Consider the following 72,089-nt stretch of genomic DNA (forward strand, 5'->3'; position numbering starts at 1 on the left):
ATACACATTTTTGTGGACACACACACACATATATACATATACATACGCAAGAAGTGTCTCTTTCAAGAAATGCTTCAGTCTCAGATAAATCAATTTTAAAGACACAACAAAGTGAAGACATGGAATTGAAGCAGAGAATTTGAGATTTCTGCATCTAAATGTTGACAAATGCACATGACGAATAAATGAATTTTATATTATTCCTAATATCTGAAAATTAATGCATCAACAAATGAAACTGCACCACAGAGATATAATTTGCTGTCTCAGTTCCCAGTTAGATTAATGAAAGAATTTTGTAAAGAATGATAGGACTAAACTGTTTCAAATTACTTTGTTTACGTTAGTGGCAAACAAAATTATGCATCTAGCAGTTTTAATAGCTGCAGTTAGGGGTTAGGATTATGGAAATAAAAAAGGTTTTCACCAAAATATAGATACATACTTATGATGACAAAGCATCTAAAGGATTTGTTACTTGAAACTTGAAAGGGATTTGAAACTGCCATTAAGGGGGTTGATTTTGTGGTTTGTTTTTTTAAATTTTATTTTTAGGGAAAAGAGAAAGGACTAGAGTCTCATTTTTCATTTCATAACCTTTCTCTCCAGCCTCAAAAATTGTCATCTTGCTTTTAAAGTCTTCAAAACTCTCTTGAAGTCAGCATCTTCCCAACTCTGTAACTGGTCTGCCCTTCTCCTTATATAATTTTCTGTAACATCAAACATAGTCATAGCCTTGAAAGCTTAACCAGGAAACTCTTAGCAGCTATGAGAGAAGTGGATACACTCCTTTCTCAAACAGTTTGGCCTTTTATTATTTCTAAATCTATAGGGCCTCCATTGCTTTGGGGAAAATGCAGACATGGAAAAAAGTTCTTGACTAAATTTTACAAATCCCCCTACACAGCTCATAAGTTTTCAGGTGTCATGAAATTAGGAGCCGAGTACTGCTCTATTACTGCCTGAAAAATACTGAAAAGCTGTGATTCTTCATCTCTATGCATGCACCTTTTCAGCCTCCCAAGTTTAAAATTATGCTGTATTATATTACTGAAGACCCCAGGAAACACATGGAGAACAAGAAGCTGCACATGTGGCTGAAGAGATAAATCATACCATGAAACATATTTGGCTTTCATAACATATGCTTACATTCATGCCTGGGGGAAGAGGAGAGGGAGGGGGGGAAGGCTGAGGTCCCCTTCCTAACAATAGCAATACCGAACAAAACCACTTGTCATGTCTGTGTGTATATTCACCTTACACCAATTCCTTTTTCATAGCCCACGGGCTCTGTTTCCAGGCAACTCACACATGCTTACCTCTTTCAAATTATTCCTACTCTGCAAACTTTCCACCGTATTAACCCTCAATCTTCCATCTTTCTGTAAAACCTGCCTCACTTACAGTCCCTGCATGCTTGCAACAATCTTGTGCTCTTTTTATGGCATACATGTGTTAAAAAATAATCCTTTTAGGACTTTAGCTGGGTTGTCTAGCTCATACTTCTTTTAATTAGTATTTCACTTCCCATATCCAAGAACACTTTCCTGCCATAGAGCTACTAGTCACAAGGTTATCTTAATTATGTTAATCACTCTCTCCCAGCTAATACAATTAACTATAATTAGCTGATCCCTTTCCTTCTATACTTTGTTACCCCAGGGGGATTAGGAGTTATTAACCAGATGAATACCCAATCCCTCTTGCATGACTGTCTCCCGGAAGATCTCCAGGGCAGAAAGGCAGGAGGTGCATTGCCCATGCTCTTGCCTGACCCAGCATGAACAAGCACTAAAAGTCCCTTGAAGAGGCATTGACTGAAAGTGTCCCTTCCATTATAATCACCTTACATGGAGGATGGAATTCACGGCAAGGCAGTCTGCTTAATCATTAAAAGATATTTTTAATCTGCTGTGGATTTTCCTGGAGAACTAGAGTGGTGATTATCATTAGCTCTCCTGCAGAGGTGCACACTGCATTACCGCTGCACAGTTTTTTCTCTTATTCATAGCAGAGATGAAACTCCCCTTACAGGTATGTAGCTGACTGTCTACTGCCTGACCTGCAGTGTAGTTCCTTACAGTCAGATGAGTCACAAAACTGCAGTCATTTATAGTAAACAAGTTGCAAAGGAATCATGTCCATCTGGTATTATCATTCTTTCGCCATTTTGCATTGTAGCCTCCAGTGACCATATTACTAAAGCAGTCTTCAGAGATCTCATAAGATATTTCTCTGTAAGTACCATCACCACCTGTTGGACAGGCACATTTCTCACCAGGTAGAGGTTTCAAATGTTTTGCACAGACCTTATGATGCAGGAGGCATATGTAAGATCTACAAAGGATGCAAATGTATTTTAAAAAAATAGATTGAAAAGGTGATTTAACTACTCTGGATAATCAGAAAAGACACGATACAATAGCACAATAATTCTTTTGGAAAGCCTGCTGTAATGAAATAAAGAAAACAGGTGAACATTTCTCAAAAGCATGTGCTTATCTCTACCAAACAGAGATATCTGCTTCTTACTGACAAATAGAAGAAAATCAGTGGAAGTCCTATTAAAAAAGGGAAATGTAAAAGACTAAATGTAAAAAAAATACATATGTCAGGCACAGTCCTCAGTTAGCAGGGATAATGGTAGATGACAGAGTAGCCTATTCCAGCTTAAGCTCCTCAGGCTGTTACTGATACTGTTCCTCATTTCCTGCCATTTTTAGACTCAGTGTAGGTGCTTTTAGACTCAGTGCCTGTACAAATAATCAGAGTAGGTACAGTGATACAGTGCCAGACTTGAAAGTGTACATCTGCTTACCTCATCCTGAGTCATATTCTTTGCATACTTTACTATTCCAACAATTTTTACCATTGTGACTGTAAGTTCAGGCTGCTGACAGTGAAAATTGTAAATGACCATGCTGCAGGGACAGAGAACTCATACATCTCAACCACAAGGAGGAATTTCAAATCACAAGCAGATTTGAACACCTACTGCCATTTGTTCATTTGTCTATTTAATCATCATTCATTTCTGTATTTAATAAGGCAGACACCTGTGACCTCTGTGAATGTGACTGCAGGGAGACATGACAGTTTCAGGTTCATAGTCTACATGTTCCAAGCATGTGTGTTGCAAATTTAAAGGTTTCTTTTCATGGAGAGCTTTACAGTATTGCAGAGAAGGGCGGAGGGAAAGTGTGTAGAATGAGAATGCAGCAAGGGACAGAGAAGATCAGCAGATCGTGCAGTGGAAGGAGTAAGTTAAGCACAGTTATACCTTTGAGATTGCCTACAGATTAATTAAGAGCTCAGAACATTTACTGAATATATGTCTGTCTGTGTATATTTCTGTGTTATGCTCGAGACTGGTTTTTGGAAAAGAGGAAAAATGCTTTATATGTAGAGACAATAATTTATTGTTTTATACAGAGATATAATATATATAATATATAATTGATTAGATATAATTGATACCTTTACAGTCTAGTTCTCTAGTTCTAGATCAGTTATCTTTTATCCTTTTCCTGGTGTAATGCTTGTCCTTACACTGCTCCTCTGGACCCTAATGGTGGTGGTTTTACTCTGGTCGTGGTATCAGGGTATTATGTGGAGTTACTGGCAGCTGGAGTCCTTTAATAGTAGAAATTTCATTTTTGTCTTGATGGTTTCTTCATCCTCACATTAGAGATCCATGTGTGGTCATATTTATGTGTTTGCTAAAGTATTTTTACATCTTCCTCTTTCTTCATTTCCCTATGTCTCCTGATTACAATCACTTTCATGATATTTTACATTTTACATATGTTGGATATTTAATTTTTACTCTCTTATTATCCTGAAAATTGTTTTTGTCCTTCTTCAGGTCTTCTTTTCACTAACTCACTATTGATGAGTTTGCAGCTGTGGGGCTACCAGTGCCAAAACTGTGGACCTTCTCCTACATCCCATGCCTTCACTTGTCGTGCCTCTGAAATTGTACTTGGCCTTTATTTCTTTGAATTACTGCTTTATACTATCCATATAACACCATGGTATCATAAGTAGATGTACAACAAATTAGCCATAACCACTTAGGAGACAAAGTTGCAAGCAGCTCAACAGAGGTTTGCATATTACAGGGCTAAAGGTTACAGTGTGTGATATAAAAGTGTTCATTGTTGCTTTTATACTATTTATATAGATATATGTAAGCCTTTATGTATATACATATATCTATCTGTTTATCTATCTCTGCACATATATATGTAAATTAACACTGTTTTCAACATTGCATTTTTGCAGACTTGCGAGTGAATGCCTTTGGAAGACTGAGACAAAAGTTTAACATTCACATTCACATTCACATTTACACGGCTTCGGTGTGGAAACCATATTCCAGAAAACAGTTTCTTCCACTTTTCTCTGGGAAATTACCCCTTGCTCCAAATTCTTCACATGCAAGTTATAATTTCTGGGGGTTTATTGCATATTGACTGAATTGTCACAAGCAGATACAATAGAATCCACATTAGCATTAATGGATTATAGATCATTGCGTGTGATAGACCACTTCTGAATTTGGCCAAAAGTGTTTTTATCTAATCTGTAAACTTAATTTATCCTGAAAAGCAAATTACGTTAATTTTAAGTTACTTGGAAAACATACATACACAGATGAAGTTTACAAATAAATCTTTAATTCACATCTTACCTTTTTAATATCTATGTGAGAAATTTTTGCACTTCTAAGAGACAGTGTAGTTTCAGTATAGTTTACTGTTTCCATTCATAACAAAAAACACTGGGACACAATGAAAACAGAATTTGGCATTAAAGCACAGCCTTGTTACAGGGCAGGATATGCTGGAAGTGTCAGAACCTTTGAGTGTCACCATGATTAGTGATACAGAAGAGAACAGTAGCAAGATGTGTCAGAAATGGGACACCTGTGAGACGGTGGAAGTAGCTTAAAGATTAGCAGCACAGCAGACATACCAGAAAAAAAGAAATACTACCATGGAAGAAAAGTGGAAAGAGTCTAATTTAAAGAAGTAAATCTGGAAGCAGGGAGAGTCAGTATTTAACAGAACTCTGAAAGGGAGTCTGGGAGAAATTACAATAGATGTGTCAGAACAGAGGGAGCATGTGGAGGAGGCACCTCTCCTCTAATACAAGGTTACAGACATATATCTTTTACCTTTCCATTTGTCCCTTCTAAAGAAGTAACTTTGCTTTCAGGTTTGTCTGCAGGGATATGAGCACTCCTAAATGTTATTTCAGATGAAAGGAGCCAGTTTAGCAAAAAGTACTCATTAAAATGTCTGAAGCTAATCTGGCTTCTTTAGACTGAAATGTATTCATAAAACATTTATAGATGTAGTGGAGGCAGCTGATTGAAGGAGGCAATAGCAACCAGCATGCAACAGGCTGAGGAGCTGCCAGAAGCCTCATAGCCAGCATCAGAAAAGAATGCATTTGTCACTTACTGCCTTGCAGAAAGTTGTCCTGGTACCAAGGTAGAACAGACTTCTACTGTGCAGTATGTCCTTTTGGTAGCTAACTACATACACATCTCTGGAGAACAAAATCTATATGAAAATCAATGTTGAATAAAAGTAAGTGGTAGAAGGGACAAAGAGATAACAAAAAAAATCCCAACCAATAAAAGCCCAAACTGAAACAAACAAAACCAAACCAGCAGAAAGAGACAAAGTATATCAATAGTTTGACTTTGTACAGAAATCATAGCACTACTAGGAAGTTTGGAAAATCCTACTCTGTATATAGGCATGTACATACCTTTACAGGGGAAATGAATTGTTCTATTAACAATGAAAATAGAGATGGCTACAATGGACTGTAATGTGGATCTCCTGTTGAATAGAAAATTTTAAGCATAGGCTGCAACTTTTCCATCCATACAGCTGTTTGCAGGACTCCACCTCTTTTGGCAATTTTATTTGAAATTGGAGAGTGAAGGGGAAAAATTCACTAAAGAACACATCATTATAATTCTATGCAAAGGCTTGTATCTGGAAATATTAAATTGTGAGAGTATATGAATGATTCTAGGTGTTGAGAATGAGTATGGCAAATATATATTTTTGTTATAGATATAGAAATATGTATATGTGTATATATGAATGTCCAAAATACCCATACATAAATACATTTGTATTAATCATCATTCTTACTCTTTCTCACTTCAGTGGGATTTTTGTGACATATCTTTCTGCTTAGCTCCCTTTATGCTATATTATACATGTATTTTGTATTATATTATATATATATTTTTTAAGGCAGATGATGAAATGAGTGAGTATTATTTGTATCTAATACTATAGTATTAGATACAACTAACCTGTATTAGTTTTAGTCTCCTGTAATTTACTTCTTAATGACACAGTATTATAATTTTATTTCAATATATTATACTAGTTTTGTATTTCTCTTCAGACAAAAGACATATCAGTGTGGTGATCTCAACTTCTATAAGCAGACTTTTTTTATCTTCTGGTCATCTAAGAAATTCTCTTCTCCTACTCATCAGGACAGCAGGCAAGAGCTACATATAGTGTGTTTTGAAATAACTTCCTGGTGGAAGCTTTTGTAACTGGAGATAGGAAAGGGACTGTTTACCCCTTAAAATTACCTTTCCACTTGTCATGACATAGTTGAAGTTTATCGAGTTGTATGTCCAGTTTTGCTTTGAGCAGGGAATGATTTTGAAACTTTCAACTGGTCTATTTTTTCTTTGCTTTACCAAGCTACATTCTGCTTCATCCTAACCATTAATAACACTATCCTTCTTTCTATTTTATTGTGGCAGCTGACTACAAGCAAACAAATTAATTTCAAATGCAGCATGAATATATTAAATACAGTCATTACTTTAATACATACTCCCATAATTAATAATACTTACAAACAGTAATTTAAAATCCTAAATAATGTATGACAATTTCCTTACAGCTTGAACTCATAATACAACATTTCTTCAGCATTTCTGTTTTTAAATTCATCATCAGGCTGAAAGTTTACCATGTAATTTGATGAATAATGGCTTTTGAACATTCTCAGCTCTCTCTTTTCATTTTCTTCTTTCTCATCTGCACACATGGAGTAAGATCTCATCAAAGAAATAAACATAAGACCAGTCCTTTTGTATATGAAAGAAAACCTGCACATAGCTAAACTTACTAGAAAGAACAAAGTTTTTTCATGGTGAAGTGTAAGCCACACTATGATATGACATAGAAGTGCCTTGTTGATGCTAGATGGTAATTCACTGTTTTATCTGATTTGTGAATTTTTGTTTTAAATATCCAAAATTTGATAATATTACTAAAAGTCATGAAAAATACGAGAAGATGGTAATGGTCTTGCAGAAAAGACAGATAGGATATTCTGTATTACTTAACAGTGGTCTGGAATACTGCTGCAACATATGTGTTCTGGAAATTAGATATGGGACTTTATTTAAGGATAATTGAAGAATCTTCTACTGTTAATCCTTTACCTATTTTCTTGATGAAAAAAACATAGCAATGCAGGTTAATCTGAAGAAGCAAGGTTATTTGCTGATTAGAAGCTGACTCTGGCCAAGAGGTGATCATCAATATATTTAATTAAATTCCACATATTGGTGAACTGCTTTACTTACATCTTTGTATATTTGGTTTATTGATTCAGTAAAATGTTGCCTAAAAAGGAAAGGTGATCTGGGTCTGGCTACCTGAATTCTTATCATATACATTTAATTGAACAGAATCAAACCAGGTCTCAGAATCTGCACAGAACAACTGTGCAAATGATCTGAATCAGACTCTTTAATTGTGTTAGAGGGTGGAGGAAGAACTTAAGGCAATAAAACAACACAAGTAGCTTTGCCCAAAGCACTGGTTTTGGTAATCACAAAAGACATTATTCTTGTTACACTATTGAAGTTTCAGGTGAGTCAGCAGTCACTTAGTGCACTAATTAGAACTCACCATAAGGGAATGCAAAGGTCATGACTGGAGCACCCTCAGTCCCTAGGCTGTCTCAATTATTGGCTTTTCCTGTACAGATAAGTGTGTCCTCTGCATCTTTGCTTAAAAAAAATAAATCTGGTTAGATACTGCAGAAACCAGAAAAGGCTCTAGTGAGCTATGCTGGGTGAACAGCTGAAGCAGTGGCTTCTCAGAATGTCTGAAATTCACACCTTTAAAAGAAATATTTGAAAATACTTCACATATTAAAGTAGCAACACTTATTTTGAAAACTTAGATTAAATAGTATATCCTGTTTTCAGGTAACTTTACTGATCAACATCAAAATATGTATATCCTTGACCTCAGGTATTTAAAAAGAAAAACCCTGCGAAATAATTAATATCTGACTTGTCTGTGTTATTCTGTTTGACTTGCTAATGTTAAAACATACTGCAGTTTCATTTTTTCTCATGTTTACAGTCTCTTCAGTTACAGAAGAGACACTGTATAAATTAATTCCATAGAATTTCCTAGAAATTTGACATTTGAAATCTGTTGGAGACACAAGTGATCTTCATTGAAGATTACCAGTATCAAAATCCCTCTACCTTGAAACTGTTCATTGACTTGCTTCTACTATGCTTTTACAAAAGAACAGAAAAGAGCTCTCAAATTTACTTTAACATTTTCACTGGAAGTTGCTGCCTTTCAACTCAGTGTCCACAAATCAACTTGGTGAGCTTTCAGTTATGAAAGTAGAGAGAATCTACTCATTAAAGTAGTGTTTTAAACTGATAAATTATTTTCCTAGTTTTTATTATATTGGGGTTTGGAAAAGCAAATTATGTGCTATTATGATGAGGTTTAGATCTATAATTCTACAGCAAGTGTCTAAGCTTAAATAACTTAGGTCAAAAAGGGAGCAATAATCTTAATGACCTTCATTCTGAAAAGCCTTCCTGAAAGGACTGGATGTTGAATATGTTATTAGATTGCTGAAATTATTGATAATTTTTAAATATTGTCAAGACAGAAAGCTAAAAGAATGAGTTGCGAGGCATTTCTTAAATACTATTTATCAGTTATAAAGAATTGCTCTCAGGATCTATAAACAGATATATCTATTGACTCACTTATCTGAGAAACTTTAATCTTAGGAGGGTGATTGGTAAAGGTTAGGAAAGAGGAACCTTAAAGAACTGCTGCAATAAAATGGTAAATGAACTTGTAGATAGATGAAAGAGAAAGAGTATAGAATACCTGTGGAAATATTGCAGTTGCCAGCAACAATCCAGTTTCACTCAGTGATTTCTAGAATTAGGAAATCAGTGCTCCAACTCCCAGATTTTGGAGATTTTTCTAAGAGAATATTCAAAAAAGGGACTTGACAACTAACATTACTTAGAACTAAGATGGCTGTATAAGCACAAATATCCAGTTAAAATTACAGTGAGGGTCCAGAACATAGGTGTTTTTTTTCAACTTAAGCTTCTGAGGATTTAGCATTGATATGACAACACCTAACGTTCTTCCAACACTGACAGGGTTGGCCACCTCACAGGACTGAGTTGTTACTTTCTGCTGGTGGCAGTGGTGACAGCACTCATCTAGGAGTGTGCATGCTGAGCTCCTTTCAGGCATGCCTTGGCCCTCATCCATAACTGTTGGGTGGGGCTGGGTTTCACATCTCTTGCTGAAGCCATGTCACTATGATTAATTTGTCCACTGAGAGAAAGCCTGCAGATGGAGTATGAGTGTGTGCCCTGGCAATGACAGGAAGTCAAGTTCTGGAACAAGGAGTCTGTGTGCCTGCAGCAATTTAAAAATGCTTTACAATATTCAATTTAGGCATTTCAGAACCTAAATCCTGTGGCTGGAACCAGTTACAAAACCTCTTTTACAAGACTTGCTACAGCCAAAGGGATGTTTTTTAAGTTTGCCATTGTAACTGGCTGTAAGAAATTAAAAGATTAGATGATGTCCCATCTCCACCATTTTGTGGATCTCCCTATGCAGTGAAAAGCTCATGCACACCCATCTTATGAGTCCCAAGCAGGTAAAAGTTAATCTTGAAAAATGTCCATATGAGGTCTTCACCTTCTATGCCCATCAAACCTCTCTGTGTGCTTTACACACAAGTGTGATCCTGGATGCAGCTGGACAGTCACAAGGTCTGTTAAAAGCCTTACTGCCCTAGCTCTGCATGGACAGGGGACCCAGGAGCTGAGGGTGACAGTATGGCAGGCCCACCAACAAGGACTGCCATCCTTCAGGACCTGAGCAAGATAAAGTCCGGGAATGACAACCAGTGCCAGCCAGGAGTTTGGTGATTGACAAGCAAGTCCACACTGAGGACAAATCAGGAAGTCACATCAGCAGATTAAGATTCAGATCACCAAGAACAAGCAAAGTTGCAAAATGACTCAGGTAAGGAGCAAGGAGAACTGAACTGTTAAATCATACAGATACTTATGACTCACTTTTCCTGCAATCATTTAATTCTGGAGAGTGATGAAGCAGAAAATAATAGCACCAATAATAAAAAATAAAATAAAACTTTTAACTTATAGTTGTTTTTATAAATTAATAATTAATAACAATATTAATAGGGCAATAATAGAAATAAAACAATGGAGAAATAATAAGATTATACAAACTGGGAATTCCACAAGGTTTTCAAAGTAATTGTTGCTATAATCAACTTCATTGTCATTTAGGAAAGCTGATCTCAAGTTTTGGTTCCAGTCTTTATATTACTCACAAGTAGATTTTTGTAGCGATTTTAATTATTCATAATCATGAGTCATCAGTTATGTCAACAAGTTTTTAAATCTGTTGTTCCTTTGGGCACTTCTTGTAGTTTTCTTTGGGAATTCATAATTTACTATCAAAGCCCTATGACTGGCATATTTTTAATTTTGTGGCCACACTGTAGTCTGATGACCTAATTAGATAACTGAGAAGCAGAATAAAGCTTTAGTAAAGGAAAATTGATGTGCAAACATTCATACAAAGCATGAAATTTTTGTGTGTTAATGATGATATTTCCTTTCCAAGTTTGTGTAAAAACAATTGGTTTAGAGATAACCACAGGATTATTATTATGTCGAGGATTTTTGAAGAAAGGAAATGAGATATAAGTCATTGTTTTTAGTCTTTCAGCTTGGCCTGGCCTTCCCTTTCTCCTCCATGTGAAGACAAAGTGATTTAATGGTGTTATTCATACCATCACATACTGGTGTAATTTTAACTTTCATTATACTTTGCTGTGCACCTGATTTCTACGACCCAGGGTCTTTAGCTAGCATACTTTTGTTGCCTTAAGTGTTGATGTTTCTGCTACTAATTGGTTTTCATGTTTACTTCTCCTGAAGTACTTAAGAAAGGATCTGTATCATCCATCTCTAGAGTAGTGAGGAAATATTCCAGCATTAAGCTTTATTATATTTCTTGCTCCTTCTTCAGTATTTCCTCTTTACCACCTGCTTGGCTTCATATTGTTTGTTCTCTTTGCCTCTTAATTTAAGCTTTTTAATCATCTGTTAATGCAGTTTCAATGAAACATCTCTTGCATGAAACCTCATCAGCTACCTCATTACCAAATCTTATTGAAGTCACTCCACCTATTATCACCTGGCCAAATTTCCATTATGTTTTTTCATTGAGAATGTAGGCAAGGAGAGATTATGTTACATGAACACTAATAGGAAGTAAAAAAAAAATAATAAACTTAACCTTGGTACAGTGAATAAATGTTTTACCACTTTGAAAAATAGACTGCAGCATAAATTACACTTAAATGCTTCCTGTTTACTTGCCAGTGTAGCTGGATATGACATTCAGCTACTATTAATGCACGCAGCGGTCCAATCAAGTACATGTAATGAAGTATTCAGAAGGACTAACCATTCAAACAATTTCTGGCATTGGAGGATATAAGGCAAATATGCAATTTAATAATAATAGATCTTGGGTTAATGGTTATTTGATCTTCTCATCTTAAACTGAGACAGGAAATAACAATGTATAAAGAAAAGGCACAGGTCATGGTGTCAACAAATGAAAGTGTCAATTGTACAGATTTCTATAATTCTCCTTCTTCAAGACTATCTTTTCCTCTAGGTATAGCTAAGTAAATTCTGTATAACAGCTACGAGACTATTCTTATTTAAAGATAAACTTGGCAATGCAGGTGCTAAAAATAGTCCAATGAAAGTTTCATAGGCTTTGTAGTAATTTAAAGAGGTAAATTTTCACCTTCTCCAAGTTATTAATTAGAAAATATATGAAATTTTATCACACACTAATGGACAAACTCTTCAAGAAATGCAGCTGAAACACTAAGCAAAATGGAAAGTTATGTGAGTACAAGAACATAGCCTTTACAATTTATTCTGTGTCGCACTGGAAAGACCTATATACAAGATTTAATCTCTAAACATCTCCTAACTGTAAAGCCTGCAACTGTACATGTTCAGAATTCATATAAAATATGTATTTACTTGACTTCTGCATAGGATTGATTTGTGAACTAGTTATCACGTGGTCTATATATAGACATCTTTACTCAGATGAGGATCTACAATATCATCTTCCATCACGACAAATATTCTTGACTTGCGAGTCAAAGAATTTTTATCTTCCCTCTAGTTTGTTCTGATGGCTAATCATATTCTCAGTTAAAAAGATTTTTCCTAATTTAAATATGCCTTTGAGTCATTAATTTTGTTATGGTTTTCTCAACCAGATCAAGAAGGCCTTTGGAACACAGAAATTTTCAAAAGGTGAAGACTTGCTCCATTATGTGCAAGGCCTTAGAGCTAAATGAATAGCGTTTCTGAAATCTATATTTACAATAAGAGGTTTATTCTAGCCCTTTAATTTGTGGTTCTATTCTTCTAATTCTCCATGATTTTCTAAATACGATTCTCATTACTGAATTTCATTATTCATTTATGCACCATCTTTGGTTTGTTTGTTTGTTTGTTAGTTTTTAAAATGAAAAATAAATTTCCACTCTTTATACTTGACAGGTCTGTATTCTTCCTATGTTATGTCCACTTTGCAGTTCAGTTTGTGTCCTCCTCTATGAATGATATCTGAAGTAATTTTTTAATATACTATTGCATCAGTAGTTCAGAATTTAAAAATAATGTCAAAATTAATGTTAACAGCTAATGAAGCTACTTAGATATATCTAATGTATTGATTCCTGATAACACTACTTTTTGCTGTCTAACAGTAGTTATTTCTTAATCCTTTTTTTCAAGGGACTGTGAAAACTATGTACTAATTTTTTCAGTCTGTGAAACTTTAAATCGTGCTTTTGTAACATCTAAGTATATTATACTTGTAGTTACCTTTGTCAATTAAACTTGTAATCTCATAAAAAAATGAAATCAGTTTGATAAGACCTGTCCCCCATCACATCTTATTGATTGCATTTATATTCCTCTTAATTTAATTATATATTGATGAAACACATGTCAGCTTTCCATTGTTCTGTTCAAGGATGATAACATGGTCATCAATCTATACTTTAGCTAGGTCATCCTACTGTCTCCATTGGCACACTATTAACTCTCTTATCTTTGGAGATTACACTGCTATTCTCTGATGGATTAACAATAAATTGCAGGAAGCTGAACAGAAGTCCCACCAAATCTCTTTGACTCGTGTTCACTCAGGTTAGCCAGCCCTGCTAATTTAGAAGGGTCTTTACAAAGAAAGGAAACAAATGTGAAGAGTGCCATCTAGATTGCTGGTTTTCTTTGCTTAAACATCATATTAGGGACTTTGGTCAGCTTCCTCTCTCTCAAAGAAAACATCAGGTTTATGAACAAAGTATGATCAGAAGATCTTTGTTACCCTGAGCACAGCAGGCATTTCCAATGTTCAGAGATTGTAGGCGTGTGTTTCCAGCTGGTCTCAGATCTCCCTCTTACTTTCCTGTGAGTGACAAATGCCACTCTAGAGTAAATGTTTTCTATTTCTGTTACATAGAAATGTACTTGAACTCCATACATTGTTCTAAATTCTCTTATTGACAACATGAATTATTTTCTCTAGGTAGTTCTTGCTCAGCTTGTCCTGAATGGGGCTTCTGATGCTCTGGTCAACTGTCTCCATGAGGCAGCAAAATTTCCTCTTTGGATTGGCTATATGAAAAGTAGCTCCTAATCTGTCATCACTGAGAGAGATATACAGGAAGAGAAAGAGAGACAAGAGGCTGAGAGGCTAGGTGTAGCTGGTTTGGCCTGAAAGAATTTAGATTTTCTTTCTTTCTTTACAGACTCTGCCCACTCCGATCATATCTACCTAGTGCTCTTAATATTCTGAATTCATTCAGATTCTTTCCCCATTCTATGACTACAGTCATCTCCACAATAAAAAGCTCTACTGATAATAGAGGAGCTACTATGTCCTGAAGACGGCTAAATGTAACTGAGGGACAAAGGCTCAAATATCAATAGGACTAACAAAGCTATCTATGTCACACCTGACACATTAAAAACCATGAGTTTATGAATAAAGCAGTATGCACCCAAGGACACAACTCTTTAACTACATCAGAAATGCATCTATTCATAATTTATTTTTCTGTATGTCACTATAAGAAATGCTACTGCATCAAGGGAATGATAATAAATCACTTTTCCTACTGAAGAATTTGTAGCAGATCATCTCTCACCCAGACCAAGCATTTAAAGTTACTAGTTACATAACTGATAGTGTATATGCAGTGAGCAGGTAAAATGAGGGCCCTAAAAGAGTGGAAATGGAAAATCACAAGTTTTGATTGCATAGTGATGTTTTGAACTACCTAAACCATTTTAACCTATCAAGAAAAAAGCTTCCGAGAATTTTCCTTGTGAAATTAGCAGAAAAAACAAACGAATGAACAAACAAAACATTGGACCTGAAATTCATTCCAAAATAACTAGTTGTTTGAAGATTAATTAGAAAAATAGATTTGTCAATATTCTTCTAAATACAGTTCTACAGAGTTTTCACAATACTGTGGTGGTTTAGATTTGAAAATCAGTAAGGCTAATGTATTTTCTGCTTAGCGTTTGTACCCATCAGAGCGCCACTTGGTGGTGCTCATCCATTAAGCAATTGCATTACAAATGGTGCTAACACTAAAAAAGAGACCATCGAAACGTGCAGTTCTTCACGCAAAAGTTGGATTTTATCCCTAAGATTCCCATGCTTTTTAAGTTTCACCGTTGTTTTAATCCTTCATTTCTGCAACACATTAAAAAATAATCACTTCATATCTGTTTTTTTAAAGCCAGTTAATGTAAAACCTAAAGTTGCCCCTGAATCATTGATTACCCCCTCAAATCTTGTTGTTCTAGAAAGCTGTGCATGTATCATCTGAGAAAAATACCAAAATTGAAATGTGCTCCAGTCATACTGCTTAGTTTTCTATCCTAATGAAATAAGAAAGTGTGAGCCACCAAAATTAATTCCTCCATCAGAATTATTGTGTGGTTCACAGCTCTGAATACAAATAGACATGAGATCATTAAGCTTTTACCATTTATGGTCCTTAAAATCTATATTCTAATTTCAGAAGTGTAATACCAGAGAATAAAACTACTCAATAAGAAACGTGCTAAGCTGGGAACAGTCTTTGAAGAGAAGAGAAAGAAAGCTGACCCAAAACTTCTGACAATTTAAGATTAATAAGAATAAGAACTCTTTGGCTCTAATTTGGAGGAATTACACTGGGTCACTTTCAGGGGCTTTCTGACTAGTAAGGTGACTTTAGACAGTGTTTTACTTGCATTTCAGGTTGATTTAGATTGGCTAGACGTAATGCTGCTCTGTCTTGTTGCAGAAGCAACTGGTCCTGGCTCCCAGCTCCCATTAAATTCATAATGCAGAGGTTGATCCTTCTTATAGAATTTTGCCATGTGAGAGGAGCTCAAAGCTCCTGTTACACAGGAACTCTGCAGGAACTGGGAGCCACCAGGCCATGAAGATGCCCTTGGCTACAGTCCTTGTGTTTTGGAACCACAGTTTACAGATCTCTTGTGACCAAACAAAAATGTTAATTTGCATGTTGAGTAAAGAAAATATCATAAAACTTAAATTAGAATGGAGCAAAAATGAGTGAAGTTCATGAGTTCACTGGGGAATGTACATACCAGCTCAGATTATCATAAATCCTCAGGGTCCAAAATCAGAGGTACAGATATTTTTTAAACTTTCTGCTATTCAAAAAGTTGTTAATCTGCATCACAATGAACGCAGACGTTTCCAAGGATTTTAATGTGATGATGCTTCCCTTTCTCCATGGGGATGATTTCCCACTGCCTTTGTTGCTGTTTTATAGAGGAGGTTATTCTACTTTTTGAAGAGTTTGAAAAGAGACAACATTTTGAGCAAAACAGTATAAAATACAAATAATCATATCACCAAAAGTAAACTCATGAGATGCTGACTCGTTTCACACCTTCAACAACCAATCGTTTTCTGAATGAAATACATTTTTGTCACATTAGCAACATCTCTTTACAGTTGCTTTTCATTTTTGGAGTATCCCTTTCATTTTAACTACAGGCTGTATATTGGATTACAGGGGCAATATTTGTCATATTTATAATTAACCATTATGCAAATTATTTGTTAGATTTTTAAAATAATACATATTTTCTCTAATATGTGAATAGAAGCTAAATATATTTATTTATTAACTGATAGGCTACATCCAATAATGAGGTAGTTCCATCTGCTTCAGGCTTGGTTAAACTTACGGTTGTGATCTGTGACAGCTCAATTCTGTGTGCTGATTACTTCAGAATTTTGCAGAGATGCAGCTTCATCCTTCTGTTTTCCTCAACAGTGTTCGTAGAATTTGTAATTACTGATAGGCTCTGACTTCTATATAATTTCTATATAAAATCAAAAAATAAACCAAAACATGAAATCGTGTTTAAAAGCATTCTTCCCCTACATAATTATTAGTATATTGGCTTTGATTATAATTTTTAGCTCTTTAATTCTTCAAGGACCATGCCTCTTCTATTGATTAATATTTTGAAATGGAGGACCTGTGAATTTGTGAGGAACAGCCTTTAAACCAACAGGAGTAAAGATGCTGTAATTACACTAACAGGGGAAAATAAGGGGAATTTGAATGAAACTCATTCAAACAGAGACAAAGTTCGGACAGGTTGTATCCTGTGTATCCCCACTGCCTGTGACTTGTCAAGCTACGGCCTCTGTTGAAGAGACCTCTTCAAAGGAAGCACCAAATTTCTCATCTTCAGGTGCAGAAGTAACATAAAACCAATTTTAGAATAAGATGAAAAAATGTTAGATACAGAAATGAGGTCACTGAGCTGGTTGCAGCATCACTTTACGTCTCAGCAATGGGGCCACAGAAGATTAAGCATCAAACCACACTGCATAATTCTTTACCAGTGTCACCTTATCATTCTATTAATTCATTGTATGAGAGATAATTTTAAATGAATTTCTTTTTCGGCTTTTGTGCAAATACCGAAGAAAATAAAAGATGACCTTGAAACTCATTGAAAGTCATGCTTAGAGATTAAGACCAAGGTAGAAAAAGTGCTTCCTCAGTACTTTTTCCATGTGACCTTATACACTTGGAATTATAGATTATTTTCTGAAAAAGTAGTTACATGGGGTTTATGTTATTCTTAGGTTTTATGCACAACCAATCACTGGACACAACGTATTTAATATTCAGTTTCAAAAGAACCATAACTTACACAGTTAAGTAACTCCACAGGAAATCTAAACAAGTTGTAGATTATTTTGTATATTTGGCTTCTTTACAGATTTCCTCCAAAACATCAAGAATTCTTTATTGTTTTTTTCAAGGGTAGTCAAAGGGAGAACTTTCCAGAATTTTTACAGCTCTTTTTCTATTAAATCCAATGTTTCTTTCCCATATGAAGCTTCACAGTTTAGCTGTGTGTATTTTCTTATTCCTTTAAGGGTATGTTCAAAGACACTGTTGAACATATGAAATTACCCTGGATAAGAAAATATAAGCTAGGATTAACTGTTTAATGAAATGCTCATGGTGAAAATTTTTATCAATAAAAATTTTCAAGCTTGATCACAGCACTTAACCCTAACCTCACTTGGATATCAGGAAAATTTCTTACATAAATGAAGAACTTAAAGTACACAGTCTCCATGTTCTTCATGTCTTTATGTTTCCATTTATTCTAGGGGTATAACACTCCTCATAATTTCTAATGTGCTTATCCCACTACATATTCCCAGTAGTCCGTAAAGCCCACAGAACTGCAATAGCTTCCTCCTTGCAAAGGTACATCCTGTGCCTCTACTTATATATACTTTTTCTTTTTTCTCTTATAATGTTCATAATCAGAATTCCATTAGTTCAGCTTCCTTTTAGGCTTCACATGTAAATTTTTTCATGTGAATTTTTCTACTGTGAAACAAAAAGCAACCTTTGTCTATGCAGCCTCAGGTGTTCTGTGTCTGAAAGAGAAGCTATTACGGTAAAAAATCCACTGTCATGGTGGGTTTTCTGCAGGAAGATTTTCAGGACATGATACTCTCTGAGACAAAGCTAAATGCAGTTGACATTTCATCATAGCTGAGAAAGTAGTGTGAGAGGTTTGACCTGACTGAGGGTTTACCTTGTCTGAAGAATGAGCTCTGATGGATGCGAAGCGTCGGTATTTTAATTTTGCATATTGGTAGAAAAAAGTCCAGGTCAATAGTAAAGCCTCTCGTGTTCTAACAAGTAACGCTTTTCCGTTCCTTCCATTTCTCCTCATTTTTCTCCTCTGCTTGTGAGTATTTATGTCAAGGAGCCCAAAGATCTGTAAAGTACTGAGGCCAGAATTCTCTGGCTTCAGTGATTTTTTCAGCTTCTTTGACTTCATAGGGACAGGATGTGGTCTTTGTAGCAGCAATATCTGCTAGCAGGACAAAGAAGTTACTTGCTTCAGTGCATGATGTTCTGTTCTTAAAAAGCTTATTTGTAACTATCTTTTATTGCAAAGATGAGTTTAATTCTTACTTGTTACCAGAAGGCAACATGGCAACTATATTTAATCTTCAGCACAGAAATACTTAAAATAGAAATGTCTTACAGTAAAGTGTAGAATGTAGCAGTGTAAAAACCTGAACATTCTAAATGAGATGTCAAAGTAAGTTTATTAATTAAGTTCTCAATTTATTGTCTTTATCACATGTTTGTTTGTAAGTCTGTGTATACTCCAGGGCCTTATCTGAAAGAGGATGTTGTATTGTTGCTTTTTTAAACTAAGAAAGATAATACTAATTAGATCTGTTTAAAAACTAGGGTGGATGTTTATTAATGTTTTGTGAGCATTTCTTCTAGATTTTTCAATGAAGTATCAAAAAAAGATTGAATGTTAGCCCTGATAGCAGCGGTGAAGAATATGCCTTCAGATCACTGGAATTTGGGCTTTTCCCTGCAGATACAATTTTTCAATGAATATTCTCCTTAAAAAGAGACACTGAACTGACAGACATGATGAGAGAACACCTGTTTCGTAGTCCATGGCATGTGCAACTACAGAGTTAGTGTAATATTCTCATCCTACCAATCCATTAATCTCTGTTAATAGGGAAGGATGTCTATAGCCGATAGAGCAGCTGAGACAGACTCATTTGCTGCTTTCTCTTTCTGCTAAGACTAGCAGATAAGGTGACAATCAGTGTCATTTAAGTCTCCCTTCTATTGGTATATATGTTTATGACTGTGCATTTAAATAGTCACTTATACCACATTTTGAAGCTTCACTTACACACTGTATACTTACATTAGGCCAGGTGAATCCGCTGAAGGGTGAATAGTGATGATAAGAAGCAAATGAAATGTGCGTTTACTTCTGTATCTAGACAGGTCTACAGCTAAATGTGTGCACTACATTTTATAGCTCCTTAGGCATGTCATAACATAATTTCCTCCCTCTTTTTTTAATAGATTTAGAAGATATTCTTATATAAACTTACAGCATTTAAACGGAGGGAAGAGTATTAAGTGACAAATGCAATAACATAGAGTGCCAATGATGGAAAATACATTGCTATGGACTGAGTATTTTGTTATTACAAGGTTTTGTAAAAAAGCTCAGTTGAAGCCAAGGACAACAAAGTCTGGCCCTCTGAGAATCTTAGTGGTTTTGGCTGGGATAGAGTTAATTTTCTTCCTAATATCTGATCTGGTATTATGTTTAGGTTTTGTGACCAAAACGGTGTTGATAATACAGGGATGTTTTATTTATGGCTGAACAATGCTCACACAGTTTCAAGGTCTTCTCTGTTTCTCATGCTGTACAGTCAGAGGGATGTGCAATAGGTTGAGGGATGTGCAATAGGTTGGGAGGGGACAGGACACAGCCATGCAGATGACCAGAATTAACCAAGGAGATACTTCATGCCATAAAGAAGGGGGAAAGGGGGATGTCCAAAGTTAAGGAGTTTCTGTTCCTAAGTCACTGTTATGGATGATGGAGCCTGAATTTCCTAGGGATGGCTCTAAGCAGCTGCCTGCCCATAGGAAGTAGCGAACGAATTCCTTGTTTCCTTTGCTTGCACGTGCAGCTTTTGCTTTACCTACTAAACTGTCTTTGCCTCAACCCATGAGTTGTCCCTCTTTACCCTCCATGTTCTCTTCCCCACCAGTTGCCACGAGCAGCATGTGTTGTAGTGAACAAATGGCTTGTGGGGCAGAGCTATGTGTTAGTGTTAAACCACAGCAGAAACTTATATGCCAAGTCTTTGTCCACTGGGCTAACTCTCAAGATGGGTTTTCAGGTTTGTATTAAGCCTGTTGAATAGATTCCTTCTTTCCATATCTTCAGAACGACTCTGTGATCAGAATGATGGAAGAAAGAAGACTCTCTATAAACAAAGGATGCCATTATGGAGTGCTGTCATTCTATCAAGTTAGCACTTCAGAAACACAGTACCACCTTGTTAAAAGTGGTTTAAATGCTAATATGAAACTACTGTTGTACAACTTCTGAATCCTGCAACTACTTTTGGCTGTGTTGGGGCAGAAATAAAGAGTCTCCCCAAAAAGAATTTCCTATTTTCTTAACATCTTATGATGTTTTAATCTCTACTTCTCTCAAATTCTCTGCCTTTCCCTATCTTAATCACTCTGCATAATGAAAAGTCCATGTATTAAGAAAGCATGCTGTGGCTTTCTAGCCAAGTCTCCACTCAAACTAACCAGTCTTTGATTCTTATTATGTACAAAAGAGAATATTGATTTCACTCCTGTCAGTAAGACTTTATTATATGACATGAGGATGAAACAGATTGTATCATTGACAGCTGCAATAAATGGAATTGCTCTGAATAGTGGGAAACGTTAGAAGAATTAGAATTGTTTGTGCTTTATTTTGATTACTGAAACTGTTCCTATATATGCTATTTAGTAGTGAGGTGGCTTGTTAAAAACAATCAATTAATATTCATAAGAATTCCAACTATCTAGCTTAAAAAAGAATATGAAATATAAGTATCTTGCAGAGATTCCATTGGAAAATGTGGCATGTGCTACTATGGTTTTGTTTTTCCAATACCTTATTCACTTATCCATGTCCTGCATATCCCCAAAAGGTAAATTTCCATGAGTCTCTCTTGGTCAACAAGTAGATTATTCTTCAGCAATCAAATGATCTTCCTGCTGGACTCAAATCTGGAGAGATTTGCTCTTCTTTCATCCATCTATGAATATTTATTACTCCACTAGGTGAGTCTAATAAGAGTCTGATTTAAAGCCCATTCAACTCAAAAGGAGTCTTTCAGATTATTTCAATGGGATTTGATGCCGACCCTAAGACTGCATGTCAGTAGACATTACTGAGAGCTATAAGCATTCTGAGGAAAGAGGGAATGAACCCAAAGGAGCAGAGCCTGGTTTGTGCATATAAAGAAACTGAATGTCTCAGATTTTATTAAGAGGTTTTTATTTAGCTGCTACATCAACTATTTGACAAATAAAGCTGACTTTAGTGTCTTACTCACAAGGCGTCAGAACTCTGCTTCTGGATCTTTTATTAGCCTACATTCTCTTTGACAGCCACAAGAAAAATAAGATTCTACTCTACTGCAAACAGTAGGGAGATATTTGCAGGACTAACTGTCTAAATTGTGGTTTGAAAACTGTTCCCCAAAATAATGAGAGAATACACCTGGCAGAGATTTATAAAGATAAAAAACTAGAAAAGTCCCTCTCAAAGTAAGGTATATATTTTTTAATATATTTATGTGTACAAGATGACAAGCACTAGAAGTTTATTATTCATATCTGAATACATATAATAATAACATATGCATTTAAATTTAATTGAGGTTATGAAATATTTTGCAATAACTTCAATTGAAACTGCTTTACATGCATATATATCCATGCAAAGGGTTACAATTAATAGCTCAATGTCCAAACAGAAACCAGTAATGGGAGGTGTCCCTCAAAGGTCCTTACCGGGAACAACAGTATTTAATATCTTCATCAATGACATAGACACTGAGAATGAGGGCACCTCATCAAGCTTGCAGGTGTCACCAAAATGAGTGGTACACCTGAGGAAAGGGATGCCATGCAGAAGGACCTTGACAGGCTTAAGGGCTGGGGCCATGTGAACTTCATGAAGACCAATAAGACCAAGTGCAAGGTCCTGTGCCTGGGGACAACAGCAACCCCAGTATTAGTACAGACCTAGGGGGGAACTGACTGAGAGCAGCCCTGCACAGAACTTGAGGATATTAGTAGATGAAAAGCTGGATATAACCCCACAATGTGTGCTTACAGCCCAGAAAGCCAACAGCATCCTGGGCTGCCTCCAAAGCAGCACAGGCAGCAGGTCGAGGGAAGTGATTCTCCCCCTGAACTCTGCTCTTGTGAGACCCCACCTGCAGTGCTGCATCCAGCTCTGTGGTCCCCAGCACAAGACACAGGCCTGTTAAAGCAGGTCCAAAGGAGGGCCATGGAGATGATCAGAGGTCTGAAGCACCTCTCCTACAGAGTAAGTATGAGCTGACGTTTATCCCAGAGAACAGAAGACTCCAGGGAGATCTTATTGTGGCCTTTCAGTACTTAAAGGGGGCTTATAAGCAAGATTGAGAAATACTATTTGCCAGGGCCTGTAGTGGCATTGCTATGAAATGAATATTATAGAGAGTATGAACACAAGATTCTTTATTGCTAAGCTGATTTCCCAGTATCCACTGCACCTCAACTAGCACTGGCATGCAGGTCTAGCTGCATGCAAACCTGCTGTCTTGACATAACAGGAAGGAATATAATGGTAAAACACTTTTCAATATGATTACTGAACAGCTATTGGGCTTTCCTGTTGAATGCTAAGGTGTTAAGTTTCAGTGTTCTGAAAAAGGAAGATTTCAATTTCTGTTGCTGTTTGATGTGAAAAGCAAAAGCATGGAACAGCCTTACAATGCAATAACTTAGCTAAACAGGACACATAACTGAGAATCATTGGAAACTTTGATCATTATACCAAGAAAAATACATCTTGAAATACATGATAATTGGTTTCATTTGAAATATTTGTTCAGTGGTATATTATTGTCATTTTTCTTTCCAAAGTCAAATACCAATATTTAACCATTTATTAGTGCAAATTTCCATATGCCATGTATAATTTATTGGTTGATCTAAATATCTCATGCATAGTTTATCTTGTAAATGGTCTTAAAGGATCTATGTGATGGTTGTTATTGAACCTTCTATGATTCCTCGAACACATCAAGTAAAGTAGCTTTTCATATTGCTAATTTTAGTAAAAAATATAACTTTTTTAATAGTTGCTGGAAAAAAAAATTGAGATTTGCAGTTAAATCTGAGATCAGTCAGGGGGGCAACAGTGATTAGCCTTGACAGGAGATGCTTGCTGCTTCCTCTCTTGTCTCCTGACACACACTGCATGCCAACTATCTGCTGACCCTACAACTGAAAAATGTAAGATTGTGCGTGATGGGATAGTGTGCTGCGAGTGTATGGAAAGGTGAAGAGCTATTTTCAGTGTCTATTGGATTTCTTTGATGTTTGCAAAGACATAAAGAGACCATCAAACAATGTATTTAGGACATGCTTCTATTTTTAAAATGAACATCAAAGAATTACATTGTTCTATTTGATCCTACCATTGAACTCAGAGTTTGTAGCGGACATAAAGAGAGGTAGTAAATATAGAGACAGTAAACATAAAATTCTGCTTAACATCCAGATTCAAAAGTAGTGCTTTGTATTGGAAACATAATAATGTCGAATTTGCCCTGGTAGAATCATCAGAACATTACCAAGCAGTTTTTAATAAAATCGACTCAAATATTGCATGATTTTAAGAATAAGAGGCATCAATTTATTTGGTAAGATCTTTCTGTATCACCTGCCATTAGATTTCACACAACTCTTGTACCAAGACCAATAACTTTTATCATTGAGAAGAATTTTCCACCTCTCTAATTAGTGCTTCGGCACAAATTCTGCCCATGATACTTTATGGAATACAAGACTTTGAGCAGCATCAGTGAAATCATAGAATCATAGAATGGTTTGGGTTGCAAGGGACCTTGAAGATGATTTAGTTCCAACCCTTTTCCATGGTCAGGGACAACTTTCACTAGACCAGGTTGCTCAGAGCCCCATCCAACCTGGCCTTGAACACTGCCACGTATGGGGCATCCACAACTTCTCTGGGCAACCCATTCCAGTGCCTCATCACCCTCACAGTAAATAATGCTTTCCTAATAGATAATTGAAACTTACTCTTTCAGTTTGAAACCATTCCCCCTTGTCCTGTCACTACATGCTCTTGTAAAAAGTCTCTTTCAGTCTTTCTTGTAGGCTCCCTTCAGGTACTGGAAGGCCGTGATTAGGTCACTCCAAAGTCTTGTCTTTTCCAGGCTGAACAACCCCAATTCTCTAAGCCTTCACGCATAGGAAAGGTGTTCCATTTCTCTAATCATCTTGGTGGCCCTCCTCATCCTTTGAACATAATTTATTTTTCATAAGTTATTTTTATGGAGTGAATGTTCTATGCAGTTCTTTATGATATTCCATGAGCTATGGCTCTGTATATATGAGACAGTATGTAATACAAGCAAAAGTAGACTTAAAAATTATTTTTAAGATACAAATCTTGTATTTGTTCCATAGTACCAGATAAAGAAAAAATCATAATTAGAGTGGAATTAAGGATTGTCAAAGTTTGTTGTTAATTATATTTACACTCATTATTTTTGTAAGATTAAAATATTTTGTAAACTGAATTAGAAAGTTTACCAAAATAAATTTAAGTATGATAAATAAAAATATAAATTTAATACAAATAACTTCTATTCTACATTTTCCCCAGTATTATTTACTATTAAATTCAAGCTGCTTTAAATTGAATGTCTTTTTTTTCCCCTTGTATTGTCACTGAAAGACAGAGCTAAAGTGTTTTATGTGGCCTATATATCTGACTACATCAAATGACGATGTGGCGCATTTTCACATATAAGTAGTTAAATGCCTGAATCTCATGGTCTCCAAGTGTTCTGGATTAGGCAGTTGAACAGGTCATTTAGAGGTCACTTATAGTTTACACACCTGGATTTCCTTTACTCAAACAGGGAGCAATGGCCGTGTTTCTTATCTCAGTGTGGATAAGATGTGGATATTGTCTTTAACGCAGGACATGCCTCAGAGGATCATGCAGGTGCTATATGTTTTGCTTCAAGCAAGATGAAATTGCTGATTCAATGCCCCAAGACCTAAACTCCTTTCCATCATTTCCAATTTACTGGAAAGGTAGTGAAGGAAACTGAACCCATAGTTTCCATGAAAGTCTTATAATTTAAGACAGATTTTAAGCTAAAAAAAAAAAGTATTTTCTTCAGATTCCTGAGGATGATTTCAAATTCCTAATAATATTATGTCAACTGACCTTAAATTCTGCACTTAGAAATGTTAAGTTCTTCAGGATGTAGCAAGCACATTTTCAAGCTTTTCTGTTCATATATATGTAACAGACACTAACAACATTTTCTATGTTAAAATAGAGTATGAACAAGGTTCAAAGACACAGTTTTTCAAATTTTTATTTATGTGTCTATTGGTATTCAAAATATGGTCCTTTATCATAAAAGTGGTAATTATTTTGCTTGGTAATGCTATTATTGTTCTGCCATTTTATATATTTGGAAAGATACCAAATTTTGTTCTATTTCTAGGCATTTGTTCTATTTCTAGTCCTCTATTCTTAAATAAATATTCTGATAACTATTGTTAACTGCATAAGGACAGTAACATAGCCTTTATCTTTAGCTAAGTTACTTGGTATTTTTTAGAAGTAAAAGATGGTGAGTATTTTTGATTTATGTATCCTTTCAGGTTCTGTTTCATTACTACAAAAAATAAATACCTGCTTGAGTCATTATTTAAGTTCCTCTATGTGCTGTTTTTCCTTCTTGTATTTTTTCACTGAAAGAAGCTGAATTTGCTGTTGAATAACACAGCAAGTCACTTTGTGTACAATTAAAAGTGTGTAATTTCTGACCAGATTTCCCTCCTTCACCAAAGGTATACATTAGGACTTCAATGATGTGTGAAGATGAGTCCCAGTTGTAAAAGCACAAGCATTCATAATATGTTAGGGAACAAATAATTAGCATTTTGGAAATGTGTGTGCATCTCACAAGCAATCTGTTTCTCCTCCTCCTTCCTGTTTTGAAGTCAATAGCCTGTGTTACACCAACCATCTGCAGTTCCACAGACAGGTGCAGGGTCAGCATCACAACTCCAAGTATGGAGTTCAGAGAGAGCTGAAAAAATTGCTAAGCAACTAAGAAGAATTTCCAGCATCATTAAAAAACCACACCAGAATTTATTTCTAAAAATATGGATTTTTTTTTTTTTTTTTACATTTTTCTGGACATGGTTTGTTCAGAGAAAACAGCACATGGGCTTGCTTGTAACTTTAAGCTGTGTAGGAATAACAAGAAACATATAAGACTAACCATAAAACGTAGAGAAAAAAAATCCAGGTAGTTTGTTGAAGACTTGTTATACCTTGGAGCTAAAAGACTGTTCTACAGTATTGATTGCCTTAGAAATATGATGTTGCTTTCTAACAGTTGCAGACACTAACCAAAATGCTGATGTGGTGCAATGTGCCAGATAAGTACAGCAGGAGAGATCAGGCCAGCAAACTCTCCAAACCTTACACATTTTTGCATCTCCTCAAATCTTGTTTTGTTTGTTTTTTATTTTTCATCCTTCTATTGCTTTAGTGGACTGAACCCTTCCTACAAACTCTTTCCCTTTCTGCATATGCTCCTCCCTTTAATTTGATCTATCAATAGGGTTTTAGGCAAAAAGAGTTAAAATCACAGAAAATAACACCATCCTCTACATAAATAATTATAGACTTAACCAGTGCACCTTGGCTGGAATAAATTTTGTTCCTGGACCTGTTTTACAAGCATGAGGTTCAATGAAGTCCACAACTGGAGATTTTATATGCATTGAAAAACACTGTCAGAAGGCCCATCAGTGTCAGGCAAATAATATTTTCATCAAACATCCTCCTCTGAAAGTATTGCTATTGCTTGAAATTATGGTAGTAGTTAGGAAAATAAATGTTTTTTTCTCTTTTCTACACACACACATAATTTTAGGATCATTAAGGGTAAGCAGCATTCACTGAAATTTTCATAAGTAAAATATTTTCTATATGTATCTAATGATGAACATTTTTGGTGTTATTGCCTAGTGAGATCCGTAATAATTTTTCTTTGGTTTTAATGTCACATCAGTGCTTTTGTGACACTAAATTATCAGTTTTTTTAACACTACAACAATAGCAGCTTTGATTATTTTATTTTTAACTAGCAGTATCTCAAATCTGGATGATGCTATTAATGAAACAGACATCAATAACACTGAGAAAAGTGTAAATTTCTTCAAAATATTCTGATTTAGGTAAAATGAAGGTTTTATTTTTTTTAGACTAAAGCCAAAAAGTCTTGCTTAAAGAAGATCAATAAATTTGTATACACAGACATTTAAATCATAGATGGCATTTTCAGTGAAAATTCTTGCTAGATGACACTGTTAGCAAAAAACAAAATAATTATCTTTTTTAATTGTGTTCCAAACTTATCTTGACCTCAAAATGTGAACTGATCGTATAAATTTCTGATTATCTAGCACTGGTTTTTTTTGGTTGTTGTGTGTTTTTTTTCAACAAAGTAACTTGGTACAATGTTTCTATTACTGTAGTATAAGCATAAGCATGACATATATCTTCTTTTTAAATGTAAGGCATACATTCAGTATGTTGTTATTATTTCTTCACTCTCTCTTGTGCATTATCTAATATATTTGCATTGTTTGATTTCCGTTTATATGCTGATATTTCAGAAGACTGTCCATCCATTCTGGGAACTTAGATCCCTAATCATACATAAATTTTGATCTGTTTCTCCTACTGCCTACAACCAGCATCGCTTCCATATTCTGAATACAATTTCCAAATTAAAATATCCCTGTAGAAAGAGAATATGAAGGTCTCTTGAGAAGATGTACTGTTTTAATAATTCATCTCTTATGTGCTAACAATTATGTGTTTGATATTTAAGAAACAGAGGTAAATAAAAGATTCAGATCTTCCTTCTCATCTTCACTTGCATGTTCAGCTTATTTCTAGTTTATTTGCTTTTTCTGTGCCCTGGTGGTTGGCAGAATAAGCATTTGTGCTCTACTGATGAAACTGTTTTTTCCCTTAAAAGACTCAATGTGGCAAAAGCAAGATTTTTGGTTGAGGCTGAAAAAAATCTCTGGTGCTCAACAGTAAGTGTTAAAACTGATAAGTCCAATCTGGCTGCCTTCTGACCTGCAGTAAAAAAGGTGCTTTTTAATTCATTTCAGTGGGCAAACACAAAGTGAAATTCTTATGAAGAGTGGATACAATATAGGTACACAGGCATGTGTAGGACACGGCCTAGGGTTTAACTAACTAAACTCACCATGAAAAACTGCTGGACATGGCATGAGAAATTGCTGGATATGACAGATAAAAGAGGGAGAAGCTGACAAGGGTTATGGGTTGTGCTGTGAATAATGGCCAGATTTCACATATAGTTACAGGTCAGGGAAATGAGAGGCAGGCAAATCTCATACATAATTAGGGGGTCAATTGGGGATTTTTGAGAGGCAAGGTCAGCAGACCTTCAGCAAATATAATCTGTGAGACACCAAATGCAGTACAGGTGCAACAAAAGTGAGCCCAGTGGGGAAAGGCTAATTGAATGCAAATAACTTGCTAGGTGGTAAACTTCTCTGGTCAAGCCCTGTCCTTATTAAATTCTATTTCTAATTTGTGCATGAGTGCACTCCTTTCTGGGTATGAGCGTCTGAACGACTTGTGACCTTCAAGAGGGACTAGTCAGCAAGTAGTATGAGAGATCTGAGTGCCAGCCACTAGAGAGAGAAACTGTGGGTGTGAGGAGTCCATAGGTCTAGGAGGTGGCTACTGATGAAAACTGTATTGTGTGTGTGAGGGTGTGGAAGTGGAACACTAGTAGACTTCAGGCTGGACTAGCATGTAGTAAGAGGATGCTAGAACCTGGAAAGACTCAAGGTCTCAGGATATGACCCAGTGAGTGTGTGAGGTGCCTGGGATCTGGGCAAAGATCTGTGATAATATACAACGAATGACTGGAGGTGGGTGTGCCTGTAAATCTGAAGAGGGTGGGTACACATATGAAACCACTAATGAGTTGACAGCCTAGTGTGTGTGTGCACAGGTGTGTGTGTGTGCACAGGTGTGTATGTGCACCAGGAATGTGTTCTCCACCTCACTGCTGACTAGACCTGGCCACAGGGAACCTCTGCATCCATGAGTCTTTGATGGCAGATACCCAAGGGCTGAGAGGGACCCAAGTCATCTCTGCATGTCCAGGAAGGAGAATTTCCTGAGTCACAGTCTACCAGGTCTGACTTCCTTCTACAATAAGTTTAACATGAGTGGACAAATTAGCCAGGATGAACACGAAATTGTCCTCTAGTCTTTAATTCATTCTTAAAAGAGTGTTCAGTAGAAAAATGAGAGAACATTTTTTTTTATGAGAAAAACAATGTAAACTTGATGTAATGACTTTTGCCATCTTCTGTTAAGGCCCCTGGCTAGGCTACGCGAACAAAGATTTAGGAAGGCTCTATCCCCCCTAAAACTATAGTAATTTACCTAAGAACAAATTATGCAAAATACACCCATGTTATTTCTTACTGTATACATACTTGAAAGTCAAATCTGTACTGGAAAAACAGCTAGGTTATGTAGTTTAATACATAAACAGGCCTATTTCTAAGTGTCATTATAATTTGCTATTTGTTTCTGCTGCAAGACAGAAGTTTAGTGTAAGAAGTGTCTTAGGAGGCTGAAAAGTCCTAGAGGAACCTTTCATATTTTTTTTCTTATATGCAAGTATTTTCACAAATATATTTGAAATAATGTAACATAAGATCTCTATTTATCTACTATTCCTTGAAAGACAATTATTTTTGTTTCATTTAAACAGAAAATTTATCAGCACTGGTGCATTTTCCCTGATTATGTAAACTAGCTTCCAAGAACATAGATGAATTTACCTTCTATTCTGCATTATTACCAGCTGTATTAAATAATTGGCAGATAAATAATTAATCATTTCCTTTTATGTTTAGTGTAATAATATTAATTGTGAGTGAACAAATTGAGTAATCACATAGCTGTAATATGTGATTCCCACAGGAATCCTGTTGTAATTTGCTAATTACAACCATGACACAATATTATAGACTAAATGTAAAATTGCAGTTTACTGCTTCACTAATGATTTAATTCCCAAATTGCAGCAGCAATACCTGACCATGAACATGCCCGCTAGTTCAATGTAGCTTGCAAGGTTGATGATGCCAGGTAAGAAAATGATGAAGAGGTTACAGAAGTGATGGAAACATTAGTAACTTTAGTGTAGATCCTTTCCTGAAGAATTAATGAAATTATTAACATTTTCTGATGATTATTAATTTACCAGGAAAAATTAATGTTCTAGTTCTTGCTTATCATCTGATATGCAGTAATTATAAAGCTGACAGAAACCCAAAGAGCATAAAGAGGCCATCATAATCTGTGCTACTCTGATAACCTGAATTCCTTAAAGTTTTACATCTACTCTTCATTTCTCATTTGTCCATGAAGATATAATCATAATGTCAACAATATGAGAAGGATAACCAAAGTGAGCAGCCAGAGCTGTATAAAGAGTACAGTGTGATATGCACTTTTAAGAGAGAAACTTGTATGCTGAAAGCATATTTTTGAATTAAATTTCATCTGAATGCCTGACCTAATTATGGGCCACTATATGATTGTGATACCTCCAGCATGTTCTGTGTTGCTGAGTGGGAAGACATATTTGAACAAGACACATCTACTCATCTCTTCACGGGGTTACCCTGCAGTGTTAGCTTTGTCACTGAGATCAGCAACACCACTGAAAATTAATATATTAATGTCTGATCACTGGCTCCCTGATGGGTTTGTTTTGGTTTTAGTTTTAAATGGAGATTAAAATTCAACATATGAAGCTTTGACTAATCACGGGAGATTTATATAAACTGACTGCTTTTTGCCATTTGCAATGATGCTTGGGCCCCTTGAAAATGCTGGAATTTTTTGGCTTTGTTTTGTTTTGGGAGTTTTTTTTGGTGGTAGCAATTAACTTTTTCTTTTTTTCCCCCCACAGAAGGAGGCTTTGTAGTGTTCATGCTTTGTTGTCGTAAAAATAATTTTTTTAAAGTTTGTAAATTTACGAAACAAAGACCAGTCATAAGCAGCCATTATAGTAACACTGAAGGAAGAGTTTGCGAGTTCTACCTGCTGTGTGTGCTATTGTGCTTTTGTGTTCAGCCTAGCAGAGTTTGGAGGAGTTAAACAGAATAAAACTATGGGCTTAAGGGCAGAAAATAGGGCAGCAGTCAAAAAACATTGAATTTCGTGCATAATGGATACAGTGCACTGACAGCAATCTGTCAGCTGCAGTCTTAGCTGTAGGCTTGATAAATACTACTAGTAATTCTTAGTGGAGTAGGAGACTGGGAATTTGACTTCAAACAGGAATAGTGAATTCACTTGGGAGACAGACATGATTTGGTGGTGCTTCCTCAAGCCTAAAGGTCTTCTGGACCCCTACAGCTGCACGAGGCAGTCAGCCCAGGTTCTCACCAGGAGGGATTCTGAAAGTGTTGGTGGTGGTGCTTCTCATTTTATATTCAGCCGAGGAATTTTTGTTGCATTTCCTGTGAAAGTTTGCTCACTTACTCCATCATTAGTCTGTGATATAATGCTGCACTCAATTATCAATATAGGCTGAAAAAGTCTTGCTGTAATTAAGATACTTCCATTTCTACCAGTCACTGGTTAAATTATACCATTTCCATTAGATTTGTGAGAGAGATTTAGTTATTAGTTTTTACATCTAGTCAGACTTTTCATATTGCTATAAGTACTTAGGCCATATATCCTTGTGTCTAAGCAAAGATGTTTTGGTTGGGTAACGATACCAGTGTATCAGCGTTCTGATCAAAGTCAGATTGGAGTTAAAAGGGGTCCCCGTGCAGGTTATCTCTGTCCTATATTGCCCTCTTTCTTCTTTCTTTAGTGTAGGCTCAACATATAGTCCAATGTCACCTATGGTTGCCTTCCCAAAGTCACCTGTGGTGGCCTTCCCATTACCTTGAATGTGAACGGGATTGAGGTCTTTGTTTCCCTTTCAGAAAACAGGTGGATTTGAACCATTGCTCAAAGCCCATGGAAGTTCGTGAGACCCCTCACAAACTGAGCTGGGGTTGCCTAAGCATCTAACTGCCAAAGCCACAGCACTTAATTTTCTGACTGATGGAAAACAGTGGCTGAATAGTGCATCCATTTATTTTAGTCTTATACACAAGAATTAAAAGAGGTCTCCTGAGTGTTTTGGTCTTACATATGGGAATTACAGAGGTCCCCAGGGTATTATTCTCTTGGAAAAAAATAAGTGAAAGTAACAACCTATTTTCTTGCAGGGAATTGGTGAACTGACCTTTAAGCCTCGGCTCTTTTCCTCCCTATTCAGTGGATTTCAGGCAGTCATGTGAGGCAGTCCGGATTTGGGATAGGACAGCAGAATGTATTGTCTAACCCTCAGCGTAGAATAATAAACACATATGAATCTTTGGTTTCTTCACAGTGTCTCTGGGAAGAGAAAATCTCAGGCATTACTCTGTTCTTGACTTTTCTTAAAATTACTAAGAAATCATAATAATTTAATTACATTTAAAACTTGCTAAATCTCTTGGTAACACTATTGTAGCTGTGATGGCCCAAGACTTGTAGGAAGAGAGATGTTTTCTAAGGTATGAGACCGAATATAGTCAGAAAAAGGAAACAAGTCTTCAAGCACACATGCCCTTTTCCTTAGCATGAAGATTGCAATTTCTTTTTCAGAAGGTTATGTATGTTTTCAAGATTTTTTTTCCCAAAAGTATCAAAAAAATAAAAGATATTATCTCTTCCAGCTGATCTGAAACTCTTGATTATGGTATGACAGGTGATGATACTCTTCCCTTTATGAGAGTATAAAAATTGTAAAATAGTTCCATATTTAATGTTACAAAAGGAATAATTCAGTCCTTTAAAATTTGGAATGAAATTGTTGATGCAAAAATACCCATAAGAAAGTACTTGTCTGACTTCTTTCGATTTGCTAAATGTAGCAAAGAAAAATGAACATATGTATTAGAAATGGTTGGTGAGTTTCTTTGTAGCAGGTAAGAAAGTTCTATCTAAATTGTTTCTGTTCATTGATCCCATCTATTATTTTGCATTCAAGAATGCACAAAGTGGGAGTGATTGACTGTCTAGGTGGGTGTTTGTTAGTGAAGGGTAACCTACTATGGATATTGAACAGTCCTTCTTATTTTAAAGAAATCAGTGATTTTACATACTTAATTTCACTAATCATATGCTGCTCTTATGTAAATACTTCACTGTTACATAGGTATTTTGTAAATAAAGTGCCAGAAATAACCTGTGTGCAACATTTGGCAGAAAAGTAACACCTCACTATTTTTTCAACAGTTACCATTACTGGATGAAATGTGTGTGAATCTGGAGATATAGATATATAGAATTTGTTTTATACATACAGTGTATTTAGGTGAGCCCTCCCCACACCAAATTTTTTCTGATCTGTAAGAATGTTAGTGAAAGTTTGGGTGGAATAAAGAATATTTGTTCAGAGTCCTCCGAGGAAAGTGTTGAATATCAAGAAGGACAAAGCTCTGAACTATCAGGCAGAGGATTTTATTTGATCTCAATTCTCTGAGTATAGCATGAAAAAGGAAACATCCCTTTAGGAAACCAAGATGTAAACATAGTTGTAGAAATTTAATGCCACATTATATGTGCCCAAATTAATAATAGTTTGGATTAAAGTGTGAAGATCTGGTAAAAAGCCTACATCTTCAGCATTAATAATCTGCAGCAATTAGAGTGCTTTCCTATTTCCTAAATATTTCCATTTGCTCTCTAAATGCAATATAGTGGAGTGGTTCTTCCTAAGGAGGAAAAAAATAAAGTGATCAGCTAAAAATATAGTTGCCAATATGCGGAAGATATTCTAAGAAAATAAAGTGAATAAAATGTATCATTGTCAGAATGTGCTATTTACTGCAGAACAGCAGCACAGCTAATGTGGGGAGATGTCTCATTGCTATGTAAAACTCTATCAGGGCCCCAATTAAAAGTGTGATGAAACAAATTAACTTTTTTTTTCTGTTCTGTCGCCCACAAAGTATAGCTTTGTTGAACACGCCAGCTTGAAACACATATGGAGAACTAGCTATTATTTGACATCATAAATTTCAACAAAGGCTTTGCAACAATTATCAGTATCCATAACCTACTTAGACACCTGATGCACTGTAACTTTATTGTCATCAGCAGTTATATTCCTGTTCATTTTTTTCTGCTCTGAATAACAACTGTGTTGCTAATTTCAAGTTTAAAGGCTTCTGAACATACTTGCTACATGCACAAATTTTTTTAAACTTGTATTTTGCTTATTGGGTGTTTCAATAGGCAGTAAGGAAGAAAAAGGCTGCCTTGTATCCTACTGATATAAGAAGGAGAGAGAGAAATTTTTCAAACGTACTAGAGATTAATTTCTTCTTAATCATGGAAAAAAAATTTCCTCTGCTATGTGCACAAAATACAACTCTTAAGTGAAAGAGGTTATATGTAGAAATGAGTTTTCTACTCCTCTTCAAAAAAAGTACTTATACAAAACAGAGGGGTCTCAGAACTCTCAACTGGATTAAGAAGAGCAATAGCACACTGAAATTCTGAGCCTTAAGTTTAAATGAACAAAATAAGAAATCTAATTCCTCTTTTGAAGAAAGTAATTTCAAGAAAGTCTTCTCTTGTGTGTAAGCCTTGAACAAAAAAAAAAAACCCGCAATGCCTTGATATTTCCAGAATTGGTCTGATAATGAGAGTTTCCCAGAATGTCCTGCTAGAAATTTTAAAAGATATTGCAGTTTGATGGAATCAGGAAAAAAAATGAAATCTCTGAGCATATTGGTAGAGTTTGTGTATCTTTAGTTATCAAGATCTGACGCCACAAGAAGAGGAACCACAGAAAGGTGTAAAAGAATCTAATGAATTGTCTTAAAAAGCTCTGAAGGAGTTGGAACTAAGGCTTAACTTCTGTATTCGTTAACACTTTTTCTCATAACTGCCTTCATTCATCTCCAAATCTGCGATGAAAAGGTTGTAATGAAAAGACTTCTATCAGGCCAGGAGAATTTAATTGTAGGTATAAATGAAAACAAAAAGGTATTAATTCCTGCTGGCAATATTCCATGTCATTTTCTTAAAGACTGTTCTATTCATCAGTGAGTGAGACAGACATGGCTGCTTTCAACATGACTTATCTAGTTTTTTTCCTTTTGTTCCAATGGGATCATTAATAACTTACATAACTCATAGGTCATGGTGGTATTCTAAGCTATAAGTTATATCTAAATTACTAGTTAACTTCACCTGATCTGAAGGCATATGAACTAAGCTAGCAATCATAAAATTCAGTTTAATGGATGATATAGAGTAAGAAATAAATATATGTACATATTCTTAAAAAATGCTGATTTCAACATTAATATAAGAGTGACAAGAACAATGTTTTTGTGGGTTTGGTATTTTTTTCAGCTTTGGCAGTCACATATATATTTTCATTATAATTAAATGCATGTTATTACCTATAAAACCCTTATTCATTGTGTTAATGCATTCACTTCCCAGACCAATTAACTTGTGGCAATCTACTGGTCATGTGTACAACATATCTGAATTGTCCCAGTATGGATGTTAGAATTTCTTTTTTTACCAAAATAGTGAATTTAGGGGTTTGAGATTTTAATCGTAACATCTTTTCTGGTTTTCAAGTGAAAGCAACATGTAACAGGTTTTGTTCATTTTGGTGTATCTAAATGCTCTTAATGTAATGACTAAATGACTTATGTGATTAAAAAGGTAACCTTTCGTAGCCAGAAACTAAGAACTTTTATTCTTAGTGAAATGTAGGATTCAAAAATATAATATCTGCAGAGAGGGATTTGAGCAGTCTCTGCAAAAAGCCATGGACTAGGAAAGCTGGGGGAAAACCCTTTTCAATGACCTCATCACTGTGGATTCTTCCTACCTTCTCCAACAGAATGGAAGAGACTCCTTGCATGATGTTATCACATGTCCTGCCCACTAGAGAATCCACATCCTAATCTCATCAGACCTCTGCATAAAACCCATTGTGTTCCCCCTTTTTCATATGCATATCCAACACCTAATCCCCAGGTAAAATCACCCCAGATAAAGTGGATTTTCCCCTATGATATAAGTACTAAGACCCAAAAATTTGTAATTTAGGATTTCCCCTTTACCTCATCCATGGAAAGTCCCCAACTGTAATGGAATGAATATGCAAACCCCCTGTTGAATATGTAAACCCTAAACCCTTTATATATGAAGTTGTGAGTCCAACAAATTATTCCAGTTCCTGCCTCTAAACTGGAATCGTGTTAGCTTTATTGACTCGCTACAATGAAACTGTTGCTGCTTGCATCATTGCAGAACTGGTTAAATTCAGGCTACCCTTATATACTCTTTACGAAAAGGTGTTTTATCACATTTAAATAAATCCATGATCTGTAGTCTAACTGACATTTTTTGGGTGTAATCTGAAATGCTGCTTTAAGTTGCTATTCATAGTATTTCTACCTGAAAAACTTTGCTTGCTGTGTAGTCTAAGAGGATTTCTCCAACTAGAAAACCTTCTGATTCTCTGTGATCTTCTACATGGTTGCATGTTGAGAATTTCAGTATATGTTTTCAATTTACTTCAAAAAGGGGAACGCTTATGTTATGCTTGGTTTCTATGTCTCTCCTATCAGTAGGCACATCAACTATTAGAGAAAGATTTGTCCAAACTCTTGCTTACTATTAAACCAGGATAAAATGTTTCAGAATAGATATAATTATCTCTTACAAAGGGCCACAACTTTAAATAAATAGTCCCACTGGTTTTAGTGGTATTTCCTGTGTGTTCAGACCTGTGTGTAATGAGGGCTATGTAAAGAGACTTTGTGATTAGTTTCATTGCTAAGTACAGCTAAAACTATGACTTGATTAACACAATACTGCTGGAATCGGCAGATATTTGTGCTTTGAACATCTTTTCAGTCTGGATGTAAAATGTTTTGGGAAGCTGTCAAGGGAAAACTCTGCATGAGACAAAAGTACTGTGTAGAGTAAAACACAAGTCACCAGGGACATGAAATTCTTTTAGTAAGACTTTCACCAGGGACATGAAATTCTTTTAGTAAGACTTTTGCATATCTCATGCATTGCTTAGCTACTTACAGAACTGCCACTCTCATTGATTGGATTAAAACTCATTGACTTCATCACCTAAGTGTGGTCCTGAGAAGAAAAAGTGGTTATATTTTAATGACTCTGAACTTTTCAGATATGCTTCTATGTCTTCATTCAGGTGCACTGTTGCTCTGGTTTGGACTAGCTTGTCAAATAAATGAATTCAAGAGCATTGGTAATGGATGACAGAATAAAATTGAAGAGAAGGCAATAACCTCTAAAATAGTAAACACACTTTTCTTAATCTCTGAGAACGAAGAAGAATGATTATGATGTTGCAAACTCTCTCTTCTCACAGTAATTCAAAAGTTTCAATTACATTTGAAGATGGAAAAAAATTTGTCACAGATACTTCTGACTAGAACACCTGACTGGCTCCTGGTCCGAGTTTCAAGTGGACTTTAATTGAGCCAAAAATAATTTCAGCTCTAGAAAATTTGGTTCTAAAACAGCAGTGCAAATTCAGTATGAAAGAATTAGTGTTTCAAAGCAAATTGGAGCAAATGTGGCATACAATTGTTAATTATGATATCTCCATATTAAATTGGATAACAAAACTTGTAACTGTATCCTCAGGTCTCAGAAGTTATGCCGTTTCAGTGTCTGTGAGAGCATCTTTCAGGATTTCCTTTAAAAATGGAAAGAACTGGAACACAACTTTCATATCTTCGTTGTTTTTAACTGTTTAACAGTCACAAACTCTCAGTTTATCTTAAACCCAGTTTAAGCTGTTGTCACATCCCTGATTACACTACATGTACTTTGGTTATTCAGCTCCTTTTCATTACACATCATTAGAAATAATTGACAACACCTCTGAACCCCCAAATTCTGTGTTTAATATTTTTACACAAAAGTAATAATATATTAGTTACATGCCTGTAATTTTTAAAAGAAGAATGGCATCATGGTAAAGGTTAAAGAATCATATAATTACCAAGAATAACAGCATATTCTGTCACTTTGTGTGCATTGCAAAGAGGAAAATGTAAGCAAAGTAACCCAAAGATTGATGGGACTGAGTTGTCTCTTGCGCTTTTAATCCTTTGAGACAAATAACAGGTACTCCATCCAGTGTCTGCCAGATGCCAGGAAGAGGAGTCAATGAGCTGTGAAACAACCTAAACTTGGTGTATTTAGCCATACCCAGTGCAGAAAGATGCACAAGTCTTGTACTAGACAAACCCTACAGTCAAATGACATGTGAAACAGTATCTTCCCCATGAATGATCTCAATTACGGGGCTCTTACCCTGCTCGTTCCTCTGACAGTTCAGTGCAAGTCAACTAATCAAAACTTAGTTTTTGATAATTTATGAAACTTAGAATTGTAGGCAACAATGGGAAAACACAACCAATAAGAAACTTTTCAGTCAGAACAAGACGTAAAATAGGATACTTCAGGATACTTCAAATACTATGTATTTGAACTTCTGATGATACCTATTAAGATTGGATACAGTCATTTGTTTTCTTTCTTCAAATTAAGGCAGTAATTTCAAATTGGTTAAGAATCAAAACAGTTAAAATAATTTTATTCCTACCTTCCTTTTTCTACCACAAAAAACCAATGTATAAAACTGTGAGATACTCAACTGTTCTTGGGAAATACAAGTTATTTTAGTTCAAGAATTACAAGTTAACAAATATTTGAATGTTTCCTCAGGATACAGTGTTATTCATCTTTTCCTCAGTACAAAATTGATTGAAGAAGTAATCATCATTGGCATGTCATTTCTATTCCATTATTAAATTTTATTACCTACCCTACTTTGTTGATATAAGGGTTGAGGTAAGCTACCTTGTAAATCAAAACAATGAAGTGATCCTGATTAAAAATAATTTACAAATATTTTATTTCTATGAAGATCATCCATCAAAAAGATTTGCTTTTATGAATGCATTGATTGTTTTTTCTAGTTAATAATATTTCACAAATTTGCTTCCTATAATGAACCACTCCGAAATCTTTTCATTTTATATATGGCACAGGTCACCTAAATCAAGTCAATGGTTTCTAAATCTCATCTAGATGATTAAAATTGGATGTAGAGACATTTCTCAGATAAATACAGAATATTGAGTACTTCTCAATACATATCTGTACTAGCATATCTGAACAGATGTTTTGATCTGTAGCAAACAACACTGATGTCTGCATAAAAATGAACAAGAGAAAGCTAAAATTCTCAGAATTTTCTGGCTTGGTATAACTTTGCTATAGTTTTAATGTAATTATAAAGTTTCTCTAGGTCACTATTAAAAACATAGTGAATGCACACACAAACAGATTCAAAGGGAAGGAGACAATGTAACAACATATATACGTTGTCACTTACTGTAATTAAATGGTTTTTTTTGGAAACATTGAAAAACACACACTTTATTTTTCTCATCATTCTTCCTAGAACTTCCCAGCTTCCTTTTCAGAATTAAAGTCTTTTGATGTTGTTCGAGTGAATTGCATAGAATTCTTTTGACTTTTAATTATCCAAGAAAATACAAGCCAATTCTTATTACAAACAGTAGGAAGATTTTCCTGGGTACAAGTCAGTTTTGAAAGGGCTTGTGTTTGGGTTTTTTTTGTTTGTTTTAAGTACTTCTTCATGGTGCCTTAAATTTTTGGTTTCTTTTATAGCCCAGATGATATTAATGAACAGATAAATTTATAGTCGTTTTCCATTAAATCCATAAAACCAAGGTTATTAAAATCTCTTAGACTTCATTACTAGAAAGCATGCGTGTTGTGGAAAGAAGCTCAGTGTGTGTTTAACATTACATATATCCCTAAATACCACTGAAGTCAATGGAGTTTCTGGACACATTTTAAAATCATTACATGCCTAAGTTACTTTGTATACAAGGAATGTCAATTAGGAGCTTAGTTAATTCCAGAAACATAATGACAGTCAGCAGCAGGACTATCCATATTTATGATCCACCAGACTAAATAATTGTTTGCTTTGATACTTTGTTTTTAATATTTTTGTCATTAGAATTCAGATCCATACTTCAATGACAAATATCTAATATTTTAAATTTTTTTCCATATAAATAGAATTTTATTAAGCAGTTAGTATTTGATCTGATTTCTGTCACTTACGTGCTCTGGATCATCATTTTCTTTATTTATTTCACTCCTGCATTTGTAACCATGTCTTGAAAATTCTTCAGTTAGGAAGTAGGAATTCACTTCCAAAACACTCCTGTCAATTCTGTTTGCACAGAAACTGGTAGTAAGCTTATTAGAGTAGATTTACACAGCTGAAGGAGCTCTGCCTTAAGATTCATCTTGCTGAAGACTAACAACATTCAACATGTTTTTTTTAATCAAACCTGAAACCTGAGACTGTTTATTTTCATCCACAACAAGTGGAATGCTATAAAAGCAGTCATCTTTCATTGAACTCAGAGGGAAGTTTTCTAGCTACTTTATTTAAAGCTGAATCAGGTCTCAAAATATCCTGCACACATACCACGCAACTTCTGAAAGCATTCTCAGAGCCAGACTCATACGCTTAAAGCTTTGTGACACACTTGAACAACTTCTATTTGCTAGTGCTGCCTGAAAGAACTTGAAGAGGTTGTTCCTGAATGTTATTATAGGAGCTCAAATCTCATTATTCTCCCAGCCAAATATAAGGTAGGTTCTGAGTAGAATAAAAATTAGGTGCTGTTGTAATTTTGTGATATCAAAAACTCTACTTAGTAATTCAATAACATCATCTTAGATAATTATGCTTCAGAACAGAAAGAATAAACATTTCATGCTCCTGCATTTCCTGTGTATGCTGTGGTATTTACAGAGTCATTTAAACTGTGTTACTACTAGTTCAGAAAGGGCTATTTCACTCACACTTTCCAGTGTATTAACTGTTAACATTTTCCTTTTTTGGTCTTAACTCAGTAAGCAGAAAATATTCAACTGCTTCTATTCATTAAAATTAAAATTTACCATTTTGCTTACCTTCCTGAAATAGCAATAAACTGCAATGCTTCATAAATTATGCTTCAGCCCTAAAATTCCAAACTGTAAAGTAATTTTTCTGAGTTTTTTGCTAATATATAATTTTTAACTTTTCCTGGGCTCAATAAGTATCTTTAAAGTCTGATTATATTTAGATCTGAATCTTTAAGCATGAATATACAAAAAAAATTAAATAAATAGGAAGCCTGCATCAGAAAATTTTGTCAATCAGAATCTCAGGTCTAGATTCTTTTCTTATTCTCTAACACCAGAATAGTACCTTCATAGTACCTTTTCACCTTATTTGGTGGGCAATATAAAAAAAAAAGCCCATTTTCAGCGCATTTATTTCACACATTATTTTTTAGAATTCCTCCATGTCAAAAACATTTTTTCATATGTATAAGAAACCCAAAGCAGTAGAGAGATTTTCTTTCGTTGAACCTCTGAAAGTATTTCACTCATAGTCTTAAATTTTCCACATATAAATTTTCCAAGTAATTCAGGTTCAAAAGGACCTTGGGAGATCTTTAGTTCAGCCTCCTGATCAAAGAAGTTGAGCTGAGAGGTCTGATCAAATTGCCCAAGGCTGTATCCAGTAGGGTCTTGAAAACTGCTAAAGAAAGACTGTACAAACTATCTTGTATCAATGCTCAGTTATCCTCAGTGGTGGTTTAGTATTTGGATTTTGTCTTTTTTTCATTTGTTTGTTTTTAGTTCAAATACTTAGGTTTGATGACCAAATTAAAAAGTATGTATAAATGAGCTATATTTGAAAATGGTGATGATTGGGATGTTTCTGCTGCACCGGTCTCATGTTTTTGCTACACCATTTCACACTTTTTCACATAATATGATTTATATACCATGAAATTAATGATTCCATCTTCAATCCTTCTTCAAGAGGTGCATCTCTGGTACCAGCCCTTTGCCATATAAAGCATACCAGACATAAGCCTTTAGGATGCCCATGTTTGGCAACGATATTCTGTAGGAAAGACATGTATAACTTTCCATGCATGGATAAGGAACTTTACTGCCAACAGTCAATATTTTAAAAAGTTTCCAAATGTGAGGGAACTGATATTGACCTGTCTTGTAACATCACCATAAATGATGCTCTGGATAGCATTTGGCGTTCCTGCTCATGAAATATTTTCCCAGTTCATTCACATGACAGTCTCTTCAGTCCTTTTCTAGAAAGTGATAGAGATACCATATAGAAAATTTAGACTAATTTATCATACAGCAAACAGCAGCTCCTAAAGTGGAGTATATTTTGCAGATACTATAGTAAGACTCAATATTCATGTGTATTCACATGAAATATGAAAGAAATCTGTATCTTTTTATATATTTTGTTACCTCAGCTTCTCCTAAATTCTATTTGTCTTCCTGCTGCTCACAGATAAACTTTCAATGAACTGTAATAATAGGTGTTAGTCATCTGACTAAAAGAAACTGTAAGTGATACAGGAAATTAAATATGTTTACCATATCTTACCATTTGGGCTGTGGAAAAAAGCTATCCATAATCATGTTATCCAAGACTACTTTTATTTAAGAACATAATGGTTTTTAATAGTTTGAGAGTTGACTATTTTAATGGCTTGACCCCATTTGCTTTCATGTGCTTCTATCCTTACCAAATCTTAATTAGTTTTGCTGAAATTTTCTTGTTTGTATTTACATGAGGAGAAAAAACAAAAGAGAACAACAGGCAAAGCTTTCCATCTTTCGTAGGAATAATTTTAAGCAGAAATACGCTGTTTTGATGCTTGAAAAAAAAAAAAAGTGTTTTTCTTGTGAAGGGACTGAAATGTTACTCACAGAAGTTTTGAGGAGGTGCCTAAATAATACTCTGTCCAGCTGCTGCCAGGCCCATCCCAGGAGCCATCAGCCCATCTGAGGCTCAGAGCAGAGCAATGGTAGGCAAGGAAAATCCAAATTACAGACACAAGGGGCACCTTCTTTGGGTCCCTCCCAGGGCTGCCCCAGCAGAGCCTCAGCCCCAGTGTCCAACTGTGAAACCCATCACCATAAGTCAACACTGAACACCTTTTAGAGGGAGGAGGGTTCCTGCTCAGGAGTTTGGACACATTATAGGATGAAGGGGATGAACACTTTGGGTTTGTGCCAGATTTATTATGGCATGCTTAGGGGAGGAACTAAAGGTGGGGAAAGGGAGGGGTCCAAGTGATTTGGGAAGGAATAAGCATAGGAAAATAGAGGAAGAGGGGATAAAATGTGACAGTTGCTAGTAAATAGGGGCAGATCATTGCACTTGTCTGGACCTGATCACAGCAGTCTGCCTTATCTCCTTGTGAAACTCTATGTCCAACTGTTCTCCCAGGCATGGGGATCTATTTTGTGTATGTTTGTGTATATAGAGATCTGAGTGTCAGCAACTGGCATCAGACCAGGAGTCAGCTGCTAGTGTTGGCTGGGCCAGGCTGGGTGGAACTCAGTCCCTAGAGATTGCTGTAGGGAGTAGAGTTGTCTGGGATCCAAAGACCAGTGGATTTGGATACCACCCAACACAACCCTGAGATAATTAAAAAAATATACAAGTATATATCTTCCTGGGTTATCCAGAACACTACATCTGTTTACAGTATATCTGTTATAACAGAAGAGTACATATGGGGAGTGTATTGTGGCTCAGCCATGATAGAGAGAGCAAGCCCTGTCCCCCCCCCCCAAAAAAAAAATCTACAGTAAGAACGCCAGGCATCTGTCCTGAGCTGATTTGAACACATGTATTCCTTCTCTGCTGCTGGGAATGCCTGGCATCATGACAGAGAGCATATCACAAAAGCTAGTAATGAGAATCACATCTGTTTTGTGAGTCAATGGCATATTGTAGTTGCAATGCTTTGAGTGCTGCATTTGTATTGTAAGTGCCGTACTTGTATTGTGATTGATGTATCACTTGTATAAATCCCATGCAATGTCAAATAACTTCAAGTATGTAAATTTGGTATTAAACATTGAACCCTCAATATGGGAAACATCTGAGAAACCTGACCAGGGGGTATTTGACTCTGACACTTCTGCCAAATAATACATCTCTTTGCATCCCTTAGTTCTGGGAGCTGGAAGTTAGTGATGGGGAACTAAGTGAAGCCCCATCATCCAGAAGGAAATGGTTAGTAACCTGCTATGCCAATTAGACACACACACGAGTCTATTGGCCCAAATGGAATGCACCCCAGAGTAATGAGGGAGCTGGCAATAGAGCTTGCCAAGTCACTTTTAATCCTTTACCACCAGTTCTGGTTAACCATGGAAGTCCCAGTTGACTGGAAATTAGTAAATGTAATATTCATCTGCAAGAAGGGTTGGAAGGACAATGTGGGGAAATACAGGCCTGTCAGCCTGATCTTGGTACCAGGGAAGGTCATGGAGCAGGCCGTCCTGAGTGCCATCACACATCAAGTGCAGGACAACCAGGGAGGGGATCAGGCCAGCCAACATGAGTTTGTGAGAGGCAGGTCCTGTTCAACCAACCTGATCTCCTTCTATGACTAGGTGATCCACTTAGTAGATGAGGAAAAGGCCATGGATGTTTTCTATCTAAACTTCAGTAATGCTTTTGACGCTGTCTCCCACAGCATTCTCTTGGAGAAACTGGCTGCTCACAGTTTGAGCAGGTGTACTCTCAGTGAAAAACTGGCTGGAAGGTTGTACCCAGAGAGTGGTGGGGAATGGAGTTATATCCAGCTTGTGGCCTGTCACAAGTGGTGTTCCCCAGGGCTCAGTCTTTGGGCCAGTCCTGCTTGACATCTTTATTAATGATTTGGACAAGGGGATTGAATGCACCCTCACGAAGTTCACAGACGACACTGAGTTAGGGGAGAGTGTTGACCTGCTTAGAGCTAGGAAGCCTCTGCAGAGAGATCTTGACAGACTGGATTGATGGGCTGAGGACAACTGTATGAGGTTCAATAAGGCCAAGTGCCAGGTCCTGCACTTGGGTCACAACAATTTCACGTATTGCTACAGATTTGGGGAAGAGTGGCTTGAGAGCTGCTCAGCAGAAAGGGACTTGTGGTTGCTGGTTGACAGCTGGCTGGGTATGAGTCAGCAGTGTGCCCATGGCATCCTGGCCTGTATCAAAAACAGTGTGGTCAGCAGGACTAGGGCAGTGATTGTCCTGCTGTATTCAGCACTGGTGAGGCCATGCATGGCTATAGTAGATTAAACAAAACTCTGCTAGCTTGGCAGTTTCACACACCTATAATTTACAGCCACCTCTAGGGAGGCAGCATGCCCAGCCATGATGAGTTCAAGCACAAAGTCTGGTAACTGAAAAAACATTGTGCATAGGAGATAAATATATGGATGTATTACTCCAGTGGGCTGGTATGTATGATACTCTTGGATAGATTTAAAAGTCTGTAGGCTACAACACATAGAGTAGTCTAAAGTGGTAGTAAGGAACGAAGAATGCAATTTGTTCTCCTGTTGTACCTATTAGCTTCACAGAGCTCACTGTTCTTCATATGTTTATTTAGTGAGAGAAGGGAGAGTGGTGATGATATTTTAGAGGCTTGGAAGACAGACATATTTTTCTAAATTAATTAGGAATGTGCATCTGAGGAATATGTACTTCTTTAGCTGATTCTTAAAATGATTGGTATTCTAATGTTTATATGAATTTTTCTGTTGTCAGCTATTCTAATTATGTTACATTTGATTCTATGTGGCATCAGAGATTCATTTTATAATTCCCTCCTAGAAAATTTTAAAGATTTGTTAAGTAACATTCTATTTATTTCAGAGGATTGTAAGTCTGCTTTTCTTTTTATTTTGTTTTTCCAGACATCAAATACAATCCCTAAAGAAGAAAAAAATTTATGTTTATATGTGTGTTTGTAGTTGTTTTAGAGACTATATTATTAAACTGTATTGTTACAGATGTTTAAAGGGCTGAAAAACAGAGAGGAAAATTTTCATTATGTTTGGTTTGTTATATTTATCTGTGATACGTGATTTTTTTTGGAGTCACTGAAATATCCAGCTAAGGTTTTGCAGCAAAATAACAATTAAAAGAATCCAAAACTAAACAACAGTTAAATAAGTCCTAATGGGAAGGAGTAATTAATTTATACTCTAGAACAAAAAAAAAATGGTTAAAAAGTTACTGCATGGGGAAAAGAAATTTAAAATGAAGAGGGTCATTCTATAAAGACCCTTATCCCCAACATCAAGCTGTGGTAGCTTTTTTTGTGAAAAAAAAAATAAAAAATCTGAGGATTATTCTTTTAGTATAATGTGTGCAGAATTTCAGTGTGATAAGGTTTAATTTCAACAACAGTTTCAAAATTTCAGTTCAATACAAAAGAAAGAAAAAAATCTTTTACAGCACTTCTTAGTGTCCAAGGTTTTCTCTTTCGACAGAAATGCCTTAAATCTAAAACTTTATAACACTTTACTGTAAGTTTCACAATGAATTTCACAAGTTAGCAACATTATTTTCCTTTATAATTTTTAAAGTAACCTTTAGTACATGAACCTTTTTTCTTATAGGAGGACAAATCCAAAAAGGCTCAACTCTTCATAGAAGTGCTCTACACACCTGTATGAGAGAGAATGAAAAGAAAATAAAATATGTACAGGTGTTCATTCAGAATTCAAATTGGCAAAGATTATAGTTTTTTTCTTCTGGATACAGTTTGGAGAGAACTTTCTGCTTGGGACATTCCTGGGATTAGACCTTCTCAGAAGGCCCCTTAGAAACTCCTGATGATCTTGGTGAAAATGTTTTGCAGTGGCAGCTCAAGTCAGCTCTCCCTGAGTTTCTGAGTTCAGGAAGATTTGTAAGGTGCTGTGTAAGGTGCTGTTACTCAAATATGTTGGAGATATAAGATACCACCTCTAAGATCTCTACTTGGGATTTCGGTCCCAGAGCATCTTCCCCTTCCCATCTAGGAAGGGGAATGTTCCTGTGCTCAGGGCAGCCCTCTGATGAGTGGTCTGTTTGATAAGGCTTCCCTGACATCGGGGTCCTTTGAGAAAAATTCTGAAGAATCCTCAGCAGATGCTCTCTCTCTTTACTTAGGAGCTGCTGTGGAACTTCAGCTCCTGTCCTTGTTCCCTGCCTGAGCTGTGTTATAGCAGTGCCATGCCTGAGCTCACAGCTCCAGATGTGTCACCTCACACCTACCAACTTTACCTTTTTAGCTTGTACCTGGACCTGCCTCATCCTGACAGACTCTTGGCACTGGTCTGGCTCTTCTGTTCACCTCAGGGTCTCTGGGGTGAGGCCCTTGCACCACCCTGTCCCATGGCCCCACCATGGCCTCTTCAAATAGTCTCTGTCTGCTGCTTTTTGGCACCTGTTCTGCCAAGAATAAGCAAAATGATTCCTTTACCCAGAATATAAAAGTTTTAGCCTTTGTGAAAGGCAGAGACTAACTGATAGCTAGAGTCAGGGGTATGTCCTAACCCCATTGATATCCAGGTAAACTATGAGAAGGAAACCCCCTGGGCAGTATCAGAGCTGGGACACCCATGCTCCATTAGCCACCTATAATGCTCAGCTTCCATAATGCTCAGAACTGAGAAGGAAGGGTGAACTGAGCTCCTGTCTCTCCCAACAGCAAAAAGATCCTTCTTCTGTAGAAAGGCATCTGCTGCTGGCTCACACCTCTTGCTAAATTCAGCTCCAAAGCAGTGAAGAGCCCCCAGCCTCTCCTTTTCTATTCCAGGCACTAAAAATACTTATCACTCTTCTAGATAATAGTAACGTTATTCAGAAAATAATAATATAAAGATAAAAGATTCATTCAAGTAGACATAAATGAAAAAGTAGGAATACTGGAGTAGACATAAAGAGGCCATTGTACACTTCAAGGCCTTTTCCCAGCTGTTTGATTCGGTCTAAAAAAGATATCCTTAATACCTATTGTCTGATAACAGGATCATTGCTGTCTGGGAATTAACCTGACAACTAACCTATAAAATACACCTAGCAGGCCATGTGCAGGAGGGAAGGTGTCCTGCCCCTTCCCAAACATTCAGGAGTCTCACAAACCAATATTCACTTTGTCTCAAATAATGTAGTCTACCAGAGGTGATTATCCATCAGAACTGATCAATGTCAATTATTCCAATGGATAAATAGGCAAGCTGAGTTTGCAACTGGAAGAATTCATTTTTCAGGAGCCCAGTAATGGCCTCCTGTATGTGACAGTCTTGATCCGAATTTACATCCAAGTTAAGAGAGTCAAGTAATCTGTGGAGTTAGAACCAGGCATTTCACAGTTAGTTAGTGCCCTGACCATAGAAATTAATGTGGTTTGATTAGCTTTGCCTAATGAGTTACATAGGTTCCTTCTGAAAATATTCAATGATCATTTTTTTTTTTCAGTCTGCTAGCAGGTCGAAAGAATCAAACCAAAACTCAATCAGAAACATTAGAGATAATAAAAGATACAGGTTGCCCACATGTTCAATGTGATGTTTGTTCATATCTTGCAGAGTGACCTGGAACAAAGGGCTCAGGGAGGTTGTGGAGTCTCCATCCTTGGAGATATTCAAATGTTACCTGGCCATAGCCCTGGAAAAAGAGCTCTAGGTGAAACTACTTGAACAGGGGGAGTTGGACCAAAGGTCCCTTCCAACCTCAGCTGTTCTGTGATTCTGTAAAGGTAGACTGGAATCAATAGAAATAAGAGAATAATAATACTTGCCCCAATCAGATCCACCTCATCCCCACCCACATATTTCTCTCTATGCAAGTAGTTGATCAAATAAGTAAAAATAATAAACGGACATTCAAAATTTAGTCTGTTTTGGGAAAGGAGAAATAATTCATCATACTCTAATTTAGGAGAATTGCTAAGCTTACTGACATCCTACTGTGATACAGCACTTATACATCAATGTGATTCCACTGAAAGGAGTGGAATTAGAGAAAAACTGATACAATATGCTGATAAGTAAGGCCGGTATGTTCATAACAGGGAATTTATTCATAGCTTATGCCTTTAATAATTGATCGTTACTCAGAACAAATATCACACTGAAAACACTGTGGAGAGAATAAGATCTTCTGGCTTTAACTTGTTGGATTTTCTCTGTAAATATTAGATTTAAACTCTATCATCTTCTTTTTCTTAATTTCCCCCTTTATTAGTTTTTTAGTTGCATTTGCCATTTCTCCAATACTTTTTCTAAGGGAATGCTCATCCTTAGAATTCCTACAGTACCTAGAGCCTCTCTGAAGGATTTATTGCTTTACAAGGATCTGCAGATAATTTAGAATATTTTTTTTCTTTTTATTGTGGATGTATATGCTGCAATGCTAAGTTTCATCTGTTCGGAGTAGGATTATTTTCCTACAGTAAATGGGTAAATGTGTCATATTATTTCACAATAGTGTGCAGCTGTAATATTCAACATTTCCATGAGATACACTAGGTGTAAGGGATATGATTTTGAATAATGTAAATGTCTAAAAGCAGAAATAAATTCTTAAGGGTATTATCACTTTTACATGTATAAGGAAGAAGAAAAGGTGCAAATTGTATTTCAAAGTTTTAGTCATTCCAAGGCAAGCTCCTATGTCTATGAATAACAGAATATTTTCTCCTACTTAAGGTGAAATAAGAGCTACAAGGAAACCTGAAACTTGTTTTTTCTTTATGAGTATGGGCATTTTGCCTATCTTTTTCTCCTGCATTCCTGTAGCCTGTAGGCTCTTAATCATTCTGTTTAACATAGCTTGCTAGAAAAACAGGGTTTATTCTTATGACTTCCTTCCTGAAAATCATATATTGTTCTCCCATTATTTTTCATTTTAGTCAAAGAACACATTCAGATATAACAATAAAACATCAATTTAATTAATTTTTAATCTTCTGAATAATAATGACTCTTCATTCTCTGGAATCTCTGTCTCTATGAATGAGCAAATTATATTACATGTAAGCTATTACAGGACACTTTATTTCTGTTGTTCCAACCAGCCAGTGCAGCCTGTTAACAAAGTGAGAACATTTCTTTTAAACCTGAAGATATAACTTGTCAACTAAAGGAGTCTAAGAAAAGACTATCAATACTAAATCCAAGGATCTGTGATCCCTTGAAAGCTTATAACCTATGTTGCAAAGGTGTCTTACACGTAAAATAAAAGATGAAGGAAATTGATATACTGTGCAGCAGCTTTATAGTGTCCTACAGAAAATTTGGTGAAATTTGAATTAAAGGTCTATATTTTTATTTATTTTCTATGTTACATTAATTTTTGTGGGAATCACCAAAACTGTGTAACACTGAGATTTACTAATCTTTAAAATTAATTTAGTTTTTTTCCAAGGAAATAGGGGCACGTAATGGATGAAATAAGAAAAATAATGTTCTTGATATTAAAAGCTTATCCTTTCTTCATTATATTATAATGTAAGCTGAAGTATTTTAAAGTGTTTAAAGAGGTTTATCTTTCACCATATCAAAATTAATTATGAAACAGCAATTTTATTCATTGTAGCAACAGGTACACGGCAGTTACCCACAAGCATAACCAGCATGCCTTTCAGCAATCAGTGACAGACTTTGCAGAATCAAGATAATGATGTGCAGATGGTTAATGAACACCTCGTCTGAGGGGTTTCATTCATTCTCACACTGAGCTCTTAAAGGAGATGGTGATGCTGATCTTCCAGGGCTGCTGTTACAGGCTGGTAAGAAAGTTCACTGTTTGTTAGGTTTTAATCACTAAAGTGCTAAATAGTAGGCTTTTCTTCTGCCATTAGATGGGAGCTAAGGCAGATAGCAGACTCTGCCCTCTCTTTGTTCTCATAGTGAGTGCCAGTCTTTGAGGATTAGTGGTTTCTGAGACCTGAGCTCCCAGGTTTTGCTGAGTGTGGGAAAGCTTTCTGGAAGTCAGGATTAGCTCTAGACTGCTCCAGGACCACGGAGCAAATATATACAAAATATATTTTATGTAAAAAATACCCAGAAAACGTATCTCCAAATATTATCTGTTGGAAAGTCAGCTTGCAGATTTCCTTATATCTGCTACAGCTGAAATAAATTGATGGAAAAAAAAATAAATGAAAGCATGTATGAGAAGAAAGAGAATAAGTCATTGTCTTTATAACTGAAATGTGACAAAGGACTCAAAGCCCTCACTTTGCCTTTTACTTCTGTATATGTGTGTGTGTGCTTTGTTCATATAGAGGAAGACTAAAATGCTTTGAACTACCAGATAAGAGAGGCTGAAGATGAGTTGGTTACTTCAACCCACTTCCACAAGAGTGACTTTAGTGGAGAGCAGTCTGTCCTCAGATGACCATTGTTTCGTCTAATACAAGGTATGGCCGACACCGAGATGTCAGGTCTTTGAAACTCAGATCTACTAAATAAATTTTTAGTAATGGCAAGTTTGGGGAAAAGCAAAGTTATTTCTCCTCTCTTCCGTTATCCTGGAACAATTTTCACATGACACTTGGTAAATAATTTAGCTCAATAGGGTTTTTACAGAATTTTCTGTTTAGGAAATAACTCAAAATTGCTCTAGAGAAGGAAGTTGCAGCTATTTTTTATCTACTAGATAATGGGCATGGGAGATAGGTTTAGCTTTCTCATTTACCTGAAGGAATCTGAGCTCATTTTTTGATCTGACATTTTCAGCCATCACAACAGTCAGAGCTCTTTTGCCTGTGTGTAACAGCTGTAAAACTGCAGACAATTTTAGCAGGTCTATTTAACCCTGCCCTACATAATTTGTCTAATCAAATCATATTCTATAATTATTCATAATTGTAAACAAACAGTAGTGTAAATATCCAATGTGGGAAAAGCACAGAAAGAGAAATCTGACATTTAAAATATTTTCTGAACATGAAAATTTCCCAAAGAAGTCGGCAGGACTTAGAGACAACTGCCTTTGATAATCAGATCACAGAACTGCAGGCAGAAGACATCTAAATTGCAGTGTGCAGCTGTGTACTTCACTTATTATCTATTCTTGATCTGAGAGGGAGGTGAGAATCCCCAAAATACCAAGCACTGTAATCATCGTGATCATTATTAATTGTTACTCACCAGCTGCACACACACACGCACACACATTTCTTCACTTTTGGCATCTGGTAAAGCCCTAATGTATGTCATGTTGATTTGGGATTTGGAGAGAAGACTTACAGGAAAAAAATAGAATCATTTCAGTTCTCCTAAATATGAGGCATTTTGATTTACCTTAAGAGAAAAACCAGACTTAATAGTTAGAGGTTTATTTTTATTCAGTTGAAAAATTACTGGATATTTTATCATACAGAAAGTATGGGGTAAATTGCACATTTATTCAATGCATTTTTTTTATTTTAAGATGTACATGCTTCCAGTTCAGAGGGAAAGTCTCAGTGAAATACAGCTAACTGTGGGGAAACTATTTTTAAAAAAAATTAAGATTGCTCTGAGGAAAGTTATGAGGTCTGTACAAAACAGCTACGAGATAACTATGGGAGGAAGTTAGTGTGCATTTGCTACAGAGTAGTTGCTTAAATATAAGCAACTCCAGATTTTGTTTTAACATATCCAAACAGGACAGAAAGCATCTACACATGTACATGCATTCATGCTTTTCTGTGCGCGTTATTAGAAAGATAAACAAAATAAAACCCTGCATGGGAAAAATGGGATTGAGAATGAAGATTCAACTGCCCTCAGCTTCTTGATAGACATAGCTGCATAATCTGTATTTATCTAGTGAAGTGAATAAACTAAAAGCAATGCATAATTGGTACATTAAAAAAATTAAATTTTTTCTTTCCCCCCCCAATCGAAATATAACAGCAAGCACTTATGGAAGAAATGTGGCTATTGTTTTTCATTTAGAATTTTTATTGATCTGTGGAAAGAGAAGGCAATGCCGTTTCTCTCTATGACAACAGGTCTTTCCAGGGACACCAAACATGGATGCTGACCTAACCATCAGAAACAGTGGGTTTATTTAGTGAAAAGGAGGTCTAATGCAAAATTATCCCTGAAACACAACATGAATACTGTCAGCAATACAGTCTACAGAAACAGACACAATTGAAACAGCTGCTAAGATTATGTTCAGCAGTCATGCATTTTAGGAATTTTAGTATGAATTTATGAATCTACACTGACAAAAATGCTTCTGTTGACTTAAACTACCCAAACACCCCATTTATATCCTTGTGGAAATCAGTAAGACCCTGCCGTATGCAGATAAAATTGTTGCCAATTCAGGGATCTCTGTCTGATTTGTCTTTGTTTGTTTTTTTGTTTCTTGGAAGGGTTGAGGAGTTTACTTCTAAAATAGGGGACATAGAAGAGGAAATTCCATTTTCTAATATTATGCTGCCTACCTGTATGAAATATAGGTACCTGAGCTGGAACTCCATCAATACAAAAAATGAAATGGAATTGCAGCCTGAGCCTCTTTGATAACGCATTCAATGACTTTGGGATGCAGAAGCACAGCCTGGGGAATGTAACATATGATTTAGGTGTCCTCAGCAAGGTTTTACCAGGTCCGTGGGCTGAGCCAGCACTCCTGTGATTATGCAACTGTTCAGTAATGTGTTGTGAGCAGGGAGAAAGCACTGTGGTGATGATGAGTGCGTTTGGTGTAGGAGAGTTAGATGGGAAGTTGATTCATGGAACTACAGTATTGATCTATTTAGCATTTTTTATTATTATTACCTTTTGAGGTGGAAGTGCTGGCCGCTCTAGAGAGCTAGGCTGTGGTTCATTCTGCTGTGGTTACTTCTCACCTTTGGATGACTTTCACCAGCCCCTTGTTCTTCTCCAGTTCTGTGAGTTATTTCTGTTTTCTAGCCTCAGCTGTTTTGCTGCAGTTAGCTATTCTTTCCATCTGAGCACCAGCAATCCTGGCTATGTTGCCCTGAATGAATAATATTTTCATTTTTACTTTCCATCACAACATTTTCCTCTGTCTTGTTGACTTATTTCATCATCTTAGAAAGCTGGGAAAATTTTTGTATTACACAGAGAGTGGAATACAGGAGTCTGCTTCTCCTTTACTGCATGCTCACCATAACACAATTTGATTTGAGGGTAGGAAAATAGCCTTATTCTTGTTGTAATTAATTTAAATCAGAGTGGAAAACATGGGTTCTAACCAAAGTCATAGAATCATTCTCCTCCAAAGAAAAACGAAGACACTGAGAGAAAAGGAAGGTAGCAGCCCCCATGAGAAGAGATCAGATATTTTCATTAAGGCATTTTTTTGGGTACCTATAAATGGTGCTTGTTTTTTCCCACTGTTTTGTATGTTTACAAGAATATGGCAGCTCTGCTGACTGGGATTTTACCACCATAATGGAATATCTTGGTCAAAATGAGAGAGAACATCCCTCAACTTAAAGGACAGAATAACCAGTAGAGTAATGGTGGTGGTGGTGATCTCCCAAAATTCAAATGACCTAAATTCTCCCTAAGTGGAGTACCGACCTGAAAATAAGCCTCATCCACACTAATGAGTGTTCTGTTAGATGATCAGGTGTGTCTACATAAGGTAGAGAAAAACCCTCACCTTTTCTCAACCTCTGAAAGTTCAGTGATACCTTTAGTGCAGAATGTCAGCTACTTTCTGCTTAATACCACACTCCTTGCCAAAGACACTTGGCAACTCCCTTGACAAAAAATATATCTTTCCATAACTTGACAACTTATCTACATTGTAAGATCTGCATTTAGTGGTAGATTATTCTGTATATTCTTGAAAGCTCAACCACCTTTACAGTGACAGACATTCAAGGAATTTGCCTTTGAAAAAGGATTTTGCTGTGCCTAGAGGTGTGGTATGGAGCTTATGTGTCAGAATATTTAGTTAGGTTTATGACCTCAAACATGTAAGTGGAAAATAATTGAATATATTATATATAAGAAAGAAAACTGTCTCTGAAGTGTATTCCTCTATCGTTAAATCTATCTAGAGTTCTTTTCTATTTTAAGGCTGAATAAGCATAATTTGTTTTCCTATTAAAAACTTATTTTCTAGTTGCTTGTTCTTGAACTGTGGAACATTGCACAGTGAAACAATGCACAAATAATTTTTTCTCTCCTCTTCCTTAAAGTTTCTCAAAACATGTTTCTATTTTGTACTCTAATTAGCACATTCCTTGCTTAAGACCTTAGCAGACCTTCCCTATTTATAACATTTGAAAGGTTTAATTTGAAACAGACTTTGCAGAGAGCCTATTATGAAGTCTAAATACACTAGAAAACTAGTTTGAGGATAAGGTTACCAAGACTCGAAAGCCTGCTTTGTTAGAATTAGGGAAGTCACAAGAAGATTGTATTTTTTTTTGCTTTGACTGTTCAAACTACACAGAAACAGAGTGGGATTTAGCCCTTTAACATTACAGATAGAATCAAGATAAAAAAATATCACAGGAAACATCTTGGCTAGCTGCTGTTGAAATTCATCCTCTTTCTATGACTATAATGACCAAATATTACTGTCCTACGGCTTCCCTCTTCCAGACCTTCAAGCAATTTTGTGTTGCAGAATCTGGATCTTCATTACTTACCTGGGGCGCTTTTTTTTGTGGTATTGCATTTTGTTGTCAGCAGGAACATTCTTTAGTATCACACAGATCAATTATGATTGAAAGACAGCAGGCTACCTCTCCAAAGTTAACAAAATAATTCAGGGATGATACAGTGCCTTGTCATGACAGCACAGCACAGGTCATTTCTACCATTTGTCACCACTACAGGCTGGCACCCCAGCAGCAGAATGGCCAGTGTTCTCATTTGTTTTGGTAGTAGGTATCACTTTAGACTGTGCAGCAGAATTTCGAACTATCATTAAAAAATCATTAGAACCCCAAATGGGCCATCGTGAACTATGCTTCATCCAGAATAGTTTTCCTGAGCTCTCACAAAGATGAGAGCAGCAGTATCAGTAATGTAAATAAACTGCTGTGTCATGCCATCAACATTTTTACTGTGGGCTTCTTCAACGCAATACTTCTTTTCAGCCTGTCTGTGAGCACAAAGTGAACCACTTTTTAGATCATTGAGAGCCTGGGGAGACTGTGTAAAGCTGCACCAGAGATGGTTCTTTATGTGAATCAATATTGGTACTATGTTATTCATTTGACATAAGACATTTCATTTTGAAATGCCTTGATGACCTGAACGTCAGTGCTTCCCTTGAGCACTCTAATACCTGTAAAATCCACGAGCCCATGTTTCCCTGTTTTAAAATGTCTAGGCCACTTTTTATTTAAGCTGCACAATGAATTATACAGCAAATTTTTCTATGTGTGAATACTTTATAATACTCTTCAATTACATACACACTTTTAACTAAAAATAGTCAGCTTAAAAGGGCTAAACTTGTTTTAATGGATAGCCAGTAAGATAAGTTATTGACATCATAAACTGCTGTGGGACAGGTATTATATATTTTACAGGAAAGAAATAATTTTGTTCTCTCGCAGGCTGAAACCTTTCATTTCCTGACCAGACACAGTCCTTAGCTTCTTTTGCAACCAACTTCCTCTAAATGGCTCAATTTAAAAATTGAGCCACAAGAGTTAAAAATAATGGTCTTACTTGACAGAAAACCCGAGGAGATTTACGTGTATGTATCAGGTGTATCAAACAGACAAAGCTATTAAACGCGACGACATATGTTTCTTACTCAAAGCACACAAAGCAGCATCACCCAAAGAAGCTCTTTTAGCATGCTTGCTTAGCAAAGTCTAACTCTTTTCTTATGAAAGTATGTTGACAGGATTGCGGTAAGGAACCTGAAATTTGTATTACATTTGAAGTCACATAAAGACACTACTCATGTGATCTTAAGGAACTGATACAATTCTCTGTCAGTCAGTATACTTGCTTGAAAAGTGAAAGTTCTTCAGAGCCTTCTTATAAACCAAAGATTTTAGTTTTCCCAGAAAAATAAAATATCCAATTATATGACCATGATGGCGGATTTCTCTGGGGAAGATGTATCTTCATGGAAACTGCAGCCTCTTATAGCTGTGAACTCAGACTCATGAATTTTATATTCAACTCTGAAACCAAAGGTTGTGTAAGGATTTCGGCTGTGGAGTGCCTACTCATTTAATTCTAGAAGGGCTCTGGAGACACAACCATTACAAGGACACATGATTAACCAGTCTCTGGTGCTTACCAGCAATTTATACAATACCAGAGCAGATATAGGACTGATCCCTATGGATGACAAACAAATTTACAGCTCTTGCTGATGTGCAACCTCATTCCTCCCATAGTTAACATAATCCTGCAGTGTGGCACAGCAGTTTATTGTGAAAGGCAAGTTTCCTATTCCTTCCTTAAGGAAGGACTCCTCTACACGCACCGTACTTTGAAGAGACTGTAAGGAATGTATCTCCCATTCCTCCCTTGTCCTTCTTCAGGATGCTCCCTTCAGTGTGTGCTCCCACTGACCACATTGAACGAGAACATTCATCAGAATGGGGTAATGAGGGTAGCAAAAGATTTCATTAGGTTCTTTTGGAGGAATCTTGGGATACTTGTTCGTATGGATCCTGAAAATGGCACTGCATTTGCTAGATTTGGAAAAATTGTCTCTAACCTTCTTGGAAAGTTCCATCTTTTTACCTATACTCTGTGTAGGATTTGATGAAATTCTTGGGTGTTTTCAGCTATAAATGTTTCCTCTTATTTTTGACTTCTATCCAAAGTATGTGTAAATCTTTCTGTCTCCTTAGTCAAAAAAGCACAGGAAAATACTGAGAGCGAGACAAAGTGATTAGAAGAAGAAATGAAATAAATATTATTTCATCCCATAGAAGGTGGTGATATATAAAACGCAGGAGAAACAAGTCTTGTTGTCTGAAAGTTTGGAAAAGTTCTGTCAAAAGCAAGTTACCTTTTTCAGCGAAAAAGAAGTGCTTTCTGGCTTGCTGTTTTCTAGTAATGCTAAATGCCAGGAGAGAATTAAAAAGAGGGAAGGTATTTACAATTCTGATGAAGGAGTAGGTGTTTAAAACATTATGTGTGATTGCAAGAATGATTTGGTCTAGGTAGCTAGTGACTGCTGTCTAGTATACTGTGCAAGGAAACGGTAGAGCACTGCTCCACAAGTGCTGCAAGGCTCAGCTCTGTTCCTGACTGGCACTGATTAACCTCTCTGATGTGCTTTGGGCTCTGTGCTCTGCCTCAGGAGAGCTCAGTTATCCTACTTGAAGAATATGATTAATATTTCTATCCTATTTAAGAAGGGGGGAAGGGAAAAAAGGATGAAAATAAATATGGATTTATTTTCATTTTTTTCAGGGGAAAAAAAAAGGAGGAAGGGTAAAATGTATCTACATGCAGCAGGTTTATTGAGGGACCTAGAAGGAGATCACGTACTTCTAGTGTAATTGCTAGAGACACATGCACTCTTTCCTGTTACAATGCTTGTGGCACTCATAGCAGTTCAGGGAACACAGGAACTTCATGCAGCTTCCAGTCTCAGCCTCTGCCAAATAAAGTGTACTCATTTATCTGAGGGTAGGACTGACTGCCTGTCATGTTCATGTTATCTATGATAAAGATTCTGAATACTCATTAAGACTAAGTGTTTTAGGGGCAGTGAAAGAGAGAGGTTCTAATTTGATGTAAAATCCACAAGCAAGACACTGTTTTAAATGTTTGTAATGTTTTCACTTTACTTTTTTTTGTGCTGTATTTTGTTGTTGTCTCCAAGAGGTGGGAAGTGGACTCTCATAGACATTTTATCTTTCCTGTTTGTCATTGAATTGGAACCCCAGAATATTCTGCATTTTTTTAACAAAGAAAGTTAATTTGCAGTAAAATAATAAATGCAAATTCACACATATATTTCAATATATATGTAAATCATTTGGAAAACTTGTTTCTGTTACACTGATAGAGATATTCCTCTTATATTTACCCTAATATCAATAAATATTTGCAAATGAGGTATCACCACAGGAGCTGTGCAATTCAATGAGGTATTAAAAAAGATTAACTGACTTTTTTTTCTTCTCAAATTCCTTTCTCTTCTCTCCCTCCTCGCTCAGGTGAGTGCTTGCTATTTTTTGCTAAAAGCTCTAGGAAAAAACTTAATTTAAAAAGATAGCTCACATTTCTTTACTGACATCTACAAACTGTGAAAACAATGTTGCCTGACTTCTGGAGCCAGCTGAGAGGATGCATGATACTACTATAAAAACAGATTTGTCAGGAGCTTCCCATCAGCTTTTCCCTTGAGTAATCCTGGGAATAAAATATTACATTAGACATGTTCTCTTGAAAATGCATACACTCAAAATGGTGGGCTTGAGGAACTCACGTAAATAACAGTTTTTAATGTTGCTTCACTGATCAAATGCAAGCACAGTGGCAAATGTAGCCTCCTTAGAGAGAACACTTCAGATTTCTTTCCCAATTCATCTCAAATCCCAGAAAAAGCCTTCTACATCTGGTTTTACTAGTATTTGTTTCATCTAATGCTCTAGTACTCTTGACCTGAATGTTAGAGAAAGATTTAAGCAAAAGTTCAGATTTATCAGATATGCATTAATTTCAGGCTTTTAAATGTCTACTTTGCATAGAGCTTTTATGAGTTGCTAATGTAAATCTTTTTTTGGTTAATTTCTGTTTTAATTTAAGTAATGTTATCAAATGGATTAAACTGATCCTTTCTGTATCTCTGTTGACATCACTGGAGTCACATTAGGGACACGCTTAAACCTGTTTGTCTCATCAAGCACCAGGAAATATGTTTGAAAAATGCTTGGAAGTCAATGTCATTTTGATGCCAGCTAACTCTAAAATATAAATTCATGCAAAGATTATCTAGTCTGGCAGGATTTAAAATTTCATTTCAATAGATAACATGGAACTGAAAAACTTTAAGAGATGGCAACAAAGGCAGAAATATGATATATAAAAAAATAATTAATTAATATTTGTTTGAAAACAGAGACTTTGTGAGCTACTGTAATTCTGAGGAATTTTTCTTCCTTTGATCGCATCCCAAAGTATTGTATTTAAACCTTTAAAAGAGGTATAAAAGAGACAATAGGAACAAAATGAAACACATGAGGCTCTTTCTGAACATCAGGAAACACTTTTGCACTGTGTGGGTTACAGAACACTGACACAGGTTTCCCAGGAACGTTGTACCCATCCTTGGGGATATTCAAAGACTGACTCAAGAGGGTATGAGGCAAGTGGCTCATGGTGACCCTTCCTGAGCAGGGTAGTCAGACCAGATGATCTCCAGAGATACCTTCTTCTCTCAACCGTTCTGTGATTCTGTGATTGAAGTCAAAGATAGTCTTAAAGGAAATGTCTTTACACAAAACTACACTGACTTAATGTTTCCTTTCCAGAAGAAAGAGAATGAAAAGGGTCTTGCTACACAGCCATGCTGTAAACATTAGTTTACAAAGTCAAGACTAATTGGAAAGAAAGAGTCAATTATTCCTTGAATTTGCATTTTGTCTTTTTTTTTGGAGAACATGTTCACATTAGAATCACACCTCCCATGATATTCAGTATTAATTGATTGTTCTGCCTTTAATTTTGTACAGCAAATTTATACTGAACCACATTATTGAGACACTTTCATTAAACATTGAGACTTTCATTGTTTCAAAACTGGCTATAAAAATCATGTTTCTTGAAATCAGCTTTGTAACCTGACCGCATTGGAAATAAACCCTACACTCCTTTTATTCAAAGTACTGTCTCCAAACCAGATTATGTGTCTCTGCATTTCCTGTTCAACAGTTTTTATCATAAGACACAGCAGCAAAAAAAAAAAAAAAAAGATGCAAGATTTCTTTTACTCCCTCATTATCTCCCATATTTCTCCTACGAATGTTGCATTTGAGCTGCATTTATTTAAGAAAATAATGTCCATTTCCCCTAAAATGCAAATTTATCCTGAAACTCTTTACTCATGATCAATTTCTCTACATTTTTTTTTATTTTTCTCTACTTGCTGAGGCCACAAGGTCTTCTGTTCTGCTCTGCCTTTGAAGAATTGAAGTCTGAAGGTATCCACAGTGATGGAAAAAGGAAAGTTCTAATTCAGAAGTTTTTCCATTGAGAATATTTCAACAGCAAATGGAATTGCATTCAGACAGAATTAGTAAAATAGGAAATTTTCCTAACATACAAAAAGCTTCTGAAAAAAGAGCATGTCTGGAGTTGTTCTAGCAAAACCATTTTAACTGGATAGGAACCTGCTGAATACATTATTGCTCATGTGGAGAAAATTCAGTTGTTGAACTACACTGTTAGCACAGCCTGCCCCTCTGTCTCATCAAATTTAGGAAAGGTAGACCCTCTTGCTTTCCTTGTTAACTGCAGACATAGCAGGTCCAGGGAAGGCTAGGCCTTCTCCTTCTTAGTTGGTGTATTATCTGTCTGGACAAGTGCCCAGGAGACTTTCACAGGTAATAATTTAATCAATTTGGCACTCAAAGTTTGGTCACGTCATAACTCTCACAATCACAAATGCACAAGTAGAGTGATGTCGACACTATAAGCCTGGGCACATTTGCAATCCCAGGTGCACAAAGAGCGTGGGTTACACTATAAGTCCGGGCACATTCCTTAAGATTCCAAATAGTGCAACTTATTGATTTTTGCAACAGAATTAGATTCAGAAGTTGCTTTTGACAAATATACTGATATTGGAAAGCACAAGCAATAGTATTACTGCACACTAAAGTTTACCCAATAAGTGTCCCTGTGGGAAAGGAGTTGGGTTGGCCTGTTGACCATCCCGGGGTATAGAGGTGGAGTCTCCTATGACCTCCTATGACCTCCCTCCTCTCTCAAGTTACATTCATAATGTTTTCTTTGAGAGTGGGGAGAAGATAAAGTTTTGGTGGATGTCATTTCATGATTAGGTGGAGATTGAGTGCCTTAGTCATACAGGTAAAGCATGTACAGGTTTTGCTTCATTAGCATACCCAGGAGCATGAAAAGTCAAATGTATTTTCAAGTTAATGAATCACAGCTCAGGTTTTGGTCACCAGGTGGGTCATTCCTTTGGCTTTGTTCCCATTGCCTGCACTGATTTAAATAGAACATGACCACAACCTCTCTGTGCCACTCCATCCTTTGTTTCCTGCCCCTCCCAGGCAGTACATCAAGCTCTCTCTAAGTTCCTGCTTTTAAGGTGTCCAGACTGTTTCTGGTGAACTATTTTCAATGTGGGCACTTCTCCTTGCTGATTTTTTTCTTTCAGTATTTTTCCTGAAAAACTAATAAATTCTCTATTTTTATTCCAGTTTTTGCTTTATTCCTGACACCTCTTATCATTCTGTGTTCACAGTTTGCTTCCACTTCACTGGACCTGAATTAAGAAAATGCTTGAGCACTCAAAGTTTTGGCAGTTGCTCTTCAGAGGAAGAGGACTGAGGGCAAAGACACCTGTGATTTCCCGAAGCATAGAATAAGACATACATATCATAAAGCTGTAATATAGGTTACTATATGATGACAATATGTTAGAAAACAGTAACTTAGTTGGACACTTGATTAAATATTTGCTTTCAGGTTGATGATGGGAATAATAGCAGGACCACTTTCCCTGGGTTTCCAGTCAAGGGATGCTCAAGTGAGAAGAGCTGAAGCACTTGTTTGGTATAATCTTATGTTTACAAGGTGCTATGTCCAGTTTTTTGGACACTGTCAAATCCAGTGTTTAAATCCTGTCTGTGTAAAAAGAATCTATTTAGCAACATCCTGAATCTATGCTTTGGCATTTCTCAAATTTTGAATTCTATGATAACCTTTCAGATCAGGAATTGCCTATGCTTGTTTTAAGTTATTTATGCTTGGTTTAACTTATTTATCAAATGTTAGCAGAGAGCTGAAAAGCAGCTTTTATCTCATCTACCTGTGACTTTGCCAAAAGACAATCAGAGTTAACATTTTACTGGCTGCTAAAAAAAACCCCAAAAACAACCCCAGAAAAAAAATTACAAAAACACTGGAAGAACAACACTGGTAGCACTCATTTAAACATCAATGTAATGTAATATAATGCAGTATAAACTTCAGAAACTGCTCTCGCCCTCTTTGGTGACTGTGAAAACATTTACTAATTGCTCACACCTCAACTACCCTCCTTCCCTCAGCTGAGATTCGCTGCATAATCATCAGCCTTTGAAGTCAGTAGCAGTCTGCTAACAGAGCAGTTATTTGAAGAACCAACAGCCAAAGGTGATAGATGTGTTCCTTTTTTTTTATGACATGACAGCATTTATCATGTACTTGCAAAAGATTAATAATATACACATGGATTTACTACATGCTTTTATTTTCTCTGTTTGAGTAAGGTGAATGCATACCAGCTACTATTTTTTGTAAAGGGGGTTGTCAGACAGCAGAAGCTGGCGTGTCAGATCCCAGGATCCTGACCTACAACACATGCCATGTGACATCAAAAGTCCATGTCCGAACAGCTGAAATATTATTCATCTGACTGAATGTAGTCATTTTATATTGGAGCCAGCTAGATGGATTTCCATTTTTGTCAGTGGCAAGAAATACATTAAGTTTTTCTTTGAAGCGCTTTTTTTGAAGTACCTATGTAGCAGTGCACTGCCATTCTGAGATAGTATTATAATATCAATAAAAATGGACATAGACACTATATGAGTTGGACCTCAAACCAAAATGATCTTTAGTAGATATATAAAAAATATTGAGTATTATAAGTAATAGCAAAAGACTATTTTAAGGTTAATTTCTTAGGATTCGCAAAGTCCATTGCAAAGTCATAGACACACTTCAACATTTTGGGAAGCCTTGAATATGATTTTCTTTCTTTTTAAAATATCTAAACTTCAAAATCATCTCCACTCAAAGTCTTGTAACTACAGCAGCTACATAACAAGATTTCTTTTAAAGTTGTTGCACTGACCTGCTGAATGAGGGCATCAAGGCATGTTTTCAGATACTTCTACAGGCCTGCTTCTCTTTTTAATGTGCTTAGTGAAGAAAAGGGTAATAATAGCATTCGAGAAAATATCACTTGTTTGTTTATTAGGAATTATTCCTCTGAAATGCATGACAAAAAATGACGCAATAATACCCTGATAATCCAGTCTTGATTTATTAATGAAATTTTTTTTAAAAGAGATAGCAATGTAAAATCATGTGTCCAACTTCACCCACCTTTCATTTTTTTACTTGTGTGAAGCTACAGATTTTTTTCAAGGACTGGAGGCAGATGACAGTGAGCTGAAGTATAACATTTGTTGTAGAGTAGGGGAAAGAGGAAAAAGAATAGTATGCATATTGTTATTATGTGATGTTCAGTGCAACAGAACTCTAGAGTGCCATCCAAAGATAACACCTCTTTACTGAAATGATTTACTAAATGCACACTCTGAGTCACAGATGCATAGTTTAAATAACAATTCTGCCTTGTAAATGTATTTCACTGCACCCACTACTGCTTGGACAATCCAAACTGAATTTGTTTCTGTACAGAGAAATGTTTATTAAAGTGCACTAAGTTACACAGACAGGCTAGAGACTCACTAGGCTGCATTTTGCTGAACACAGAACAGTTTCTGATGTGAATTTTATCTTGAATTAAAAAATCTGGTCAGCAGACATATAGTACTAATAATTATAAAAAGTTATTTTATCATGTGTATAGATAGACATGGTATTATGATGTCTTTTTTTTTTTCACCATTAATAGTCCTAAATACAATGAGTGTATGAAGTAGTAGTGCAGATGCAGGTAGGTATATCTTGAAAGTTGTAGTATAAATGGACCCTAAGTTCTGCAGAGAAGGTGGAGGAGAATGCAAGAGGTCATGGTAACAGGGCAGAGAGAAGTGAGATCTGGGGAGAGTCTCCACAGAAGAAATTCAGGTGTATGTGATTGTTCCAATAAAGATTCAAAATTACAGTGAAGTTCACATATATGAAAATAAGTCTTGTCCTCAAATTTTACATTTTATTGCAAAGTTGGAGGGGTTGTTGCTTTTCCTCAAAACAGTAGATTTTATCTTCATGTGATTTATCTAAAGATTAAATGGCACACTTTAATATGAAAGTTACCTCTGTATATTTGCAGGGCACAAAATATCCTCGTATTATTCAAACCTAGTGAACACAGAGAAGTTAAATCAAGTTCCACTCCATAAATTTGTACAAGTGTGATTTGTGCTCAGCCAAGCGAGAGAGTATGGCAAGATATTTAAGGTTATCATGACTTGTAGCAATCAGGCTACATAAAACAGTACAGAAATCTCTTTCTTAGGCAAATTTATATGTACAACCACAGAGCAAAACTGCCCAAACATGCAAACAACAATCTCTATGTTTAACTAGGCAGAAAACTCCTCAGTCTCCTGTGTGTTTTTGGTAAGTGTAGTAATTCCACACTGACTTTGTCAGATACCACATGCTTTCTGAGACATTTAGTATTGCTTGTATTCTTCTGTTTGAGTGATTTCTCTTTTTATCTGTGTGTCAACAATTATGTTGAGATCTGAGATATTTCCAGCTCCTGAACAAAATTACTGGGAGAAGCAGGAGGAGTAGGAAGTTTGTGAAAAGTCTGACAAGGACCAATGCAGCAGCTCTCGTTCTGCCCACCCCGTGGAGGAAGAGCTGCAGAGTAACACAACAGACATCCACTGCACAACAAAGCTTTGCTAAGGTTGGTGCGGAAGATAAAACTGCCACTGTCCAGTCAGGCTCTTTAAAATAAAACAATTCAAATTGTTTTCTAAGGAAATGCATCTTATATAAACAAACTTGAATACATATCTATCTTCCTCAAAGCTGCTGTTACCTCCATGGGGAGGAACCTCTTTTTCAGACAGATTCTTTTCCTGTTTGTGTTTTTTTTTTTTTTTTTTTTTTTTATTTCAGAAGGAAGGGGAAGAGGGAAGGAAGAGAAGAGTTGTATCTGCATTAGGATGCAGTACAGACCAAAAGGAATAAATGGATTGAGTGAAACAGGTGAGGCTGAGGATCCACTAAAAACTCTGTATACAGTGTTTTGGGGTCAGAAGTGAAAACTTCAGACTCTTGTTTGGTCTCACGGGTAACAAGAGTTTTTTCTAACTCAAGTAGTTTTCCTCTAGTGTTTGGTGGGTTTTGCTTGTTTGCTTTTTTCAGTGACTAGCATAATATTGTGGCTGGATTGTTTCAGAAGGATTTGCTAAAAGATCTTTGTCTTGCATGTCTTCCTGTTTTTACGTAGCGTTTCTGATTGAAAACATCCTATCCTATCTATTTGCATTCACTTCTCTCATGTACAACTGACTATTAATGACTAATTTTTATGCCTACACTTAAAAAAATCCTTTTAGCTGATCACTTATTTGCAGAGTAATGCTAGAGCAATTCCCTCTCACTTTCAGCTAGCAACAGGTATGTACATATCTTGCGTTAGCTCTAGAAAAAATTTATCTTTTGAAACTCCATCTGCTTTTGTGGGAAAAAACTAGAGCATGTAAACATCTCTGTGAAGATGTATTTCTTTGAAAATGCAGTCTATAATTTTTTTCTTAACGGTCTGAAGTATTGCTTTGATCTCTTTTGTCATATTTATGTACGTTTTAGCAGACAAGTTCGTTGTCCAGTGTTTGAAGAAGTGAGAATATGTCTATTTATATCAATGTGAATCTATGATTACTTCTACATCAACATGTCAATGTGGAAAAGGAATGCACTTTCAAAAAATCCTCAACTTTGATCCATTACATTTATTGTGATTTTTTCATATCACCGATCAGTATCAGAGCACCCAGACTGGATCCATCTAGTGTAGAATGAAACCTAAATAGTTGTTCCAACAACTAAAGTGACCTCAGTCAATCAAATCAAAGAAGAAGTCATATGAAGTACAAGTTTTCAAAGGACTGTAGAGGAAACAGAGCAGGTCATCAGTTGTTTTACCCTACAAATCTGCAACTGGTATTCTCCACTATTTGATAATGTAGACATAAAATATATAATTCTAGGGTACTCATTTACCTGCCTAATTTGCTTCTGTTTCTAGGACACATAAATACAATTATAAATTGCTAAAATATGTTCTCTATGAGAACATACCTAGAACCTGAGGCCTGAATAGGGCACTGAATTCTTACAAGAATTTGTATATTTCTGAAGATGTGTAACAAATATATGCACTCTGTGAGCCTGCAGATTACTAAACTGCTTGATTCGAAAGGATTCTTATAGTAGTTTAAGACTGTCATCCCTTGATGCAGAAATGCACAGAGTAGAATGTGGAAAGTCTGGGAAAAACTTTAATGTTCACATCAGTGTGCTTCTTGGATCAAGCATTTAAAATTTGTTAAGGCAGGTAATCGTAGTGAGAAGATTGTTTCTACATTTGTGTTTCCAACCTAATTTAAGACAAGTTCAGCTTAGAAATTTTCTGAAAGACAGAGATTTGGTGTTTATAATAGAAGGATAGAACAGAAAAATGTTCATTAGAAACATAAGAAAGTGTCTAAATCTCCAGAGATGCTGAAGATAAGTTTTTCATGATGATATGCATTTCTTGAGTACATTTATTTTTGTAAGGAATTTTTTTAAGCAAGGAACTAGAAGATAAGCTCGGATTGCCTGAAAAAACAATGTAATTGTCATTACAGAATTTTGTTGAACCTCAGTTCTATACATTCTTTAGCAATATTCACAGAAAACTGAAAGAAATGACCATAGATGATGACAACATGGTTACCCATAGGTAGTCCAAGAGCTATCACTGTGACAATGAAGATAATCTCCTAGTGATAATACTCTTGATGATTTTATATTTTAACTAGTTTTTGATAATATGAGTCATTTTAAGGAGGAAAAAATTGTTTTAAACTTTGCAAAGAATTTTCAGTCTCAGAGATGAAATGGTTAAATATAATTTTTGCTAAAAGAAATAAATTTTACTTGCAATTTTCTAGTTTATTCTTTCGGTTCCTCAATGATATAATTTTTATATTTTAAATTAATATATAAGTTAATTTGTTGATGAAAATACTTCATATTTTGCATAATTAAATAATCTTTGATAAAGAGACAAATTTTAGAGAATTTTACTGCAGTAGAATGCTTTCAAATACTTTAATCGATATTGCATAACTTTTATAAAATAATGTTTAATGAATTATGGCCAATAAACATGGTTGTGAAGTGTTTTGGTAGCCTTGGTTCTGTTTATCAGTGCAAGACATGGAGATATCATGGTTCCACTTACTCACACATTATGTATTCTACCCATGGCTAAAGCTAATGTTTGATTTCACTATTACAGTGCTGGCCTGAGTTCAGCTAATAATTCTTGTTGCTTCTTATAGCATAGTATCTATTCTATATTCTTTTGTTATCAGTTACAACATATTTTGTCTCCAATATGTTCCGCTGGCAAAACCCAGGTTTCAAGTTGTAAAGTCATTTAATAGCAATGATCATATCTATCAGTTTGCTAATTTTGGTCAGTTACAGAATTAATAATTTCTGTCCTTTTAGTAATGTATAATAAAATTATTATAAAAAATCATTATCGTAGTATTGCTTACAGGGGTTGCTTCAAGTTAGTACCATGTTAAATTACAGGAATTACACTCTACTCACAGGATATATAGACTATGGTGCAGGTCTTAAAACTTTCTTAATGTTTAGCTACTGACAAACCATAGAGATAAATTATTCAAAATAATTTATTCAAAATGACTTCTCTAGCCTACTCAGTTTATTCAGACTTCTTTAAAATGCTAGGCAGTTATTTAACAGATTTGAAGTTAATGCTTTTGAGTTGCAAGTTAAATTGCCTCTAGAATTCATGCATGTATAATCTACATATATACACATTGTGATGGGCTAGAACACTAATATTGTGGACAAGACGTCAGATTCTGCAGTGTATGCTTGTGATTCAAGGTAAAGTCTGACAGCAGAAGAAAACATTTTAGTCTTCTCTACTTTGCTGTCTTTTCTCTTGAAGACCAAGTGATTGATAGTGTTTGAAGACAATTTGAAATAGAAAGTATTCTATTATTTTTCTAATGCACATGCTTGTTACCAAGAATGAATAAAGTTCTGGAACTCCCAAAGAAAACAAACAGATTACTTTCTCCATCTTGTCAAGCTTATTTCTGCTTTGTTTAGTGATTTTATGTAGTGTATAAATTACAGCCTACTTTAGTGATATCTCATCTTTGCTCCTCAGGTTTTATAAATCCACCATACTATCACCAGTGACTGTTAACTGTTAGTAGTATATTACTGAATATCTGACTTTATCCAAGAACATACAAATACCTTTCACAGCATATCATAGAGTTCATTATATTCATTCACAGTATTGCTAAGTACAATAGGTTAGTTTTAAAAATTTCCATAACATATAACACCTTTTGAAATGGTATAGTCTGGCTTCCAATCTCCTTAAAACATGAATATAATTTATGTGTATTCATTTCAAATTTTTTATATTACACTCATGTTTTTTATAACTTTAGTTATAATTTATAATAATTTTCCCAGAAATGTGTAAACTTTTAAAGGACAACAGTATCAAAAATTGTCACTTCCACAAAGTCAAGTAAAATGTAAGATTGAAATTAGGCCAGGTGAAACACCCAAGAAAACCTTTAAGAGTGTCAGAAGTTGGAAATATGAGAGTTTTACTGATCTATTGTGTACCAGAAGAAGAGAGACTTGAGGCCACATTCCCATTTGTATTTTAAAAAGTTAAAAGCCACTTGTTTCCTATTTAAGTTTATGTCTCTTGAAATTGTATTCAACTCCCTTTTTTTAGGTACCATCTAACACTGCAGATGACCAAAAATCTTATGTGTGTCACAATTTTCACCAATAAAATTCCTTCATGCTTAACACAACCCAAGAAACATCTGTCTCATTCCTGATAGTGCACTATGTGCTATGCCCTGTTCCTATCAGGATCTACACCCTCACCTACCCCTCCCATAGTTGCTTGGACCATCTTCCCTGAAAGCCTAATCAGTACTCAGCCTACTGGTACTCAGACCCTTACTGGCCCATTTGTCACAAGAGCATTTGCCAGCACCAGATCCGTGTCCTGCCTGAGGAGTTAAAGGCCACCCAAATCCTCCAGCTCCAGCCAGACTCCAGTGTCCTGTCGAAGTTGTTTCACTTTGCATAGAAAGTCTAAATATCTTCTGGATCAGCAAGGAAATGGAAAGCTGATTTCTGGAGGTGGTGATACAGTGGAGAGAGCATTGTGTTTCACAGACTGAATTTACCTTTTATATCTAAATTGCCCTTGTGTCCTAAGATATAGACTGAAATATTTAGGTTTTATGCAAGTTTGGCAGGATCTGCATGTATACGGAGGAAGGTATTTATGTGAGATGAAATGTAGTGCAATAACTGGCACTTCAAACTCCAGTCCTGAGTGGTTTCTTAAGTGAAATGAATTCAAATGCAGAAAAAGGAAAGAATTCTCAGGATTCATGAATTTAACAAAGAACAGAAAAACAATCTAGCTAAAATACATACTGAAAAAGCAGCTGTGAGTGGCATAGATACTTACAAAAAGGTCATTTTGGTGTTGCTATAACTTACAGACCTTACATTAGCAATGGAAAATTTGAAACGATAATATAAAATACATTTTTTCTAAGAAAAATCTTGTCAAATGTGTTAAAATACTATGATTGTGTAAAAAACAACCATCAGAAATTAGCTAATATAATTTACTTGAACATTCACAAAGTCCTATCAATACCTCCAGTGAGTTTATTAAAAAAAATTAGGAAATGGAGAAGAAAACTACAGCCATAAAACCAAGGAAGAGACAAAATACAAAGCAAAGATAGATTATCTTCTTTAAACTGGCAAATATTGACAGAAGGCTGACAATCTTCATGACATGTACAAGTGTTTGAGTTAGTGACAGAAGACTGAAGAATTTGAAACAGAGTAGAAGATGTATATGAGAAGGAATAATCTGAGTAATTCACACAAGTGTTTTTGCTTTCTTTTTCAAAATTAGGTTGTTTTAGACAGAACTGCCTGTATTATGCTTGTATCACAAATCCATTTGTTCATACACCTTTCAGTACATCTCCGTTGACATCAATGGATCTATTCCCTGCGTTCATGTGGCACGCTGGAGAACATGTCTTATTTAAGAACC

This window comes from Pseudopipra pipra, chromosome 2, assembly GCF_036250125.1.
Source record: "Pseudopipra pipra isolate bDixPip1 chromosome 2, bDixPip1.hap1, whole genome shotgun sequence".
Taxonomy (NCBI): domain Eukaryota; kingdom Metazoa; phylum Chordata; class Aves; order Passeriformes; family Pipridae; genus Pseudopipra; species Pseudopipra pipra.